The sequence below is a fragment of the Petromyzon marinus genome, chromosome 59 (assembly GCF_048934315.1).
Source record: "Petromyzon marinus isolate PM22_M1 ecotype Great Lakes invasive population chromosome 59, UKy_Petmar_22M1.pri1.0, whole genome shotgun sequence".
NCBI lineage: Eukaryota > Metazoa > Chordata > Hyperoartia > Petromyzontiformes > Petromyzontidae > Petromyzon > Petromyzon marinus.
Window position 1 is genome coordinate 12,554,570 of NC_133725.1, and position 71,846 is coordinate 12,626,415.

General features: G+C 49.9%; 1 protein-coding gene and 2 long non-coding RNA genes across 7 annotated transcripts in view; all 3 read right to left on the reverse strand.

Annotated features, from left to right (window-relative positions):
• Positions 1–5,028: 5,028 nt before the first annotated feature.
• Positions 5,029–14,882, reverse strand: LOC142905860 (uncharacterized). 4 transcript variants are annotated; one of them, XR_012929863.1, is made up of 7 exons: positions 13,445–14,882; positions 11,296–11,968; positions 10,465–10,572; positions 9,091–9,214; positions 8,459–8,554; positions 7,557–7,627; positions 5,029–7,123 (listed from the first exon to the last, which is right to left on the reverse strand). It is a non-coding gene; the product is annotated as an uncharacterized LOC142905860 (long non-coding RNA). The 4 variants fall into 4 exon arrangements; XR_012929861.1 differs by lacking the exon at positions 8,459–8,554 and having other exon boundaries at positions 11,296–11,565; positions 11,867–11,968; positions 13,445–14,874; XR_012929862.1 differs by lacking the exon at positions 8,459–8,554 and having other exon boundaries at positions 11,296–11,418; positions 11,867–11,968; positions 13,445–14,867.
• A 22,055-nt stretch (positions 14,883–36,937) lies between these two features.
• LOC142905861 (uncharacterized) lies at positions 36,938–44,207 on the reverse strand. 2 transcript variants are annotated; one of them, XR_012929865.1, is made up of 6 exons: positions 43,382–44,207; positions 42,375–42,484; positions 40,998–41,121; positions 40,367–40,462; positions 39,463–39,533; positions 36,938–39,030 (listed from the first exon to the last, which is right to left on the reverse strand). It is a non-coding gene; the product is annotated as an uncharacterized LOC142905861 (long non-coding RNA). The 2 variants fall into 2 exon arrangements; XR_012929864.1 differs by lacking the exon at positions 43,382–44,207 and having other exon boundaries at positions 42,375–43,121.
• Positions 44,208–70,405: 26,198 nt separating this feature from the next.
• The window catches only part of LOC142905862 (U3 small nucleolar ribonucleoprotein IMP4-like), a 12,265-nt gene continuing 10,824 nt past the window's right edge, over positions 70,406–71,846 (reverse strand). Inside the window, exons 6-7 of the mRNA XM_076053120.1 lie at positions 71,333–71,486; positions 70,406–70,497 (exon numbers count right to left, since the gene is read on the reverse strand). Of these exons, the coding sequence (XP_075909235.1) occupies positions 71,365–71,486 (122 nt within the window). The 3' untranslated portion in view covers positions 70,406–70,497; positions 71,333–71,364. The remainder of the gene's footprint in view (positions 70,498–71,332; positions 71,487–71,846) is intronic.

Here is a 71,846-nt window from a genome sequence, read left to right on the forward strand (position 1 = left end):
CAAATTAAACAATCACTGGAAGGATGTTATCAACCAGGTAATGCCTTAACTTGTGTCGTTGTTTCTATCATTACCTGTCAATTACTGCTAGCGCCGCCCACGTCCCCCCACCCCAGCCTCACGTCCTCTTCTCCTAGCGCTCACGCGGCCCCCCTTCCTCTCCCTACCCCACACCCTCCCCTCTCTATCTCCCCCCTTGCCTCCGCCCCCATCTCATACCTGTATAACCTCTTGCCACGGCAGCTCTCCCGCCGACTTCAGCATTTTCTTGCTGTGGTTGTCCCACCTGAAAATATCGCTTATGTTGCGATCGAAACGTCGTGATTTGTTTAATTTTATTTAATTTATATCTACGTCACTTTACCGAAAGAACCAAAGAGTATGGATTCCTGCAGTCACGAAAGCTTCAAATAAAGATTAAAATAGTTTAGTTTAATTCGTTTATTTTTGAACAGTTTGTCTTTCCTGTCATTTTTTGTATTTTTTTAGTTATGTTCTGACCTGCCCGATTGGACAGCTGTGAAAACAGATCTTTGTAGCTCATCGATTTCATCCAGTGTAAATAAATATTCAGATTTAAATTCTATTGACCTCTGTGCGAGTCTATGGATTTCTGAGTTTGTGGGCCTCTGTGAGTGTATGGGTCTCTGTCTGAGTCTATGGATCCCTGTGTCAGTATATAGGGTCGCCGTATGAGTCTGAGTATCTGAAGGAATGTATGGGTCTCTGTTGGAGTCTATGGGTTTCTGGTTCTGGGTCTGAGTGGGAATCTATGGTTCTCTTGAGTATGGTTGTTTGTGCGAGTCTTAAGTGCACAAACTGAACTTAAAAAGGACATTGAGGGGTGCGGAATCCAAGTTGACTATTAAGCTCCCCGCAGTGCAAGCCAGCTCTCTAGTCGTGTCATCATACAGCCCCTGTAATTCTTTATAATAATAATTAGACTTACTCCAGGAAAGCCACGCTGAGTCATAGTAAGGTCCTGAATTTGGTTTTAATTGTAAGATCTTTTCAATCAATGAATAACGAATGCTTACACAAGTGGGGGGAAACCGGAGCACCCGGAGAAAACAAACGTATGTGAAGGGGCAGCATTTTAAACCGTACAGGTGACGATGGCGATGATCCCACTTGCTATAATGCCTTCTCCTGGCCAGTCAGATGCTTTCTTCTGGCCAGCCAGGAGAAGGCACCTCAATGTCCACGGGAAGGGGGTTTCACAATATTTACTGTGTGATCCACCAACCCTTGCTGCCTTCTACAGTGCTGGATCGCAGGCTTGCGTCACCACCTTCTGGCGAGTATTTGTAGTTATTATTTAAAGCTATATAGCGCTCACAAGAACGACTCAAGAGGCGCGAGGAGCCACAGACATGCAGGAAGGAAGCCACGTGGTGAGCCAGTACCAACGATTGTCCAGGCTTTACGGTACTCTATGTATGGAGGCATTATTGGCTAATTAATAACGAGTGTTTGTACAAGTGGGGGAAATCGGAGCACCCAGAGAAAAGCCACGTGTGTGAAGGGGCAGCATTTTAAACCGTACAGGTGACGATGGCGATGAGTCCACTTGCTGTACTGCCTTCTCCTGGCGAGGCAGGTTATGCACCTCGACGCCCACGGGAAGAGGATTTCACAACATCATTGTGCGGTGATTTACGAACCCTCGCTGCCTTCCCCAGTGCTGGATTTGAGACGTGCACCACTAACACCAGGCGAATGATAACAACAAAAACTATCTTCTTTGGTTCTTTCGGTAAAGTCACGTAGAATGAGAATAAAATAATACATTTCTCATTCTACGTGACTTTACCGAAAGAACCAAAGAAGATGAATCATTGCAGTCACGAAAGCTTTAAATCGAAACAAAAACTATACTTATTACTTGGTAGCAACAGGCGAAAGAAAACAACAGGCAAATTATAACAGGCCAATTAAAACAGGCGAATGATAACAGGCAAATGAAAACAGGCGAATGATAACAGGCGAATGATAACAACAGGTGTATGTTTAGAACAGGCGAGTAATAACAACAATTATTATTTACACTTAGAACTTGATAACAACAATATTTATACTTATAACGTGATCAAGCAGGCCTCAGAGGTGCGAGGAACCACAGACAATCAGGAAGGAAGCCACTTGGTAAGCTGGCACCAACGATTGCCCAAGCTCTGTGACCCTATTGATACGTTTTTATCGACCAGATAGCGAGCGTTACGTGTGGGGGGGAAACCGCCCCCTTCGGTGCCTCCATGGTCCAATAGCTGGTCTTCTTGGCGCCACGGTCCCGAGCCCCCTAAAAGTTCCTCATGGAGCAAATCAACGGGTGGGCCATTGCCTTGTCAGGGCTCATTCATTGCTCCGGATCCCACCTGAAAATGCCAGGCGCAGATCCCCACATCATTAAAGCCACGGATGCATTCATCCCAGATATAAACAATTGCAAACTATTTGACTATTTTTTTTTACTTTAACCAGGCAAGGCCCACTGAGCTATACAGCTCTCTTTCAGAAGCGGCCACACAATTACAGCTCAACAAATTGGCTTATTACGTGGACATTAGTAGCCAAATACTCTAAACATGTGTTAATAAATGTGGAGGGAAAACCCGGAGGATCCGGAGAAAAATACACGCGACCACGGGGAGATAACATACAAACTCCAAATACAAAGGTGTCAGGGTAAGGATTTAATACACGACCTCCTGTATACCCTACAAAATAGTTAACATCTCGCCACCGTGGCGCCCAATTCTGATCACATGACATAGCAAAACGAACGTCGCGGTGCATAGCAATAATTCAATTGGGCAATTACTGAGCGTTCATAAACGTGAGGGGATACAGGAGTACCCAGAGAAAACCCACTCGTGCAAGGGGGCAACCCTCTATCCCATGCAGACAGAGATGGTGCTTATCCCACTTGCTGTACTGCCTTTTCCTGGCCAGCCAGGATATGCTACCTCAACACCCACTACACCATAAACTTTGTGAACCGAGTTTAAATTTCTGGCCACGGCGAACATCAGTGGCTATCTCCCTCTTCCTCTCTCGTTCCTGCTATTATCTCCCTCTTCTTCCCGCGTCCCTCCCACTATCTACCTCTCCAATCCGTCCCACCATCTCCCTCTTCCTCCCTCGTCCCTCCCACCATCTCCCACTTCCTCCCCAGTACCTTCCACTATCTCCCTCTTCCTCCCACTTGGCTTTACTATCTCCCTCTTCTCCCGTCCCTCGCACTATCTCCCTTTTCTTCCCCCATCCTTCTCACTATCTCCCTCTGCATCTCCAATCCCTCGCACTCTCTCCCTCTTCCTTCCCCTTCCTTCCCACTATCACCTTCTTACTCTAACCGATCTGCCTAATCCTCCGAAATAACTCCCACTATCTCCCTCTACTTCCCCAGTCGCTCCAACTATCTCCCTCTTCATTCCCCTTTCCTGCCACTATCTCCCTCTTTCGCCCCCTTCCCTCCCACTATCTCCCTCTTCCTCTCCCGTCCCCCCCGCTATCTCCTTCTTTCTCTCCCATCCCTCCCACTTTCTTCCTCCCCCGTCCCTCCCACTATCTACTCATCAACCCCCATCCATCCCACGATCTTCCTCATCCTCTCCCGTACCTTCCGCACCTTCCTTATTTAACACCATCAGGTTCACAGACTCGCCCTCGCTTCTCCCAAGTCAAATAGCCTAGCTTAGACACAACCCTCACCATGTTACACTGACGGCATCGACCGAGACAGCCAACAACTATCCGGCCGCCCAATTATCTAGTGAAGACGGCAGCGACCAAGTCGGCAAAGACGACAGTGCCGACGAGACGACTCCACTTCCCAGAACCTGCAACCACGAGCTCTCGCTCTCCGCTGCTTTTATCCGACTCGGCGTGGCCTGGCTCCGCCCTGGCCGCGCCTCCCTTCTCCAACCCACTAGCGGGTTCCAGGGTCTTCCAGACAGGGTCTCTGTGATCCTTGCCCCAGTGCCTCCGCCCTGCTGACAAACCCGCGTGAGGCTCACTGGCGTGTGTACTCCCCGTCCACCGCAGTTGCCGCTGCTGGACAACTATTACTCTACAGTTGTACTGCCCTTCTGTACCGTGCCCCCGAGCCATCAACACGGACTCACAGCATCAACACAGACTCACAGCATCAACACAGACTCACAGCATCAACACAGACTCCCACGATCAACACAGACTCACAGCATCAACAGACTCACACGATCAACAGACTCACACCATCAACACGGAAACAGGGTCAGTGAGCAAGACGGCGGATGAGTGCATACATGATGTGAGTGGTGGTGAGTTCAAGTTGAGCACCCAGTTTTAAATCTCATTTACTCCCACCACCACCCCACCACCCTACATACAACAGTCGGAAGTAAATGCCTACACACCCTACATACAATCGTCAGTAGTAGGAGTGGGGAGAAGAGGGCATCAGTGGGGGCGAGGCATGAAGCGTTGAGAAGCCCTCAGATACTCCATAAAACCCCGAGTTTCATGGAGTATAATTTTCAGCATTACAGTTCCATTTTTTTACGTTAACAAATGTCTCGCGATATATTACACCGTATAGGTAACTAGATTGGGCGAGGGATGGTCTTTTTCGTTGAACAATCAATAAAGCTACGGTGTCGTACTGTGCCCGTATCCGTGTACGGTACTGTGCACTAAAGGAAGAAAAATCGAGTGGCTGAACCTCACTGCCTCCTTACCGGAGGCTGTAAACATCAAGGGACCTGAAAACTGCGATGGGACGTGAAAGACAACATGGAGAGACAAGAGGGCGCCACGTGTGTTCTTCCATGCCAGCAGCAGCATCATTGCAGGCAATGAGGTTCAAATGGGCACAGGAACTTTGAGGTGGACCCACGAGTGGTCGAGCCACAGGGGCGCGCAATCGGCGACCTCTATACGCTTGGCGCAATCCGCACCGTCATTTCACGGAGCCCTTGTCCACTCGACGAGTGCGACGACGCCGTCCCACCGTCATTCGGCGCCTCGTGGTGACATCACAACAGCAAAGTGACAGGTGTTGTTTATTCATTTCTTGAGGCAATTCGAGGGCCCGGTTACATCACGTTGTGATACACGCACACACCGTCAACATATACTACACCAGTTATTAAAAAAAAATCAGGGGATAGAAAGGTGGGGGAGCAGACCCGACCACAGGTATTGTTTAAAAGACGTCAAGCGGACCGGGGGTTTTAAATGCAAGTCCATGCGGACACCAACATCCGAACGATTGTACCAATAAATCCTGAACCTTCTGGAAGATTTCAGCTCCCGCTGGTTTGGATCAGGGTGATGTTGGGGCAAATTCTATTAATTGGGAAAGGCGGCAATCTTGTGGGAATGTCCTCGCCAGAGAAGAAACTTGTCGCTTCCATGTTTTATTTTCATCCGACGTCCCATTAGCGAGATCCAGAGCGTGACGGACTCATATGGAGTCGGCCTCCTGTAATTTTTCTGGTCTCATTCTCACCACAGGTGAAGGCAGAGCCACACATCAACGTGCCAATGGGGCCACGGTTGAAGTGGTGGGGCCACGGTTGAAGTGGCGGTGGCCACGGGTCATGTGGCCTCGATGTATTTTCCATGTTGAAGGCCGATTGCCCCAAACATTGCCCGTCATATGCAGTGTCACTGAATAACGTGTGAAACATACTGTAGCATATACAAAATTGTATTTTCTTCATACATTAAATACAATAAACACAATAAACATGAAATGCGTATAGGACATTTATAACTCTCTCAATGACCAAACTTGTATTTTATGAACACACTTATACGAGCAAAATATGACAAAAGTGTTCCAGATTTCAGTTTCAATTGAGACTGAAATCCGGAATCATTACCCCCTACTGACAGACTAATAATACCCGCTCGCAGGCCAAGTGCTGATTCACCTTGGGGCCTCGCCTGGTATAGAGGTCGTGGGTTAAATCCTGACGCCTGTATATCTGGAGTTTGCATGTTCTCCCCGTGACCGCGTGGATTTTTCTCTGGGTCCTTCGGTTTTTCCCTCCACATTTAGAAACATGCGTTTAAAAGTATTTGGCTGCTATATATTTCTGCGTGACAAGCCACTTTATAGCGCTTTCATTTGTGGCCCGGTCGTTCCTGAAAGAGAGCTATACAGCTGAGTGGGCCTTACCTGGTAAAATAAAAATAGATTAGTTTTGTTAGTTTATTTTGTGCCACAGGGGGACAGCTACAGGGGGGGGAGGGTGCCCATTAAAATGGTCGAGATGAGATGCAACTTAAGGCGCTTGTGACTTCCCAAAAATATTATTTATGGCAGGTTTTCACATCTAAACATCCCGGGTGGCATTGAAGCCAAGAGCTCCCACCCTAGGTGAGTAGCTACGAGAGCGGTGCTGTGCACGGCGACACGCCACTTTCTCCATCTGCCTGACTTGGTATTCTTTTTTGTTACTTAAATAAATGTTAATGTTTCGTTTTGTGTACGCGTGTATGTACACCGTTTGGGGAGCGGTGGTGCAGCAGTTTGCGCACTACGAACTCAGCCATCTGAGTACGTGGTGTGGTGTGTATAACATCGCAAAACTGGGGAGGACAAAGGCAGCCAGACGTGGGGCTGGCCACACAACCACTTCGGTGCCATGCCGGCCATCATAGTTGCTACCCGTTAACAGCACTTGCCCCAGCAATCTGTTAACGGCGATACGGCGTACCTTTGTCTTTTTGTACAATTGTGTGCTTCTGTGTGCGACACATGCGACGATGTAAATGTTTGTGTTTGATAAATGTACATCCGCAATGTGTGTGTGACGCGTATAATGCGCGTGTGTGACGAGGGTTGGAACAGCGATTCACGCACTGCCCTATCCACGCGGCGACCTCTCCTCAACGTCTCGAGCCTCGGCGGAGAGCGCCGCGAGGTTCGACTCCAACTCCGGCTTTCCAGGGACAAACCCCCCCCCCCCAATGCCCCTCCCCCCAGGCCCATGGGGGGGGGAAGTCGCCCCCCTCCCTCACTCCACGCTCAGGAACTTCCTCTTCTTCGCCGTGTTCATGTACGGTCGCCAAGGCCACTCCACCTCGGCGGTGGCCGCGTTGTCCAGCGTGCCCAGTTTAATCTCATAGACTGCGCGACACACAAAAGCAAAGATCCACCCCATGCAGCCTTTAACAGACGGAGTGGGAAAAGCGCTGTTCGTGTGTTAGCATGTAGGAAAGCTAGCACGGCACACCAAGGGGTGGGTGTGGGTGGCCAGCATTACGTCCGATCATCTTTGAATTTACACATCGCATCCGGGGTGGGGGAATGCGAGTCGGGTCACGGTACAGCGAATGCGACCAGAGCAGCGACCCCACCGACTCAAGTTCCGATCCGCTCTACAAGTCACCCGCGAGCCACCTAGCCCGAGGCTAGACTCTTACATTCAGCCCATCATCCTCTCAGGGGTCGATAAAATTTACAACCACTTCGTAGGGAAGTCCACAAGGAATGTGGAATTTCCACCGCCTCTGCAGGGGTGTAAAGTGGAGACGAGTAACAATGTGTCAGGCAGACTTACGCTCCATTTCGAATCACGGTCCCACCTCCTTCAACTCGATGTCCTTGCCGTCGCGCTTGTAGACGTTGTGTCTGTTGGGAGGGAAGGGGGGGCACAGATGTCACGGGAGGGGTCGTGGCAAGTCACACGGACGGCGCTGGACTCTCATTACGCGTCCTCGCAGACGTTTGCCAGTTAGAGGCCAGCGGCCACCCTGTTTAAAACTGCGGATGCATTAACAAATGAACAACATTACGCGCCTTCAGCTTCAGAGATGGCGTTAAATAAAAACTGTGCTGTTGCTCGAAAACTAAAGTAAAACGAAACTATTTTTATTTTACCACTGAGCTATGTAGCTCTTTTTCACATAAAAATGTATAGCAGCAAAATACTCGAAATTCAAGTTTCTAAATGTGTATGGAAAAACCCGGAGGACCCGGAGAAAAATCAAAGTGACCAGGAGGAGAACATGCAAACTCCGAATATACAGGCGGACACACAGCACCTGGCCCAAAAGTCTGCTCACTCTTTCCCATTCCGAGACATCTGCAAGTTGCCGGGTGGTAGGTGTCACGTTCACAGATGAATCTCGGTACGCGCGAGCGGCTCGGCGTTAATTTTATTTATAGAGGCGTAGCGCTGCTGTTTTTAAAAGGCGTTGCCCTCACCGCAGAGAACCGTAGTGACACGACCGGCACTCTATGGAACAAAACTGTGCCACACGCCCTCCCGCATGGTCTTATGGGAGCCTCGGTATGTCTTCAGGTCAGAAGACGTACTTGAGTTTTTCTTACGGTTCCGTTTCGACGACGTATATGTACATCATGAAAATGAGAAAGGGTTATAGCCTATACGAAGGATCTTTGTGCTTTGGGGATGGGGGAGGAAGATGTGGGTGAGACTGGCACGGTGCCCGCACGCACCCTCTTTCCGAGTCGCGACGTGAAGTTGTGCATCACGAGGTGTGGGAATGCCTCGGACATCATGTCCACGTCCGGATGTCGTGCCGCATCACCACGCTCGAGAGTGTCAAGTACACCGTGGCATCGTACCACGTGTCACATGAACAGCACGCCGGAAAGTTAGACACACCACAGGTGTCACACAGACTGTACTGGAGAGTTAAACACACTGCCCTTCCATCAGCGGCATCATACCATATCACACCACATACACAGTTAAGACACCACAATTCCCCGTCTGCAGCGCCATACTACACACCGCACATCGTACGCACAGCTAAATACACCTCCATCCCCCGTCTGTTGCACCGCATCACACACGTCACACCATGCATCACACCGGGGAGCGGGAGCGGAGTGGCTATCTCATTACACTACAAATCCGGTGACCTGACTTCGATTTCCAGTGTATCCAAGCATCGACAGTGGGGAGACAAAAGGGGCCAGATGCGGTAATGACCACACCACCCACCCCGCCGTGTGCCCTGCCGGCCTTCGTAGGTCGCTCGACAAACAGCACTTGCCCTGACAGCCTGTTAAAGGCTACATGGGGGAGCTTTGTCGACTGTGGTGCGTGCGCGTGCCTGGCATACCGCGGTGCTCATGCAGGACGATGAAGTCGTTGACGGCGTTGGCGCAGCACGCCCACACCAGCGCCTGCAGCTTGTGGCCTCCGTGGTTCATCGGCTGAGCGTTCGGCAGGATCAGCTTCATCTCCTGCGGTGGTGGTGGGATGGTGGTGGTGGTGTGGTAACATGACAGCAAGCGGTCACACGCCGAGTCCGCTCTTTCCACCGGCGTCCGTCCCGGCCACGCTGCGTTCGCCCCCCCACTTCTCCGCCCTCCCACTGTATCCGACTCGGGTTGTGTTGTTTGTTTTTTCCATTGTGGAAGCCGAGCCTTACCGGTATATGGGGTCGCCAAACCCCGTGTTGGCACAACTGGGATGCACCATTGGAAAAACTTTACTATTTATATTTTACCAGGTAAGGCCCACTGAGCTATGCAGCTCTTTTCCAGAAGCGACCTGGCCACAAATCATAGCTCAACTAAGTGGCTTATCGTCATGTGGAAATTTATAGCAGCCAAATACTCTTAAACGGACGTCGATTCTAAATGCGGAGGGAAAAACCGGAGGACCTGGAGAGAAATCCACGCGACTCCTCGGAAAGAGGCACGCAACTCCAAATATACAGCAGGCATCAGGGTCAGGATTGAACCTGCGACCTCCTGTATACCAGGTGAGGGAGTTAACATCTCGCCACAGTGGCGCCCCCAATGGTACATCTTTCCGTGACCACCGACCGTGCGTAGTGCTACAGTAGATACATTTTCGATGAATGGAAGGGATCGGTCATCGGGAAAAGGCGGACTGAATCGCGAGGAATGAAGTTGACAAAAGCTGCATGCACCAAAGCAAAGTGTCCAATGCTCCACCACTTACGACCCCCCCCCCCCCACACAGCCTCCACCTTTCATCAACAACCAGATTTCTTCTGGTTAACTCAACGGATGCGAGTTGTCTCACACTGCACAAGCCCGATGATTGGTCGACACGGCTCGTGTGAGGTGCAAGGAACTGATTCTAAATCCGATAGAGAACATGTGTGTGTGTGCGGTAATTTAGCAGTTAGCATGCTGCCCCACAAACCTAGTGACCCGAGGTTGATTTCCGTTCATGGCCAACACCAGTGGCGATTATCTGAACTGGTCCTGGGACTCCCCTAGATCAACTCAGCCTCAAATGAGTACCTAGTGCGGTGTGTAAACATCATTACCAGAGAGATAAAGGTGGCCAGTTGTGGTGCTAGCCACCTACACCCTCGCAAACAGCACCTGTCCCAAAAGTCTGTTAAGGCTATATGGGGGACCTCTGTCTTTGCGCGCTTGTACACATGCAATACACGAGGACCCACATTCCTCGTGTGACCCCAAACCCTGTAGCCCCTGTGACCCCGTGCCCGCACCTTGATGAACTGCTTGAGGAGGGAGCTGGGGTCGCGTGAGCTCGTCGCCATGATGTGGGTCCTTCACACCGGCTCAGCGGTACTCGTCATCCATGTGGCTGCTCACTCCTACTGACACGGGGGGGGGGGGGGTGGATAGAAAGAGGTGGTAGATGGGGCAGGGGGGATGGAGAGGGTAGGTTATCATTTGCCATACTTCCCCATGCAGGTGAGTGAAGGTGTGTGTGGGTGGATGGAAGGAGCGACCAGGAATGGTTTAGAATATCACTCTGCAGTGATCGCGTTGATTTTGTGTAGCGAGCTGAGCACTAATGAGACCTGGATGAGTCCCAATTGCAAGAGTGGGTGGGTGATATGGCAGGTGAGTGGGTAAATTGAGTAAAATGATGAGTGAGTGAATGAGTGCGTCAGTGCATGTTAAACCTCTTTGTTACAGCACGTAGCCAACCGTGGTAATCGGAAGTGTGACAAACTAACCACAAAAAGTAGTTCTCAAGAAATGAGTTTGTCAATCTAGACGATGATTTAAAAGTGCAAAGCTCCAGTGGCTTCCTAATATTGTAAGGAAGACCGCTCCAGAAGGAAGACTGCTCCAGAAGCACACGTGATGTGGTGACCACGGCCTTCATTCGACATTCCACCAAAATTTACGCCAGCCACCACACACACACACACGGCCGACTCTTTTCCGCGTTCACGCCATGGGATTTTTCAAAGTCCACTTGGGAAGTAATCGCCGTGCAGTATTTATGGTCAACGCAACTGCGGCATTAAACCCATTAAACCGGTGGGGGGGGGGGGTTGAGGGCCCGCCGTTCTCGATCCACGAACCTCCGCGGCAAAACACGGTGCCACCGCTTGGCAGGAAGGACCGACGGCGAGCCGGGGATGCGCGCCGACTCGGCGTGTCTAGCGGGCGGAGACGCGCGACGCTTATCCCCCTGCCTCGAGAGTCTCGCGGGAAGGAAGAGAGAGAGAGAGAGATGCGAGGAGACGTGATGGTGAGGGATGTGAGATCACCCTCCCCTCCCTGGTCGAACTCCACGGCCTTCTGGAGTTCAAGCGCCTCCCACCGCAGGTCCGTAGGCAGCACCAGGTTTTCTTCGGTGACGACGTCAGGGGGACAGGGGGCAGTGGGTAGGGGGCGGGCAGGGGAGAATTAACAAGGAAGAAAAATCATGCGCAAGCATGGATTCATTCGGAAACGCTTTCAACGCGCGGTTGTCTTGTCGCCTGTATTGTCAGACCGTCTTGTACCATCTTAGTCAGTCTTGCGGTCTCATTGTCTCTAGATCCGTCTCTAGTCTGTCTTGCGTGTCTCAACGTCTCTAATCTGTCTCGCTGTCTCTCGTCCGTCTTGTCGTCGCGAGCCCATCTCTAGATCCGTCTTGCCGCCCGTTACCATCGAGCGCCCTCTTGAGCCGCGCCTTCTCCTCTACGAGGATCTTCTTGGCCTCCTGCGCCTTGCGGTAGAGGTACTCGCCGTGCAGTTGCGCCTCCTCAGCTGCAACACCAAACAAAGACAAAGATCCCCCATGTAGCCTTCGACAGGACTGTCGGGTGCAAGTGCTGTTAACGAGCAGCACATTTGATACACCAAGGGGGGTAGGTGGCCAGCACCACATCCGGCCGCCTTAATCTCCCCAGTGGCGATGTTTACACAACGCACCAGGTACTCATTTGAGGCTGAGTTGACCAAGGGGAGGCCCAGGAACGGAATCGTCACCAGTGTTGGCCGTGAGCGGGAATTGAACTCGGGTCGCTGGGTTAGTAGTGCAGCGTAGTGCTAATCGCGAGACGACCATAAACAACAACCGCCATTCGCCACGAAGTGGTGGAGAAGTCACCACGGCGCTCGTGCCAGGCTACGTGCAGGTTAAGGCCACATGAAGCGTCGAACGCCCGCTGGCAGCAGGAGGTCAGACAGACAGACAGACCCAGGTTGCCATTGGTTGCTTGACTGAGATGACTGGCCGATGCACCACCTGTGCCCCCTACTGTGCTACACTACCGCTCCCACCTACACAAACTCTCTTGGGCTATACTCTTTGGTTCTTTCGGTAAAGTCACATAGGCATAAAATATAAAATAAATTAAATCACGACGTTTCGGGCACAACACAAGCGTCCATCATCAGGTGGGACAAACCACAGCAAGAAACAATTGCCGACGTGGGCAAAAGAGCTGCTGTAAACAAGAGACTATATAGGTAAGAGAAGGGGGGAGGATCAGGGAGGAGAGATAGAGAGGGGGGGGGGGGTATGAGGAGGGGAGTGCTGAAGAGAGCGGGGCTGGGAGTGGGAAGCTTAAGAAATTAGAGATGCGGAAAGTTAAGGCAACACCATAAAGCAGTTAAGGTTTTACCTGGTTAATAACATTCTTCCAATGATTACTCAATTTGTATCCATCTTCTCGGTTGACGTTATGTCTGTGTTTATATATCTGGATGGCTTGATGAACAAACCTTTGATAGTAGCCCGAAGGTTTGCAGAGCGGCACCACGATACTCCTAGCGACGTCGTTGATTAATGTCTGTAATTAATATCGATGGTGAATCTCTGTAATTAATATCGATGATTCGATTCCACGAGAACAGATTCCACAAGAATCGATTCCACAACTATTTTAGTAAAGCGAAGTACGCGATTCTATTCAAACGTGCTCGTTCCGGTCTCATCAGAATCGGTATTGATTCTGTGCTGGAGGAATCCAATGAGCTATAAAGCTCTTTGATCACAGATGTGCCAGTAGGGGGCACGGGGTCATAACGTCACAACAACAAACAATACAAAAACGATAGGAGTGCAAAGGGAATGGTAGCAAACCACTAAAAATAGGTTAAATAAACCATATAAGTTCATACTCTTTGGTTCTTTCGGTAAGAAGTCTCGCTCTCCGTTCCACCCACTACAACTGGCGTCAGAAGTAGCCAAATAGTAAGATGAATCGCTATAATGGAGACGCGAAGAAAAACTCGTACCAGGACTCCAGTGGAAGAGGAGGACGACTCAACACCACCGGGGTTGGCAGCCCCGGAAGGGGGAGGAGAAGCGACGCCGGCCGAGCTGCTCACTGCCCGGCAGCCCGGCGGCTCACCGTCGGAGAGGGCGCTTCAGGTGGCTCACTCCCGCCTCGCCCAACTCCTGCACGCGGCGGCATCCATCCTCGACGAAATACATCGCGGGTTATAACCACAACAAATATAACCACAATCACTGCGACCATAATCGCCATAACCACAAATATAACCATAACCACCAGCTACATAACCACAAGTATAAACACTACTGCCACAAATATAACCATAACCACCACAACAACCACAATGATGCTGATACACTCTCACACCATGTGGGTCCCCTTGTCTCCTTGTGTCTCCCTGTGGGTGAGTGGATGGGTTGGCGAGAGAGTCGGTGGGTTGGCAAGAGAGTCGGTGGGTTGGTGAGAGAGTGGGTGGGTGGCAGAGTGACTGGTGGCAGAGTGAGTGACCGGTGGCAGTGGGTGACCGGTGACTAAGTGGGTGGGTGGCAGTGGGCGACCGGTGACGAAGTGGGTGCGAGAGTGGGTGGCTGAGTGGGTGGCCGAGTGGGTGGCTGAGTGAATTGGTGAGTGGATGAGTGCCAGAGTGGGTGGGTGAATGTCTGAGTGGGTGGGTGAGAATCAGTATGTTTTTGCTGGAGGAATCCGATGAGCTATGAAGCTCTTTTTCATAGATGCCCAGAGAGTGGCTGAGTGGGTGGCTGAGTGAGTGTCGGTGGGTGTGAGTGGGAATGAAATCTAACCTGCACCTCTGCATTGCAAGTCCAGCGAGCTAACGCCCTGCGTGTGGTGGGGTAAAGTGTGGGCATGGCCACTTTGCTCCAACACGTCCGGACCAGCGTGGAAGAGTAGACCAAATACCTCTATATAGCGGCCTCTAGTGGATGCCTTTTCCAGCAGCAGGCGATTCGCCTCCACAACAAACCCGTCCCTCCAGGGATAAAAACACACGGCAGTCTGGGAGTGCCTCTCATCAGCTATGGCTCAACACGAGGGCCACTCTGGGGCCGGTTTCCACCGTCAGCGCCTCATCAGCAGCAGCAGCAGGGCCGGGCTCTGCTTGAAGCAGCGCCGTGAACTCAGCAGGCGTCTAGGACGTGACGGCTGTGGGCCAGGCGCCTCCTCCTCTGTCTCCCCCCACCACCGCCGCCACTGCTGATGTGTGCACACCGCGCGAGGTTCTCACCTTCAGGCTGAGTCGACGTAGAGGAGGCCCAGCGAGCCGCCGCTTCAGAAGATTTCGCGACCCACTGACGGTGGCCGTGAGCGGGAAACCAAATCAGCCGCTCGCCACCCACAATCCACAGCGCGCGCCGCCTCCACTAGCCCCCTGCCTAACCGGAAGTAGAAGAGGGGGGAGGGGGGTGGGCAATGGGGGCGTGAGGGGGGGGTTGAGGGGGAGCATGGGCGGGGGTTGCCAGGGGGAGCAAGGGGGGTCGCGAGGGGGGGATGCTTGGGGGGGGGGGGTTGTGAAGGGGGAGGGGCAGGGGGGAGAAAAGGGAGCATGGGGGAGGAGCTTAGGTGAGGGGGAGGAGCTAATGGCTATTACACCACGCCGCGTCTCGCGCCACGTGCTTCCCCTGGCAGTTTGGCCGTTAGGCGTGGAACCGAGCTGTGGGTGAGTGGTGGCGGCGGTGGTGTGAGTCTTTCTATGTGAGTCTGTGTGTGAGTCTCTCTAAGTGAGTCTGTGTGTGAGTCTCTCTGTGTGAGTCTGTGTACGTGTGTGTGGGTCTGTGTGAGTCTGTGTGTAGCAGTGACCCGGTCTCAAATGAGTACCTGGTGCGATGCGTAAACATCGCTATTGGGGAGACAAAGGCGGTCGGGCGTGGTGCTAACCACCCACCCCTTCGTGTACCGTGCCGGCCTTCATACGTACTGCTGGCTAACAGGAACTTGCCCCTACTGCCTGTTAAGGCTCTATGAGGATCGTTGTCTTTGGTGTCCTGTATTAGCAGGAGGAGGAGTGGTGGTGTTAATGTTGGTGGTGGTATTATTGGTGGTGGTGTTAGTGATGGTGGTGTTAGTGGTGGTGTTTGTGGTGTTAATAATGGTGGTGTTGGTGTTAGTGATGGTGGTGTTAGTGGTGGTGGTTGTTCGAGGTATTGTTGCTGGTGTTAGTGATGGTGGTGTTGGTGGTATTAGTGGTGGTCGTGTTCGTGATGGTGGTATTATTGGTGGTATTATTGGTGGTAGTGTTAGTGGTGGTGGTGTTACTGATGGTGGTGTTGGTGGTGGTGGAGTTGATGTTGGTGGTGGTGTTTTTAGGGTTCGTAGTGTTAGTGGTGGTGTTAGGAGTGGTGTTAGTGCTGGTGTTAGTTGTGGTGTTAGTTGAGGGGAGCGGTAGTGTAGCGGTTAACGTGCTGCGCTACAAACCTGGCGACCCGGGTTCGATTTCCGCTCACGGCCAACACCAGTAACGATTATCTGAACCGGTCCTGGGCCTCCCCTAGGTAGACTCAGCCTCAAATGAATACCTGGTACGATGTGTAAACATCGCCGCTAGGGAGACAAAGGCGGCCAGGCGTGGTGTTAGCCACCCACCCCCTCGTGTGCCATGCCGACCTTTATAGGTGCTCGCTAGCAGAAATTGCCCCTACAGTATATTCAGGCTATACGGGGGATCTGTCTTTGTTAGTGGTGGTGGTGTTAGTAGTGGTGTTAGTGGTGGTGCTAGTGGTGGTGTTTGTCGCGGTGTTGCTGGTGTCCGAACAAAGGAGCGATGCTCACAACAACGACCTTTGACCTGGGCGGCTGAAATGTAGCACGTTGGTACAGTCATCTCAGTCAGTCAACTCTTGGCACCTGGGTCTGACCTGTGACCTGTCAGTGAGCCTTCAGCATTTCACGTGGTCTCAAAGTGCACCTGGCCTGGCATTTGCCGCTACTTAGTGGCAAATGGCGGTCTTTGTTGTTTTTATTGTGTTTCGTGTTGTGGGTGAGTGGTGAGGTTGTGAGTCTGTGATGATGATGTGAGTCCGTGTTGATGATGAGAGTCCGCATTGTGACATGACGCGTGTTTAGACATGAGTATTGTCGCACACCATCGGTTTTGTGTGACCCTCACCTGCGTCTCCCGCTCTCCACGCAGAGACCCGGACCGTGCGAGAAACGCAGTGAGCTCTGAGCACCCTACTCTGCAAGTTGCTGCCATGGAGGTACGTGTGGCTCTTCAACTCGTGTGGTAAAATATGGGTGGACGTGTGTTTTCCCCTCGACTTGTGCCTACCTGTCACCTACCTGTATACCTGGATGTGCTTCTCCTTGTCCGCCTGAGTATGTATATGTCTATCAGAGTGTGTCTCTGAGATCCTGTTGGTGTGCCTGCCTGTCTACGCGTGAGCATTTACAGCACTATTATCTATCCACTGATGAATGAGAATGCCTTCCTCCCTGAGACCTTGCTACCCCTCAAATGCTGTGATGGAATAATCCGCCAAGCGCCGATTTTGTCGCACCATCTCTCTGGTGGCTCTCCTCTCCGATGTGTTTCCTTCCTTGGCTGCCGCTCCGTTATTTTTCTTCACTATCAGCCATTGTTGTCCCTTCTTGCCATGGCTCGTCATGCCCGATCCCCAATCACTCTTTAACAATTTGAACAATCCCTGCGTGTGACCTCAAAATCCACGCATCTTTCATTGTGAATCCAAGCATGGCATCTGATATTGGCCAAATATCCCAATGCTGAGAAACGACAACATCTCGGCAGGACCCTCCTGAATGTGGAGCCCAGGATCTCAGAGATGCTGGCTCAGTGCTCGCCTTCTGCACTTGCTCCAACATCTTAATCAAGCCTATGTGGTGGACCTTTGTCTTTGTGTGTGTGTAGATGAGCCGAGCTGGAAAGGCTCGGAGTAACGACACGTCTTGCACCACGTGGAGTGCGCTGTCCTCAGACGGCACCGGCTCCATCTGTAGCAAATCGCCGAAAGGTAAGAACAGTAATGAGGGACGTCACAGTGGCCACGGTAAATAGTGGGACATCACGATGGCCATGTTGCATGGGGGACGTCACAGTGCCTTTGGTGTATGAGAGATTTTATGGTGATTGTATGGGTGATGTCAAGATAGCAATGCTACATGGGGGACTTAATGGTAATCATGTTTTGATTTAAAGCTTTCGTGGCTGCAGGGATTCATATTCTTGGTTCTTTCGGTAAACTCACGTAGAAGGGCAACAATAAAATTATAAAAATATAAAACAATAAAATTCTCACGACGTTTCGACTGCAACACAAGTAATCATCATCAGGTGTGAAAACCACAGCAAGAACCACAGCAAGAAAAATTGAAATTTTCTTGCTGTGGTTTTCACACCTGATGATGATTGCTTGTGTTGCAGTCGAAACGTCGTGAGAATTGTATTATTTTATTATTTTATTGTTTCCCTTCTACGTGACTTTACCGAAAGAACCAAGAATATGGTAATCATGTTGCATTAGAGACTGCATAATGGTTGCCATGTTACATGGGGGACTTCATGGTGGCCATGTTGCATGGGGATAATTATCTGTGCTCTGGCCTCAGTACTGAAACAACATCAAACGCTTTCAGAATTGCTTCTGCGGCCATCTTGAATGCTCTTCCAATATTAGGAAACCACTGAAGCTATGCGCGTTTAAATCATCTAGTTTGACAACTAATATCTATACTCATTCGCTTTTTCGGTAATGTGACGTAGGTAGAAATAAAATAAAACAAATCACGACGTTTCTATCGCAACACAATCAATCTTCATCAGGTGGAACAACCACAGCAATAATAAAATGCTGAAGTAGGTGAGAGAGCTGCTGTGGCAAGAGGTTATCGGTAAGAAAGGGGGGAGGAGCAAAGGGGGGAGAGAGAGGGGAGCTGCGTGAGCGCTAGGGGGAGAAGAAGTGAGGCTGGGGGGGGATGTAGGCGGAGGTAGAAGTGGTAAGCTGAGTATGGGACATGGTGGGAAAGTAAATCTGAAAAATCTACTAGTACCTGGCGCGTGTGATGGAAACAACCACAACCAGTTAAGGCTTTACCTAGTTAATAACATCCATCGAATGATTGCTCAATTTGTATCCATCTTCTCGGTTGAAGTTATGTCTATGTTTGTATATCTGGATGGCTTCATGAAAAAACTTTTGATAGTTACCTGAAGGTTTGCAGAGTACCTTGGTCTCGGAAAAAAACAATATCACGCGAGCCCACAGCGTTATAACAATGGTCAGACACGGCAGAGGTATTGGTTCTGCGATGTTTCAGATCTGCCTTGTGTTCGCTAACACGGTGCGCGACATGTCAATTCGTTTTCCCAATGTAACTGCTACTGCAGGTACAACTCAGTTTGTCGACTCCAGGATATTGCATGTCAGGATGGGATTAGATCACGGATTTTGTGTACTGTATTGAATCGGACTTGGATCTTGTGTTTGTTTAAGATTTTGGAAATATTTTTGGTAACACCTGCTATGTATGGTAAAGTGATGGTCTTGATAGGCGTCTCAGTGGATTGTTTCTACATGGTTGGAGAAACAGCTTTGCGAATAATGCTGTCCCAGTACCCATTCATCTTAAGAGTCTGGTGTACGTGTTCCAGTTCACTGGCTTGGTGGTGTTGGTTGCAAATGCAGTGGCCCTATGGTGTAGTGGTTTGATGAGGGAATTCTTCTGCGCCGGATGGTGGTGGGAATTAGGTTTTAGATAGTTCTCTTCTCAAACAAAACATCCAGGAATTAGTAGCTTACCATCATTCTCCACTTCCATGGTGAATTTGATGGATGGGTGTATGGAATTTATGTTGTTGAGAAATTGATTCAATGTTGGCAGGCCATGTGGCCAAATGACGAAAGTGTGATCTACGTATCTCTTCCACAAGGAAGGACGTTGGGTGCATGTCTGGATGACATCAGTTTCAAATTTCTCCATGAAAACATTCGCTATCACTGGTGATAAGGGGGGGCCCATGTGGGTACCTTCATTTTGTTTGTAGAAAGTACCATTCCTGGTGAAGTAAGTGCTGGTTCAGCGTTTCTACTGCTGCATGAATTTTTTTTCTGCCTGAGGACGACCGCTTGTGTTGCGATCGAAACGTCGTTATTTATTTTATTTTATCCATATGTGACTTTACCGAAAAAAACAAAGAGGAAGTGTTAGTAAGGCAGTTCCTAACCAAAGTTGGTACATCAGCATTCAGTCCATGTTGGACCAAGTCTTCAATTATTGCTAAGGTGTCAGGTACAGGAACCTTGGTGAACAGAGAGACTACATCAAAGCTGACGAGCAAATCATCTGGGGACAATGAAATGCCTTTGATTAGAGAGATAAAGTGAGCTGAGTTTCATACTGCTGAGGTAGTCTTGCCCGTGAATGGAAGCAAGGTCTCAGACAGAAATTGGGCCAGTTTGTAGGGAGGTGAGTTGATAGTGGAAACGATGGGTCGAAGTGGAGTATCTTCTTTATGGATTTTTGGAAGACCATATAATCTGGGTGGTCTATTAGCAGAAGGTTTTAGGGAGAACTGCTTGAATGGTTCGATTAGAGAAGTCGAATTGGTAATGATATTGTTTGTTTTTAAAGCCAGGCAGTTGGTCGGATCTTTGTTGATTTTGGTGTAATTGCTATCATTAAGAAGGTCCTGGATTATGTTGCTGAATGTGGTTTTATCCATGATGACAGTAGCATTGTCCTCTCTATTTTTTAATTTGGTGAGTTCAGAGTGCTCGTCCTTGCTGATGTTATTAATAGGATTCTTAGCATTTTTAAAGATGGTGGCAATTTAAAATCTTGCCACGTCTGTCGGGATGTGTCCCAAGCCTTTAAGGGCTACATCTACCTGGGTTTTTATATCATCCACTGGGATGTGTTTGAGGGTGACAGCAAAATTCAGCCCTCTAGCTAGTACCGATTTTAGGCTATCGGAGATTGTGCTGTTACTCTGATTAATAGCAGTCTTTTTTATGTGTGGATCAGGTTTCTTTTTTGACAAGTTATTGAATTTAGCAATAAGGTTAACCTTGCATTTGGAAGACATTGTTGTGGCAGAAGAAGCAGTCATGTTATCTACTAAGTGTGATTGTAGGAGACATTTGTCTAAATTATCAAGTTCAAGCCGGAGTAGTCTTATCCTCTCTGAGATTAGAGAAAGGCTAGCTCTGAATAAGATCCGTTTAGAGTTGGGTTAAGTGACAGAAGAGATGTGAGTTTAAATGTGGTCGGTATTATCTTGTTGTCGCGGCATCTCTTCAGAAAGGTGAGTGACTCGATCATGTGAGCCTTCTTGTCTCGCAGTCTGTTAAAGGTTCTAACAGATGTGTGGAACCTATTTGCGTGGTTAGTTTATTAACCTTCCCCCACACTGTTGATTAGCACCATTGGCTACATGCGGTGCAAAAGAATTTCAACATACATAGCTGGGATTGGCAAAAACATCCCAATCCTGAAATATTTACCCTATAAATTGCTCAAAATTTTGGTTCACACACCTGTTGTTGTTATTCTCCTCGTGCCTACAGAAATCCTGGCTCACTTTGGCCCTCACTTGACCGACCGCGAAAAGCTGGAGCTCGCAGCCATGCAAGAAGTGTGGTACTTTGCCCTCGACAACAAACCCAAGGGATGCAACAGGCATGGATATGATGACGACGAACGTAATTACATTCTGGTGAGGCTCACCACAAAACTACAGCCTTGGGGGCGGTCACAGGGCCCAGAGGTAGCGGGGTTTGTGGCTTCTTATTATTGCACCTGAATTACCAACCAGGGCACACACCAACGCGCTTCAAAATCAGAATGTTTAATCCCGAGTAAAGCCCTTTTAGATAAGAAGCAATTTTTCAAGGGAATCTTCGCCAGCAGACAGTATCAAAGCATTCGACAATTACACCCACTCACACAATTACTCACCCACCCCCAGACGCACTCATTTGCTGACTCACTCACTCATTCACCCACTCAATCACTCACCGACCCACTCGCCCACTCACCAATGCACTCACCCGCACACATCTGAATCAGAAGTTTATTTCCCGAGTAAAGCCCATTGAGCTCAGAAGCTCTTTTTAAGGGTGACTCAGCCAGCAGACATCTGAGCATTCCAAATTATGGTTAAAAATAACTTCATAATTCCAAGCAAATGTTTTTGTTAAAATTACATTCGCACTTCTTAAACGTTGTGATTTTAACAATAGTCAGTTTAAATGATTGTACCTTTTGTTCAGTTCCGACATGATCACCTCCACTACCGCTATGAGGTGCTCAAGATGATTGGGGAAGGAGGTCAAGGCCAGGTGATGCAGTGCCTTGACCACAAGAGGAACACCCTGGTAGCTGTAAAGATCCTGGTGTCACCGTCGAGGTAAGACTTCAGAGACGTGCCATCACGAGGCCGACGTTGTTAAGTCCATTGCCGTGCAATGCGGTGGTGACACTCATGCTTCACAGCGAGAAGGGGGGCCTTGGTTCGGCTCCTGACTCGGGCACCATCGTGTGTGGAGTGTGTACCTTCTACACCTGTTCTGCATCGGTTCCTTCTAGGTACTCTGGTTTTTCGTCTCTAAAGCTTAAAATACATACACACACAGTGTGAACTGGTATCGGCCAAAACATCCCATTGCTACAAGATTACCTCCACATTACAGTAAGTCATCATTTAATGCTGTAGATACATTCATGAAAAGTTCCGCGTTAAGCGAAAAAGCATTGAGCGAAAATAATCTCTCCATAAATAATGTAACAATAAAGTTTGGCGAGATGCAATGTATGCATACACTGTGAGATGATGAGACCAATAACTGAGGCTATGCTATAGTAATAGGTTTTACCCTTTTAACTGGCACAAAAACTGACACCTTCTTTGGTTCTTTCGGTAATGTCACGTAGAATGAGAATAAAATAATAAAATAATACAATAAAATTCTCACGACGTTTCGGCCACAACGCAAGCGGCCGTCTTCAGGTGAAAGTTACAGACCTGTCGGGACGACAGAGCTCAACACACCCGAGACGTCTTTTCTTAGAGCTTAGTCTCCACTGGTGTTGGACCAGAAGAGTGGAGACTAGGCTCTAAGAAAAGCCGTCTCGGGTGTGGACCAATCAAATTCAAGGACAGTGCATATTATTATCAGAGTTGTCTCTTTTGTTTGCATTTTGACTGCTTGTGTTGCGGTTATTGCAAACATGATGCCTTGAATAAAGGTGTCAGTTTTTGTGCCAGTTAAAAGGGTAAAACCTATTACTATATCTTGTTACTGGCAAAGGAGGTCTCATAATGAGGCTATGCTGTCACGTTACTTTTATCATTCCGAGTACTGTATCATACGCTCAACAGTGCAGCTCAAAAAAGTATTTTGTTGTCGACTACTCACAAACCACGTTATGATGGGCTTATTCCGTGTTATAATGGGTGCGTATCTTGTTAGAATGTGCGTGTTCCATGTTGTAATGGTCGCGTTTCTTGTTACAACGGACACATTCTGCATTGTGTAAAAAGTGTTGAAGAACCACGTTATAACGAAAACGCGTTGTTTTAACGGGCGTTTGCATTTAGTTTTCCCGAATGACCAATGCGATTTGAATGGCTCTTCACCTTCAAATCCTATTGGGTACCCCACGCCAGCTTCTGCGCCCCGTATGGTACCAATGAGAGTCGAGAACGCTACTCTAGCTCACAATGCCGTTAGACCTGGTGAAAGTATATTTAATTATTAATTCTGAATAGCATTTGCCTCTGGGTGTCCCTTAAGCAAGTGTAAGTTATTAATTTGTGGACTTCCTCTGCGCAGCTCCAAGGAAGAAACATTGCAGAGGATGGAGCTCCAGATAGCTCTGGAACTTCAGAGTGAGGACAGCAATGAAGATTACAACATCATCAAAGTCCTAAACAGCTTTGATTTCAGGGGACACCACTGCCTTGTCCTGGAGCTGTTGAAGTATGTACCGCGTGTTCCATCTCCCCCTCCCTCCGCTAATAGCGTGGTTAACTGATTAACTAAACAAACTTTTTTGTTTTCGTGGAAAAGTCCACTGACCTATTAGTTATTTTTTTGTAAGCGACCTGCCCACAAATGATAGCTTAACAAAGTAACTTATCACGTGGAAATGTATAGCAGCCAAATACTATGAATGCATGTCGATTCAAAATGTGGAGGGGAAAACCAGAGGACCTACAGAATAATCCACATGATCACAGGGAGAACATGCAAACTCCAAATGTACATGCGTCAGGTTCGGGATCAAACCCCACGACCTTACCAGGCGGAGTTGTTATCTTCTCTCCATGGATAACCCTCTACAACCTGGCAAAAATGCCAATGAAATCAAGTTGTCAAGTGGGCAAATGAGCCAACTAATTTGGTTTATCGACAAACCAACGACCTGAACCTACACTGAACTATGACTCTGAATATTGGTCGTGAACATGCACGAACAATATTAAGATTGTTGTTAGCAGAATCAGCACAGCATTTAAGGAGATGACACTGACACTGTGTTGGTGTTGTTTCTGCTTTTGTCTCTCTCACAGGGAGAGCCTTTATGATGTGATGAGAGAATCGGGGTTCCGGTTGGACATGGAAATGGTGAAAAGTTATACCAGGGGAATCCTCATGTTCCTGTCCCACATCTCTTCCAGGAACATAGTTCACGCGGACATCAAGCCAGTGAGTGGACACAGCATTCAGTATGATTTTGTTGCAGAGGCGTATTGTTAGTAGGGAATCGTTCCACAGAGAAAAACGGCCACAGTCACAAGGTCTATGCGTTCGCTGTTTCCATCTAACTGGAAGGAGGCAGGGTCATTGTACCCCTGGTGAAGATAATGCGGTATGAATTAAACTGTAGTGTAGAGTCGTGTCGGTATTGGGGACTCACCATAGACAAAACCGGCAACGTTGATCACAGCGTTGCCCCAGTCCTTCGGAGACAGAAGCTGGAGCAAATAAAGACTATTTCCTAAGTGTGCGAAACGTGTATTTTGACCTGACAGCTGCCCGTTATCGGCTTCCACACTGCGAATGGAAAACTTCCGAAGACAAATGCGCGGTGGATAGCGTCATGGAATACGCGAGCTCTCATGTGTAGCTTTTGGTCCGTAACCCGTTAAAGGGCACTCTTGCAGCTGTGAGCTCAATGCGACTCTCCTGTCGTTCCACTGCTGGCTGAATGTTATCGGCATAACCTCTGCATTTGAATTCATTCTGCCCCTTCTCCTGCAGGAAAATGTTCTCATCAAGGACACCGTGACCGGCACTGTGAGGGTCACGGACTTTGGCACGAGCTTTTTTGTGGAAAGTCAACGTGAGTGACCTCTCCTGGGTGTGTGAGCATCTGCGTGTGGGTGTTTGTCTGATTGTGTATATGTGTGAGTATCTGCGTGTCTGTACATGTGACTGTTCATGTGTGTGATGAAGATGCTGTTTAAGAAACAGTGAGTACACAAACACATATATGTGTTGTTCTTGTGATTGGTGTGCAGCTATGAATGTTGGTGGGACTCTGGAATACTCGGCTCCGGAGCTGCACTTGGGCTACAGCTTGACCTGTGGCGTAGACATGTGGGCGCTGGGTTGCACGGTGGCGGAGTTGGCGACGGGCAGGCAATTATTTCAGTCCGACAGTGACAAAGATTACCTCCCGCGCTGCATTGAGGTATTTCCCACTGGGCGTCCATCCGCTCGTGATGCCCCTCTCTTTCCTTGGAGTTGTGGGTTTTGGGGGTGGCAGGAGGGGAGGTGGCCACTTAGTGATCTGGCAAATAGCGGCCGTCGTATGTTGTGACACGTGTCCATTTTGTACGTGTGAGGGGAGCAGTAGTGTAGCGGTTAGCATGCTGCGCTCATGGCCCACACTAGTGATGATTATCTGAACCGGTCCTGGGCCTCCCTTAGTTAGACTCAGCCTTAAATGAGTACCTAGTGCAGTGTGTAAAATACCTGGGTCAATGTGGCCCACTACCCCCTGTCTCTGTGTGCCATAATGATTGCCCTCAACAAGCGCTGCGGCTGTTGTTACGCTATACTAACAGCACTTGCCCCTACAGTCAGCCGAGGATACACGGGTGACCTTTGTCTTTGTCTCAACCATGTGCAGATTCTGGGAATGCCTCCACGATACATGGTGAATTCAGCTCCCGACAGAAGGCAGTTTTTTGGTGAGTTAAAGGGTGGTGCGAGTGACGGACCGGATTCAGTTTTAAGAAGAGGCCTGCGGCTGTTGTTATTTTTTTGGTGGGAGGGGGGGGGAATGGCCTCTTTTTATTTTAAATTCCTTGGGTGAGTGGGTGGGTAAGTCGGTGTGTGGGCAAGTAGGTTGTAGGGTAAGTGGGCGAATTGGTCAGTGGGTAAGCGGGTGGGCGGGTGAGTGGGGGGGTGGTTCAGTGATTGGGTAGGTGGGTAGGTGAGTGAGTGATTGTGTAGGTGGAAGAGTGGGTGGGTGGGTGAGTAGGTTGATGGATGGGTCGGTAAGTGGGTAAGTAGGTGACGTGGTGGTTGGTGACTGCATCTGTCCCGCTGTGCATGGCTCCCGCAGACCGTCAAGGGAAGATGTTGTGCCCAGGCAAGAAAAGGGTACCGGGGAGCTTCCCACTTGAAAGGGTGCTCAAAAGCCACGACCCGGCGTTTGTGGAATTCGTCAGCTTCTGTCTGCGGTAAGACACACCCACCACCCCCTCCCAATGAGGATCCCCCCCCCCCCTCCAATTCATCGGCGATCACTCTCCACCGATCGCCAGGAAAATGTGGAGCTGAGTGGGACTGCCGATGTGCAGTACCACCGATGTCAAGATCGCCCTCTGTGGAGGATGGGGAGGTCCGTGCAAGATGCTGCTGGCCAATGCGATGCTCGGGGCATTTTTAGTCTACTGGGCATTAGAGGATTGCCACTGTTCCTGCTGCTTCCGCTGCTGCCGTGCATTCCTCACCTTGTAGGAGAAGGGAAGCAACTTCAATGCTCTCACCACGCTTCTCTCACTACGTGTGGCGCGTGTGTCTCCCACGCGTCTCTCAACAGATGGGTTCCGGATTCTCGTATGACGCCAGCGCAGGCGCTGGATCACAGCTGGCTCCGGACCGCGGCCACTAGCACCACCAGCAATGCCACCACCACTGCTACTCCTGGCCGTGTCCAGTGCTTTGGAGCTGCTGAACGACGGTAACCCACATTCTGCTGACCAATTTTCAAGGCAGTCCATAGAGAGGTGTGGGGCCCAGGGCAAGTCACAACTCCCACATGGAGAAAGTGGCCCAAGTATGGGCATCAAACCCAGGTCCCTCTTTGGCTGTGAGTTCCAGCCCTGCCGCCCACAAACTAACACACGGAGAGTTCAAATCTCACCTGTACATTCGGTTATATACGGATGTATTTTTATAATTGCTTTCTGGGTGAGGACAAATAATGAAGTGGCCATATCTTTGCCATGTAGGTAACCCTTCATCCACTGTGACATCGCCAGCTCCCCCCCTCCCCCCCCGATGGTGGGGGAGGGGATGGCTGCGATCTCTGCTGTAGCAGTAAGTTGGAACAATGTCGTGCGCATCTCTTCACAGAGCGGAGCCGGCGCTGCCCCCATTCTCTTTGCTCGCCTGGGCCTCTGAATGGAGGCTGAAGGTTGTGGAGGAAGAGGAAACCCTGGTGGAGGAGCTGGTGTTGCAGGAGGAAGAGACGCTGGTGGAGGAGCTGGTGGTGCAAGAGGAGGAGACTTTGGTGGAAGAGCTGGTGGTGCAGGAGGAGGAGACCTTGGTTGAGGATCTGGTTTTGCAGGAGGAGGAGGCCTTGGTGGAGGAGCTGGTGGTGCAGGAGGAGGAGACCTTGGTGGAGGAGCTGGTTTTGCAGGAGGAGGAGACCTTGGTGGAGGAGCTGGTTTTGCAGGAGGAGGAGACCTTAGTGGAGGAGCTGGTTTTTCCAGAGGAGGAGACTCTGGTGGAGGAGCTGGTGGTGCAGGAGGAGGAGACACTGGTGGAGGAGCTGGTGGTGCAGGAGAAGGACACCCTGGTGGAGGAGATCGTTGTGGAAGAGATGGTGGTGGAGGAGAAGGAGAAAACAAGGAAAGAGGATCAAGTGATGGTGATGCAGGAGAAGAGGAAGCCAGGGGGCCTGGCCCGCATGGGGAGAGTCATCCGCTCACTCCTCCGACGCGTGCTGCTGTGTGGTGGCCGGTCCACCGCACAGTAGAGATGATGGTGGTCGTTGATCGGTCTGATCCATGACCACTATCACCACACCTACCACACACACCCTGTACCCACCCACCCCGTGACACCCACCACACTCCACACACACCCTGCACCCACCCACCCCGTGACACCCACCATCCACCACACTCCACACACACACCCTGCACCCACCCACCCCATGACACCCGCCACACTCCAAACACACCCTGCACCTACCCACACTGTGACATCCACCACCCACCACACTCCACACACACACCCTGCACCCACCCACCCCGTGACACCCGCCACCCACAACACTCCACACACACACCCTGCACCCACCCACCCCGTGACACCCATCACCCACCACACACCCTGCACCCACCCACCCCGTGACACCCACCACACTCCACACACCCTGCACCCACCCACCCCCTTGACACCCACCACTCACCACAATCCACTCACACCCTGCACCCACCCACCCTGTGACACCCACCACACTCCACACACCCTGCACTCACCCACCCCATGACACCCACCACTCACCAGACACCCTGCACCCACCCACCCCGTGGCACCCATCACCCACCACACACCCTGTACCCACCCACCCCGTGACACCCACCACCCACCACACTCCACACACACCCTGCACCCACCCACCCCGTGACACCCATTACCCACCACATACCCTGCACCCACCCACCCCGTGACACGTACCACCCACCAGACACCCTGCACCCACCCACCCCGTGACACCCACCATCCACCACACTCCACACACACACCCTGCACCCACCCACCCCATGACACCCGCCACACTCCACACACACCCTGCACCTACCCACACTGTGACATCCACCACCCACCACACTCCACACACACACCCTGCACCCACCCACCCCGTGACACCCGCCACCCACAACACTCCACACACACACCCTGCACCCACCCACCCCGTGACACCCATCACCCACCACACACCCTGCACCCACCCACCCCGTGACACCCACCACACTCCACACACCCTGCACCCACCCACCCCCTTGACACCCACCACTCACCACAATCCACTCACACCCTGCACCCACCCACCCTGTGACACCCACCACACTCCACACACCCTGCACTCACCCACCCCATGACACCCACCACTCACCAGACACCCTGCACCCACCCACCCCGTGGCACCCACCACACACCCTGTACCCACCCACCCCGTGACACCCACCACCCACCACACTCCACACACACCCTGCACCCACCCACCCCGTGACACCCATCACCCACCACACACCCTGCACCCACCCACCCCGTGACACCCACCACACTCCACACACCCTGCACCCACCCACCCCCTTGACACCCACCACTCACCACAATCCACTCACACCCTGCACCCACCCACCCTGTGACACCCACCACACTCCACACACCCTGCACTCACCCACCCCATGACACCCACCACTCACCAGACACCCTGCACCCACCCACCCCGTGGCACCCACCACACACCCTGTACCCACCCACCCCGTGACACCCACCACCCACCACACTCCACACACACCCTGCACCCACCCACCCCGTGACACCCATTACCCACCACATACCCTGCACCCACCCACCCCGTGACACGTACCACCCACCACACTCCACACACCCTGCACCCACTCACCCTGTGACACCAACCACACTCCACACACACCCTGCACCCACCCCGTGACACCCACCAGCCACCACACTCCACACACCCCCTGCACCCACCCACTCCGTGACACCCACCACCCACCACACTCCACACACACCCTGCACCCACCTACCCCGTGACAACCACCACACACCACACTCCACACAAAGGGTTAAGGGTTTTGAGGGTTAGGTGTTTAAAGGATTAGGGGTGGAGAGATCTAGGGGTTTATAGAATTATGGTTTTAACAGTAAAGGGGTATAGAGTGTTAGGGGGTTTGGGATTTTTTGTTGTATTTGGGTTATGGTTTCAAAAGGTGAGGAGTTTAGATGGATAGGGTTTTATGGGTAAATCGGTTTAAAGGGTTAGGGATTTAGAGGATTATAAGTTAAGGGTTTAGAGGTTTACAGGGTGATGGGTTTAGGGGTTTAGAGGGTTAGGTATTTAGAGGGTGTGTGGTTTAGAGGTTTAGGGGTTTAGAGGCTGAGGGTTTTAAGGGTAAAATGTTTTAGAGGTTTAGCGGTTTAGAGGGTGATTAGCTTAGAGGGTTAGGGTTTTAGAGGGGTACAGTTTAGAAGGTTATGGGTTTATAGGGTTATAATTGTAAGGAGTTTGGTGTCCTGAGGTTTAGAAGGTTTATGGGTTTCGATTGTTAAAGGGTTAGTGGTTTAGAGGGCTAGGAGTTTATAAGGTTACGTGTTAAGGGTTTAGAGGTTTTTGGGTTTTTTAGGGGATAAGCATCTTCGATGTTTTGGGGGTTTCTAGGGTTATGGTGTTTAGGGGTTGAGCGTTTTAGGGGTTGAGGATTTTAAGGGTTAGGGGTTTAGAGGGTTGGTGTTTAGAGGGTTAGGGGTGCAGAGATATAGGGCTTTTGAGAATTCGGATTTTAACGGTAAAGGGGTTTAGAGTGTTAGGGGGTTTGGGGTTTCAGGGTATTTGGGTTCTGGTTTCAGAGGGTGAGGAGTTTAGAAAGGATTTGATTTAATGGGTAAAGGCGTTTAGAGGGTTAGAGATTTAGAGGATTATAAGTTGAGCCGTTTAGAGGTTTACAGGATTATGGGTTTAGGGGTTTAGAGGTTTAGGGGGTTAGAGGGTGAGGGTTTTAAGGATAAAGGGGTTTAGAGTGTTATGGGTTTAGAGAAGTAGCTGTTTAATGGGTTTATTGGTTTCGATTGTTATAGGTTAAGTGGTTTAGAGGGTTAGGAGCTTAGAAGTTTCGGGGTGTTTCGGGGATAAGAGGTTTCGTGGTTTATAGACTTCGAGGGTTTAGGGGTTGAGAGTGTTAGCGCTTGAGGGGATTCAAGGGTTAGGGGTTTAGAGGGTTAGGGTTTTAAGGTTAAAGGGCTTTATAGTGTTAGGTGTTTAGAGGATTGGGCTATTAGTGGTGTAGGAGTTTAGAGGGTGAGGGGTTTAGCAGGTTAGGTGCCGAGAGGGTTACGGTTTTAGGGGTTGCGGAGTTTAGAGGGTTTGGGGTTTAGACAGTTAGAGTTTTGGGGGTTTATGGGTGGGGTTTTCGAGGGAGAGGTTTTTAGACAGTTAGGGTTTTAAGGGTATGGTCGTTTAGAGGATTAGGTGTTTAGAATGTTAGAGTTTAGAAGATTTTGGGGTTAGAGGGTTGGGGGTTTAGAGAGTTAGGTGTTTAGAGATGTATGGGTTTCGATTGTTAGAGGTTGAATGGTTTAGATGGTTAGGAGTTGAGGAGGTTATAATTGTATGTGTTTAGGGGTTTAGAGGTATGGGGGTTTTGAGGGTTAGGGGTTTATAGGGTAATGGGGTTTAGCGGTTTAGAGGGTTAGGGGTTTTGGGATTTGGGAGTTTAGAGGGTTTAACACCAAGACTTTGACAACTAATATTATCCATACTAAAGGTGTTTTGGATTTCTCTCCAACACTTAATGGCACTTTTTATTGTCATGACAAACTTTACTAATTGGCTGTGTCGGGTGGTGTCTGGTTTAACGACACATTTATATTTACACGATCTAACCCGAAAATATATTTATTATGGGTTTAGAGGGTTAGGGGCTTAGAGTGTTATGTGTTTAGAAGGTTAGCGTTTTAGGGGTATAGGTGTTTTAAGGGTTAGGTGTCTTGAGGGTTAGTTCTTTAGAGGGTATGGGTGTTAAATGTAGATTTGAAGTTTTCGTGACTGCAGGGATCCATACTCTTTGGTTCTTTCGGTAAAGTCACATAGGTAGAAATAAAATAAAACAAATCGCGACGTTTTGATCGCAACACAAGTGATCTTCATCAGGTGGGACAACCACAGCAAGAAATGCTGAAGTCGGCGGGAGAGCTGCCATGGCAAGAGGTTATATAGTTAAGAGAGGGGGGAAGAGGCAAGGGGACAGAGAGAAAAGGGGGGGGGGTGTGGGGTAGGAAGAGGGGGGGGGCACGTAAGCGCTAGACGAAGAGGACGTTAGGCTGGTGGGGGGACATGGGCGGGGCAGCAGTAAAACCGGCAGGTAATGATGGAAACAACAACACAAGTTAAGGCATTATCTGGTTGATAACATCCTTCCAGTGATTGTTTAATTTGTATCCATCTTCTCGGTTGAAGTTTTGTCTATACCCTGGAGTCTACAAACTGAGTTGTAACTTCGGCCGCAGTTACGTTGGAGAAATAAAACGACACGTCTCGGACCGTGTTCGCGAACACAAGGCGGATCTGAAACATGGCAGAACCAATACCTCTGCCGTAGTGGCCATTGTTATAACGCTGTGGGCTCGCATGATATTGTTATTTTCGGAGGCCAAGGACAAAACTTCAATCGAGAAGATGGATACAAATTAAACAATCACTGGAAGGATGTTATCAACCAGGTAATGCCTTAACTTGTGTTGTTGTTTCCATCATTACCTGCAGATTACTGCTAGCCCTGCCTATGTCCCCCCACCCCAGCCTCACGTCCTCTTCTCCTAGCGCTCACGCGGCTCCCCTTCCTCTCCCTACCCCACACCCTCCCCTCTCTATCTCCCCCCTTGCCTCCGCCCCCATCTCATACCTGTATAACCTCTTGCCACGGCAGCTCTCCCGCCGACTTCAGCATTTTCTTGCTGTGGTTGTCCCACCTGAAAATATCGCTTATGTTGCGATCGAAACGTCGTGATTTGTTTAATTTTATTTAATTTATACCTACGTGACTTTACCAAAAGAACCAAAGAGTATGGATTCCTGCAGTCACGAAAGCTTCAAATAAAGATTAAAATAGTTTAGTTTAATTTGTTTATTTTTTAACAGTTTGTCTTTCCTGTCATTTTTTGTATTTTTTTAGTTATGTTCTGACCTGCCCGATTGGACAGCTGTGAAAACAGATCTTTGTAGCTCATCGGATTCATCCAGTGTAAATAAATATTCAGATTTAAATTCTATTGACCTCTGTGCGAGTCTATGGATTTCTGAGTTTGTGGGCCTCTGTGAGTGTATGGGTCTCTGTCTGAGTCTATGGATCCCTGTGTCAGTATATAGGGTCGCCGTATGAGTCTGAGTGTCTGAAGGAATGTATGGGTCTCTGTTGGAGTCTATGGGTTTCTGGTTCTGGGTCTGAGTGGGAATCTATGGTTCTCTGAGTATGGTTGTTTGTGCGAGTCTTAAGTGCACAAACTGAACTTAAAAAGGGCATTGAGGGGTGCGGAATCCAAGTTGACTATTAAGCTCCCCGCAGTGCAAGCCAGCTCTCTAGTCGTGTCATCATACAGCACCTGTAATTCTTTATAATAATAATTAGACTTACTCCAGGAAAGCCACGCTGAGTCATAGTAAGGTCCTGAATTTGTTTTTTTATTGTAAGATGTTTTCAATCAATGAATAACGAATGCTTACACAAGTGGGGGGAAACCGGAGCACCCGGAGAAAACAAACGTATGTGAAGGGGCAGCATTTTAAACCGTACAGGTGACGATGGCGATGATCCCACTTGCTATAATGCCTTCTCCTGGCCAGTCAGATGCTTTCTCCTGGCCAGCCAGGAGAAGGCACCTCAATGTCCACGGGAAGAGGGTTTCACAATATTTACTGTGTGATCCACCAACCCTTGCTGCCTTCTACAGTGCTGGATCGCAGGCTTGCGTCACCACCTTCTGGCGAGTATTTGTAGTTATTATTTAAAGCTATATAGCGCTCACAAGAACGACTCAAGAGGCGCGAGGAGCCACAGACATGCAGGAAGGAAGCCACGTGGTGAGCCAGCACCAACGATTGTCCAGGCTCTACGGTACTCTATGTATGGAGGCATTATTGGCTAATTAATAACGAGTGTTTGTACAAGTGGGGGAAATCGGAGCACCCAGAGAAAAGCCACGTGTGTGAAGGGGCAGCATTTTAAACCGTACAGGTGACGATGGCGATGAGTCCACTTGCTGTACTGCCTTCTCCTGGCGAGAAGGCAGTAGGATTTCACAACATCATTGTGCGGTGATTTACGAACCCTCGCTGCCTTCCCCAGTGCTGGATTTGAGACGTGCACCACTAACACCAGGCGAATGATAACAACAACAATAACTATACTTATTACTTGGTAGCAACAGGCGAAAGAAAACAATAGGCAAATTATAACAGGCCAATTAAAACAGGCGAATGATAACAGGCAAATGAAAACAGGCGAATGATAACAGGCGAATGATAACAACAGGCGTATGTTTAGAACAGGCGAGTAATAACAACAATTATTATTTACACTTAGAACTTGATAACAACAATATTTATACTTATAACGTGATCAAGCAGGCCTCAGAGGTGCGAGGAACCACAATCAGGAAGGAAGCCACTTGGTAAGCTGGCACCAACGATTGCCCAAGCTCTGTGACCCTATTGATACGTTTTTATCGACCAGATAGGGAGCGTTACGTGTGGGGGGGAAACCGCCCCCTTCGGTGCCTCCATGGTCCAATAGCTGGTCTTCTTGGCGCCACGGTCCCGAGCCCTCTAAATGTTCCTCATGGAGCAAATCAACGGGTGGGCCATTGCCTTGTCAGGGCTCATTCATTGCTCCGGATCCCACCTGAAAATGCCAGGTGCAGATCCCCACATCATTAAAGCCACGGGTGCATTTATCCCAGATATAAACAATTGCAAACTATTTGACTATTTTTTTTTACTTTAAACATGCAAGGCCCACTGAGCTATACAGCTCTCTTTCAGAAGCGGCCACACAATTACAGCTCAACAAATTGGCTTATTACGTGGACATTAGTAGCCAAATACTCTAAACATGTGTTAATAAATGTGGAGGGAAAACCCGGAGGATCCGGAGAAAAATACACGCGACCACGGGGAGATAACATACAAACTCCAAATACAAAGGTGTCAGGGTAAGGATTTAATACACGACCTCCTGTATACCCTACAAAATAGTTAACATCTCGCCACCGTGGCGCCCAATTCTGATCACATGACATAGCAAAACGAACGTCGCGGTGCATAGCAAGAATTCAATTGGGCAATTACTGAGCGTTCATAAACATGAGGGGATACAGGAGTACCCAGAGAAAACCCACTCGTGCAAAAGGGCAACCCTCTATCCCATGCAGACAGAGATGTTGCTTATCCCACTTGCTGTACTGCCTTCTCCTGGCCAGCCAGAATATGCCACCTCAACACCCACTACACCATGAACTTTGTGAACCGAGTTTAAATTTCTGGCCACGGCGAACATCAGTGGCTATCTCCCTCTTCCTCTCTCGTCCCTGCTATTATCTCCCTCTTCTTCCCGCGTCCCTCCCACTATCTACCTCTCCAATCCGTCCCACCATCTCCGTCTTCCTCCCTCGTCCCTCCCACCATCTCCCACTTCCTCCCCAGTACCTTCCACTATCTCCCTCTTCCTCCCACTTGGCTCTACTATCTCCCTCTTCTCCCGTCCCTCGCACTATCTCCCTTTTCTTCCCCCATCCTTCCCACTATCTCCCTCTGCATCTCCAATCCCTCGCACTCTCTCCCTCTTCCTTCCTCTTCCTTCCCACTATCACCTTCTTACTCTAACCGATCTGCCTAATCCTCCCAAATAACTCCCACTATCTCCCTCTACTTCCCCAGTCGCTCCAACTATCTCCCTCTTCATTCCCCTTTCCTGCCACTATCTCCCTCTTCCGCCCCCTTCCCTCCCACTATCTCCCTCTTCCTCTCCCGTCCCCCCCGCTATCTCCTTCTTTCTCTCCCATCCCTCCCACTTCCTTCCTCTCCCGTCCCTCCCACTATCTTCTCATCCTCCCCCATCCATCCCACGATCTTCCTCATCCTCTCCCGTACCTTCCGCACCTTCCTTATTTAACACCATCAGGTTCACAGACTCGCCCTCGCTTCTCCCAAGTCAAATAGCCTAACTTAGACACAACCCTCACCATGTTACACTGACGGCATCGACCGAGACAGCCAACAACTATCCGGCCGCCCAATTATCTAGTGAAGACGGCAGCGACCAAGTCGGCAAAGACGACAGTGCCGACGAGACGACTCCACTTCCCAGAACCTGCAACCACGAGCTCTCGCTCTCCGCTGCTTTTATCCGACTCGGCGCGGCCTGGCTCCGCCTTGGCCGTGCCTCCCTTCTCCAACCCACGAGCGGGTTCCAGTGTCTTCCAGAGAGGGTCTCTGTGATCCTTGCCCCAGTGCCTCCGCCCTGCTGACAAACCCGCGTGAGGCTCACTGGCGTGTGTACTCCCCGTCCACCGCAGTTGCCGCTGCTGGACAACAACTATTACTCTACAGTTGTACTGCCCTTCTGTACCGTGCCCCCGAGCCATCAACACGGACTCACAGCATCAACACAGACTCACATGATCAACACAGACTCCCACGATCAACACTCACAGCATCAATACGGACTCACACCATCAACACGGAAACACAGGGTCAGTGAGCGAGATGGCGGATGAGTGCATACATGATGTGAGTGGTGGTGAGTTCAAGTTGAGCACCCAGTTTTAAATCTCATTTACTCCCACCACCACCACCACCCTACACACCCTACATACAACAGTCGGAAGTAAATGCCTACACACCCTACATACAATCGTCAGTAGTAGGAGTGAGGAGAAGAGGGCATCAGTGGGGGCGAGGCATGAAGCGTTGAGAAGCCCTCAGATACTCCATAAAACCCCGAGTTTCATGGAGTATAATTTTCAGCATTACAGTTCCAATTTTTTTACGTTAACAAATGTCTCACGATATATTACACCGTATAGGTAACTAGATTGGGCGAGGGATGGTCTTTTTTGTTGAACAATCAATAAAGCTACGGTGTCGTACTGTGCCCGTATCCGTGTACGGTACTGTGCACTAAAGGAAGAAAAATCGAGCGGCTGAACCTCACTGCCTCCTTACCGGAGGCTGTAAACATCAAGTGACTTGAAAACTGCGATGGGACGTGAAAGACAACATGGAGAGACAAGAGGGCGCCACATGTGTTCTTCCATGCCAGCAGCAGCATCATCGCAGGCAATGAGGTTCAAATGGGCACAGGAACTTTGAGGTGGACCCACGAGTGGTCGAGCCACAGGGGCGCGCAATCGGCGACCACTATACGCTTGGCGCAATCCGCACCGTCATTTCACGGAGCCCTTGTCCACTCGACGAGTGCGACGACGCCGTCCCACCGTCATTCGGCGCCTCGTGGTGACATCACAACAGCAAAGCGACAGGTGTTTATTTATTCATTTCTTGAGGCAATTCGAGGGCCCGGTTACATCGCGTTGTGATACACGCACACACCGTCAACATATACTACACCGGTTATAAAAAAAAAGCAGGGGATAGAAAGGTGGGGGAGCGGACCCGACCACAGGTATTGTTTAAAAGACGTCAAGCGGACCGGGGGTTTTAAATGCAAGTCCATGCGGACACCAACATCCGAACGATTGTACCAATAAATCCTGAACCTTCTGGAAGATTTCAGCTCCCGCTGGTTTGGATCAGGGTGATGTTGGGGCATTAAATTCCATTAATTGGGAAAGGCGCCAATCTTGTGGGAATGTCCTCGCCAGAGAAGAAACTTGTCGCTTCCATGTTTTATTTTCATCCGACGTCCCATTAGCGAGATCCAGAGCGTGACGGACTCATATGGAGTCGGCCTCCTGTAAATTTTCTGGTCTCATTCTCACCACAGGTGAAGGCAGAGCCACACATCAACGTGCCAATGGGGCCACGGTTGAAGTGGTGGGGCCACGGTTGAAGTGGCGGTGGCCACGGGTCATGTGGCCTCGATGTATTTTCCATGTTGAAGGCCGATTGCCCCAAACATTGCCCGTCATATGCAGTGTCACTGAATAACGTGTGAAACATACTGTAGCATATACAAACTTGTATTTTCTTCATACATTAAATACAATAAACACAATAAACATGAAATGCGTATAGGACATTTATAACTCTCTCAATGACCAAACTTGTATTTTATGAACACACTTATACGAGCAAAATATGACAAAAGTGTTCCAGATTTCAGTTTCAATTGAGACTGAAATCCGGAATCATTACCCCGTACTGACAGACTAATAATACCCGCTCGCAGGCCAAGTGCTGATTCGCCTTGGGGCCTCGCCTGGTATAGAGGTCGTGGGTTAAATCCCGACGCCTGTATATCTGGAGTTTGCATGTTCTCCCCGTGACCGCGTGGATTTTTCTCTGGGTTCTTCGGTTTTTCCCTCCACATTTAGAAACATGCGTTTAAAAGTATTTGGCTGCTATATATTTCTGCGTGACAAGCCACTTTATAGCGCTTTCATTTGTGGCCCGGTCGTTCCTGAAAGAGAGCTATACAGCTGAGTGGGCCTTACCTGGTAAAATAAAATAGGTTAGTTTATTTTGTGCCACAGGGGGACAGCTACGGGGGGGGGGGGGGGGGTGCCCATTAAAATGGTCGAGATGAGATGCAACTTAAGGCGCTTGTGACTTCCCAAAATATTATTTATGGCAGGTTTTCACATCTAAACATCCCAGGTGGCATTGAAGCCAAGAGCTCCCACCCTAGGTGAGTAGCTACGAGAGCGGTGCTGTGCATGGCGACACGCCACTTTCTCCATCTGCCTGACTTGGTATTTTCTTTTTTGTTACTTAAATAAATGTTAATGTTTCGTTTTGTGTACGCGTGTATGTACACCGTTTGGGGAGCGGTGGTGCAGCAGTTAGCGCACTACGAACTCAGCCATCTGAGTACGTGGTGTGGTGTGTATAACATCGCAAAACTGGGGAGGACAAAGGCAGCCAGACGTGGGGCTGGCCACACAACCACTTCTGTGCCATGCCGGCCATCATAGGTGCTACCCGTTAACAGCACTTGCTCCAGCAATCTGTTAACGGCGATACGGAGTACCTTTGTCTTTTTGTGCAATTGTGTGCTTCTGTGTGCGACGCATGCGACGATGTGCATGTTTGTGTTTGATAAATGTACATCCGCAATGTGTGTGTGACGCGTATAATGCGCGTGTGTGACGAGGGTTGGAACAGCGATTCACGCACTGCCCTATCCACGCGGCGACCTCTCCTCAACGTCTCGAGCCTCGGCGGAGAGCGCCGCGAGGTTCGACTCCAACTCCGGCTTTCCAGGGACAAACCCTCCCCCCAATGCCCCTCCCCCAAGGCCCATGGGGGGGGGGGAAGTCGCCCCCCTCCCTCACTCCACGCTCAGGAACTTCCTCTTCTTCGCCGTGTTCATGTACGGTCGCCAAGGCCACTCCACCTCGGCGGTGGCCGCGTTGTCCAGCGTGCCCAGTTTAATCTCGTAGACTGCGCGACACACAAAAGCAAAGATTCCCCCATGCAGCCTTTAACAGACGGCGTGGGAAAAGCGCTGTTCGTGTGTTAGCATGTAGGAAAGCCAGCACGGCACACCAAGGGGTGGGTGTGGGTGGCCAGCATTACGTCCGATCATCTTTGAATTTACACATCGCATCCGGGGTGGGGGAATGCGAGTCGGGTCACGGTACAGCGAATGCGACCAGAGCAGCGACCCCACCGACTCAAGTTCCGATCCGCTCTACAAGTCACCCGCGGGCCACCTAGCCCGAGGCTAGACTCTTACATTCAGCCCATCATCCTCTCAGGGGTCGATAAAATTTACAACCACTTCGTAGGGAAGTCCACAAGGAATGTGGAATTTCCACCGCCTCTGCAGGGGTGTAAAGTGGAGACGAGTAACAATGTGTCAGGCAGACTTACGCTCCATCTCGAATCACGGTCCCACCTCCTTCAACTCGATGTCCTTGCCGTCGCGCTTGTAGACGTTGTGCCTGTTAGGAGGGGGGGGGGGGCAGAGACGTCACGGGAGGGGTCGCGGCAAGTTACACGGACGGCGCTGGACTCTCATTACGCGTCCTCGCAGACGTTTGCCAGTTAGAGGCCAGCGGCCACCCTTTTTAAAACTGCGGATGCATTAACAAATGAACAACATTACGCGCCTTCAGCTTCAGAGATGGCGTTAAATAAAAACTCTGTGCTGTTGCTCGAAAACTAAAGTAAAACGAAACTATTTTTATTTTACCACTGAGCTATGTAGCTCTTTTTCACATAAAAATGTATAGCAGCAAAATACTCGAAATTCAAGTTTCTAAATGTGTAGGGAAAAACCCGGAGGACCCGGAGAAAAATCAAAGTGACCAGGAGGAGAACATGCAAACTCCGAATATACAGGCGGACACACAGCACCTGGCCCAAAAGTCTGCTCACTCTTTCCCATTCCGAGACATCTGCAAGTTGCCGGGTGGTAGGTGTCACGTCCACCGCTGAATCTCGGTACGCGCGAGCGGCTCGGTGTTAATTTTATTTATAGAGGCGTAGCGCTGCTGTTTTTAAAAGGCGTTGCCCTCACCGCAGAAAACCGTAGTGACACGACCGGCACTCTATGGAACAAAACTGTGCCGCACGCCCTCCCGCATGGTCTTATGGGAGCCTCGGTATGTCTTCAGGTCAGAAGACATACTTGAGTTTTTCTTACGGTTCCGTTTCGACGACGTATATGTACATCATGGAAATGAGAAAGGGTTATAGCCTATACGAGGGATCTTTGTGCTTTGGGGATGGGGGAGGAAGATGTGGGTGAGACTGGCACGGTGCCCGCACGCACCCTCTTTCCGAGTCGCGACGTGAAGTTGTGCATCACGAGGTGTTGGAATGCCTCGGACATCATGTCCACGTCCGGATGTCGTGCCGCATCACCACGCTCGAGAGTGTCAAGTACACCGTGGCATCGTACCACGTGTCACATGAACAGCACGCCGGAAAGTTAGACACACCACAGGTGTCACACAGACTGTACTGGAGAGTTAAACACACTGCCCTTCCATCAGCGGCATCATACCACATCACACCACATACACAGTTAAGACACCACAATTCCCCGTCTGCAGCATCATACTACACACCGCACATCGTACGCACAGCTAAATACACCTCCATCCCCCGTCTGTTGCACCGCATCACACACGTCACACCATGCATCACACCGGGGAGCGGGAGCGGAGTGGCTATCTCATTACACTACAAATCCGGTGACCTGACTTCGACTTCCGGTGTGTCCAAGCATCGACAGTGGGGAGACAAAAGGGGAAGATGCGGTAATGACCACACCACCCACCCCGCCGTGTGCCCTGCCGGCCTTCGTAGGTCGCTCGACAAACAGCACTTGCCCTGACAGCCTGTTAAAGGCTACACGGGGGAGCTTTGTCGACTGTGGTGCGTGCGCGTGCCTGGCATACCGCGGTGCTCATGCAGGACGATGAAGTCGTTGACGGCATTGGCGCAGCACGCCCACACCAGCGCCTGCAGCTTGTGGCCTCCGTGGTTCATCGGCTGAGCGTTCGGCAGGATCAGCTTCTTCTCCTGCGGTGGTGGTGGGATGGTGGTGGTGGTGTGGTAACATGACAGCAAGCGGTCACACGCCGAGTCCGCTCTTCCCACCGGCGTCCGTCCCAGCCACGCTGCGTTCGCCCCCCCACCTCCCCGCCCTCCCACTGTATCCGACTCGGGTTGTGTTGTTTGTTTTTTCCATTGCGGAAGCTGAGCCGAGCCGTACCGGTATACGGGGTCGCCAAACCCCGTGTTGGCACAACTGGGATGCACCATTGGAAAAACTTTACTATTTATATTTTACCAGGTAAGGCCCACTGAGCTATGCAGCTCTTTTCCAGAAGCGACCTGGCCACAAATCATAGTTCAACTAAGTGGCTTATCGTCATGTGGAAATTTATAGCAGCCAAATACTCTTAAACGGACGTCGATTCTAAATGCGGAGGGAAAAACCGGAGGACCTGGAGAGAAATCCACGCGACTCCTCGGAAAGAGGCACGCAACTCCAAATATACAGCAGGCATCAGGGTCAGGATTGAACCTGCGACCTCCTGTATACCAGGTGTGGGAGTTAACATCTCGCCACAGTGGCGCCCCCAATGGTACATCTTTCCGTGACCACCGACCGTGCGTAGTGCTACAGTAGATACATTTTCGATGAATGGAAGGGATCGGTCATCGGGAAAAGGTGGACTGAATCGCGAGGAATGAAGTTGACAAAAGCTGCATGCACCAAACCAAAGTGTCCAACGCTCCACCACTTACGACCACCCCCCCCCCCACACAGCCTCCACCTTTCATCAACAACCAGATTTCTTCTGGTTAACTCAACGGATGCGAGTTATCTCACACTGCACAAGCCCGATGATTGGTCGACACGGCTCGTGTGAGGTGCAAGGAACTGATTCTAAAGCCGATAGAGAACATGTGTGTGTGTGCGGTAATTTAGCAGTTAGCATGCTGCTCCACAAACCTAGTGACCCGAGGTTGATTTCCGTTCATGGCCAACACCAGTGGCGATTATCTGAACTGGTCCTGGGCCTCCCCTAGATCAATTCAGCCTCAAATGAGTACCTAGTGCGGTGTGTAAACATTACCAGAGAGATAAAGGTGGCCAGTTGTGGTGCTAGCCACCAACACCCTCGCAAACAGCACCTGTCCCAAAAGCCTGTTAAGGCTATATGGGGGACCTCTGTCTTTGCGCGCTTGTACACATGCAATACACGAGGACCCACATTCCTCGTGTGACCCCAAACCCTGTAGCCCCTGTGACCCCGTGCCCGCACCTTGATGAACTGCTTGAGGAGGGAGCTGGGGTCGCGTGAGGTCGTCGCCATGATGTGTGGGTCCTTCACGCCGGCTCAGCGGTACTCGTCATCCATGTGGCTGCTCACTCCTACTGACACGGGGGGGGGGGGGTGGATAGAAAGAGGTGGTAGATGGGGCAGGGGGGACGGAGAGGGTAGGTTATCATTTGCCATACTTCCCCGTGCAGGTGAGTGAAGGTGTGTGTGTGGGTGGATGGAAGGAGCGACCAGGAATGGTTTAGAATATCACTCTGCAGTGATCGCGTTGATTTTGTGTAGCGAGCTGAGCACTAATGAGACCTGGATGAGTCCCAATTGCAAGAGTGGGTGGGTGATATGGCAGGTGAGTGGGTAAATTGAGTAAAATGATGAGTGAGTGAATGAGTGGGTCAGTGCATGTTAAACCTCTTTGTTACAGCACGTAACCAACCGTGGTAATCGGAAGTGTGACAAACTAACCACAAAAAGAAGTTCTCAAGAAATGAGTTTGTCAATCTAGACGATGATTTAAAAGTGCAAAGCTCCAGTGGCTTCCTAATATTGTAAGGAAGACCGCTGCAGAAGGAAGACTGCTCCAGAAGCACACGTTATGTGGTGACCACGGCCTTCATTCGACATTCCACCAAAATTTACGCCAGCCACCACACACACACACGGCCGCGTTCACGCCATGGGATTTTTCAAAGTCCACTTGGGAAGCAATTGCCGTGCAGTATTTACGGTCAACGCAACTGCTGCATTAAACCCATTAAACCGGTGGGGGGGGGGGGGTTGAGGGCCCGCCGTTCTCGAACCGCGAACCTCCGCGGCAAAACACGGTGCCACCGCTTGGCAGGAAGGACCGACGGCGAGCCGGGGATGCGCGCCGACTCGGCGTGTCTAGCGGGCGGAGACGCGCGACGCTTATCCCCCTGCCTCAAGAGTCTCGCGGGAAGGAAGAGAGAGAGAGATGCGAGGAGACGGGATGGTGAGGGATGTGAGATCACCCTCCCCTCCCTGGTCGAATTCCACGGCCTTCTGGAGTTCAAGCGCCTCCCACCGCAGGTCCGTAGGCAGCACCAGGTTTTCTTCGGTGACGACGTCAGGGGGACAGGGGGCAGTGGGTAGGGGGCGGGCAGGGGAGAATTAACAAGGAAGAAAAATCATGCGCACGCATGGATTCATTTGGAAACGCTTTCCACGCGCAGTTGTCTTCTCGCCTGTATTGTCAGACCGTTTTGTCCCATCTTAGTCCGTCTTGCGTGTCTCATTGTCTCTAGATCCGTCTCTAGTCTGTCTTGCGTGTCTCAATGTCTCTAGTCTGTCTCGCTGTCTCTCGTTCGTCTTGTCGTCGCGAGCCCATCTCTAGATCCGTCTCGCCGCCCGTTACCATCGAGCGCCCTCTTGAGCCGCGCCTTCTCCTCTACGAGGATCTTCTTGGCCTCCTGCGCCTTGCGGTAGAGGTACTCGCCGTGCAGTTGCGCCTCCTCAGCTGCACCACCAAACAAAGATCCCCCATGTAGCCTTCGACAGGACTGTCGGGTACAAGTGCTGTTAACGAGCAGCACCTTTGATACACGAAGGGGGGTAGGTGGCCAGCACCACATCCGGCCGCCTTAATCTCCCCAGTGGCGATGTTTACACAACGCACCAGGTACTCATTTGAGGCTGAGTTGACCAAGGGGAGGCCCAGGAACGGAATCGTCACCAGTGTTGGCCATGAGCGGGAATTGAACTCGGGTCGCTGGGTTCGTAGTGCAGCGTAGTGCTAATCGCGAGACGACCATAAACAACAACCGCCATTCGCCACGAAGTGGTGGAGATGTCACCACGGCGCTCGTGCCAGGCTATGTGCAGATTAAGGCCACATGAAGCGTCGAACGCCCGCTGGCAGCAGGAGGTCACAGACAGACAGACCCAGGTTGCCATTGGTTGCTTGACTGAGATGACTGGCCGATGCACCACCTGTGCCCCCGACTGTGCTACACCACCGCTCCCACCTACACAAACTCTCTTGGGCTATACTCTTTGGTTCTTTCGGTAAAGTCATATAGGCATAAAATATACAATAAATTAAATCACGACGTTTCGGGCGCAACACAAGCGTCCATCATCAGGTGGGACAAACCACAGCAAGAAACAATTGCCGACGTGGGCAAAAGAGCTGCTGTAAACAAGAGACTATATAGGTAAGAGAAGGGGGGAAGATCAGGGAGGAGAGATAGAGAGGGGGGGGGGGGTATGAGGAGGGGAGTGCTGAAGAGAGCGGGGCTGGGAGTGGGAAGCTTAAGAAAATAGAGATGCGGAAAGTTAAGGCAACACCATAAAGCAGTTAAGGTTTTACCTGGTTAATAACATTCTTCCAATGATTACTCAATTTGTATCCATCTTCTCGGTTGAAGTTATGTCTGTGTTTATATATCTGGATGGCTTCATGAACAAACCTTTGATAGTAGCCCGAAGGTTTGCAGAGCGGCACCACGATACTCCTAGCGACGTCGTTGATTAATGTCTGTAATTAATATCGATGGTGAATCTCTGTAATTAATATCGATGATTCGATTCCACGAGAACAGATTCCACAAGAATCGATTCCACAACTATTTTAGTAAAGCGAAGTACGCGATTCGATTCAAACGTGTTCGTTCCGGTCTCATCAGAATCGGTATTGATTCTGTGCTGGAGGAATCCAATGAGCTATAAAGCTCTTTGATCACAGATGTGCCAGTAGGGGGCACGGGGTCATAACGTCACAACAAACAATACAAAAACGATAGGAGTGCAAAGGGAATGGTAGCAAACCACTAAAAATAGGTTAAATAAACCATATAAGTTCATACTCTTTGGTTCTTTCGGTACGAAGTCTCGCTCTCTGTTCCACCCACTACAACTGGCGTCAGAAGTAGCCAAATAGTAAGATGAATCGCTATAATGGAGACGCGAAGAAAAACTCGTACCAGGGCTCCAGTGGAAGAGGAGGACGACTCAACACCACCGGGGTTGGCAGCCCCGGAAGGGGGAGGAGAAGCGACGACGGCCGAGCTGCTCATTGCCCGGCCGCCCGCGCGGCTCACCACCGTCGGAGAGGGCGCTTCAGGTGGCTCACTCCCGCCTCGCCCAACTCCTGCACGCGGCGGCATCCATCCTCGACGAAATACATCGCGGGTTATAACCACAACAAATATAATCACAATCACTGCGACCATAATCGCCATAACCACAAATATAACCATAACCACGAGCTACATAACCACAAGTATAAACACTACTGCCACAAATATAACCATAACCACCACAACCATAACAACCAACATAACCACCACAACAACCACAATGATGCTGATACACTCTCACACCATGTGGGTCCCCTTGTCTCCTTGTGTCTCCCTGTGGGTGAGTGGATGGGTTGGCGAGAGAGTCGATGGGTTGGCAAGAGAGTCGGTGGGTTGGTGAGAGAGTGGGTGGGTGGCAGAGTGAGTGACCGGTGGCAGAGTGAGTGACCGGTGGCAGTGGGCGACCGGTGACGAAGTGGGTGCGAGAGTGGGTTGCTGAGTGGGTGGCCGAGTGGGTGGCTGAGTGAATTGGTGAGTGGATGAGTGCCAGAGTGGGTGGGTGAATGGCTGAGTGGGTGGGTGAGAATCAGTATGTTTTTGCTGGAGGAATCCGATGAGCTATGAAGCTCTTTTTCATAGATGCCCAGAGAGTGGCTGAGTAGGTGGCTGAGTGAGTGTCGGTGGGTGTGTGAGTGGGAATGAAATCTAACCTGCACCTCTGCATTGCAAGTCCAGCGAGCTAACGCCCTGCGTGTGGTGGGGTAAAGTGTGGGCATGGCCACTTTGCTCCAACACGTCCGGACCAGCGTGGAAGAGTAGACCAAATACCTCTATATAGCGGCCTCTAGTGGATGCCTTTTCCAACAGCAGGCGATTCGCCTCCACAACAAACCCGTCCCTCCAGGGATAAAAACACACGGCAGTCTGGGAGTGCCTCTCATCAGCTATGGCTCAACACGAGGGCCACTCTGGGGCCGGTTTCCACCGTCAGCGCCTCATCAGCAGCAGCAGCAGGGCCGGGCTCTGCTTGAAGCAGCGCCGTGAACTCAGCAGGCGTCTAGGACGTGACGGCTGTGGGCCAGGCGCCTCCTCCTCTGTCTCCCCCCACCACCGCCGCCACTGCTGATGTGTGCACACCGCGCGAGGTTCTCACCTTCAGGCTGAGTCGACGTAGAGGAGGCCCAGCGAGCCGCCGCTTCAGAAGATTTCGCGACCCAGTGACGGTGGCCGTGAGCGGGAAACCAAATCAGCCGCTCGCCACCCACAATTCACAACGCGCGCCGCCTCCAATCGCCCCCTGCCTGACCGGAAGTAGCAGCGGGGGAGGGGGGTGGGCAATGGGGGCGTGAGGGGGGGGTTGAGGGGGAGCATGGGCGGGGGTTGCCAGGGGGGGCAAGGGGGGTCGCGAGAGGGGGGGGATGCTTGGGGGGGGGGTTTGCCAGGGGGGAGGGGCAGGGGGGGAAAGGGGGAGCATGGGGGAGGAGCTTAGGTGAGGGGGAGGAGCTAATGGCTTTTACACCACGCCGCGTCTCGCGCCACGTGCTTCCCCTGGCAGTTTGGCCGTTAGGCGTGGAACCGAGCTGTGGGTGAGTGGTGGCGGTGGTGGTGTGAGTCTTTCTATGTGAGTCTGTGTGTGAGTCTCTCTAAGTGAGTCTGTGTGTGAGTCTCTCTGTGTGAGTCTGTGTACGTGTGTGTGGGTCTGTGTGAGTCTGTGTGTAGCAGTGACCCGGTCTCAAATGAGTAGCTGGTGCGATGCATAAACATCGCCATTGGGGAGACAAAGGCGGTCGGGCGTGGTGCTAACCACCCACCCCTTCGTGTACCGTGCCGGCCTTCATACGTACTGCTGGCTAACAGGAACTTACCCCTACTGCCTGTTAAGGCTCTATGAGGATCGTTGTCTTTGGTGTCCTGTATTAGCAGGAGGAGGAGTGGTGGTGTTAATGTTGGTGGTATTAGTGGTGGTGGTGTTAGTGATGGTGGTATTAGTGGTGGTGTTTGTGGTGTTAATAATGGTGGTGTTGGTGTTAGTGATGGTGGTGTTAGTGGTGGTGGTTGTTCGAGGTATTGTTGCTGGTGTTAGTGATGGTGGTGTTGGTGGTATTAGTGGTGGTCGTGTTAGTGATGGTGGTATTATTGGTGGTATTATTGGTGGTAGTGTTAGTGGTGGTGGTGTTACTGGTGGTGGTGTTGGTGGTGGTGGAGTTGATGTTGGTGGTGGTGTTTTTAGGGTTCGTAGTGTTAGTGGTGGTGTTAGGAGTGGTGTTAGTGCTGGTGTTAGTTGTGGTGTTAGTTGAGGGGAGTGGTAGTGTAGCGGTTAACGTGCTGCGCTACAAACCTGGCGACCCGGGTTCGATTTCTGCTCACGGCCAACACCAGTAACGATTATCTGAACCGGTCCTGGGCCTCCCCTAGGTAGACTCAGCCTCAAATGAATACCTGGTACGATGCGTAAACATCGCCGCTAGGGAGACAAAGGCGGCCAGGCGTGGTGTTAGCCACCCACCCCCTCGTGTGCCATGCCGACCTTTATAGGTGCTCGCTAGCAGAAATTGCCCCTACAGTATATTCAGGCTATACGGGGGATCTGTCTTTGTTAGTGGTGGTGGTGTTAGTAGTGGTGTTAGTGGTGGTGCTAGTGGTGGTGTTTGTCGCGGTGTTGCTGGTGTCCGAACAAAGGAGCGATGCTCACAACAACGACCTTTGACCTGGGCGGCTGAAATGTAGCACGTTGGTACAGTCATCTCAGTCAGTCAACTCTTGGCACCTGGGTCTGACCTGTGACCTGTCAGTGAGCCTTCAGCATTTCACGTGGTCTCAAAGTGCACCTGGCCTGGCATTTGCCGCTACTTAGTGGCAAATGGCGGTCTTTGTTGTTTTTATTGTGTTTCGTGTTTTGGGTGAGTGGTGAGGTTGTGAGTCTGTGATGATGATGTGAGTCCGTGTTGATGATGAGAGTCCGCATTGTGACATGACGCGTGTTTAGACATGAGTATTGTCGCACACCATCGGTTTTGTGTGACCCTCACCTGCGTCTCCCGCTCTCCACGCAGAGACCCGGACCGTGCGAGAAACGCAGTGAGCTCTGAGCACCCTACTCTGCAAGTTGCTGCCATGGAGGTACGTGTGGCTCTTCAACTCGTGTGGTAAAATATGGGTGGACGTGTGTTTTCCCCTCGACTTGTGCCTACCTGTCACCTACCTGTATACCTGGATGTGCTTCTCCTTGTCTGCCTGAGTATGTGTATGTCTATCAGAGTGTGTCTCTGAGATCCTGTTGGTGTGCCTGCCTGTCTACGCGTGAGCATTTACAGCACTATTATCTATCCACTGATGAATGAGAATGCCTTCCTCCCTGAGACCTTGCTACCCCTCAAATGCTGTGATGGAATAATCCGCCAAGCGCCGATTTTGTCGCACCATCTCTCTGGTGGCTCTCCTCTCCGATGTGTTTCCTTCCTTGGCTGCCGCTCCGTTATTTTTCTTCACTATCAGCCATTGTTGTCCCTCCTTGCCATGGCTCGTCATGCCCGATCCCCAATCACTCTTTAACAATTTGAACAATCCCTGCGTGTGACCTCAAAATCCACGCATCTTTCATTGTGAATCCAAGCATGGCATCTGATATTGGCCAAATATCCCAATGCTGAGAAACGACAACATCTCGGCAGGACCCTCCTGAATGTGGAGCCCAGGATCTCAGAGATGCTGGCTCAGTGCTCGCCTTCTGCACTTGCTCCAACATCTTAATCAAGCCTATGTGGTGGACCTTTGTCTTTGTGTGTGTGTAGATGAGCCGAGCTGGAAAGGCTCGGAGTAACGACACATCTTGCACCACGTGGAGTGCGCTGTCCTCAGACGGCACCGGCTCCATCTGTAGCAAATCGCCGAAAGGTAAGAACAGTAATGAGGGACGTCACAGTGGCCACGGTAAATAGTGGGACATCACGATGGCCATGTTGCATGGGGGACGTCACAGTGCCTTTGGTGTATGAGAGATTTTATGGTGATTGTATGGGTGATGTCAAGATAGCAATGCTACATGGGGGACTTAATGGTAATCATGTTTTGATTTAAAGCTTTCGTGGCTGCAGGGATTCATATTCTTGGTTCTTTCGGTAAACTCACGTAGAAGGGCAACAATAAAATTATAAAAATATAAAACAATAAAATTCTCACGACGTTTCGACTGCAACACAAGTAATCATCATCAGGTGTGAAAACCACAGCAAGAACCACAGCAAGAAAAATTGAAATTTTCTTGCTGTGGTTTTCACACCTGATGATGATTGCTTGTGTTGCAGTCGAAACGTCGTGAGAATTGTATTATTTTATTGTTTCCCTTCTACGTGACTTTACCGAAAGAACCAAGAATATGGTAATCATGTTGCATTAGAGACTGCATAATGGTTGCCATGTTACATGGGGGACTTCATGGTGGCCATGTTGCATGGGGATAATTATCTGTGCTCTGGCCTCAGTACTGAAACAACATCAAACGCTTTCAGAATTGCTTCTGCGGCCATCTTGAATGCTCTTCCAATATTAGGAAACCACTGAAGCTATGCGCGTTTAAATCATCAAGTTTGACAACTAATATCTATACTCATTCGCTCTTTCGGTAATGTCACCTAGGTAGAAATAAAATAAAACAAATCACGACGTTTCTATCGCAACACAATCAATCTTCATCAGGTGGAACAACCACAGCAATAATAAAATGCTGAAGTAGGTGAGAGAGCTGCTGTGGCAAGAGGTTATCGGTAAGAAAGGGGGGAGGAGCAAGGGGGGGAGAGAGAGGGGAGCTGCGTGAGCGCTAGGGGGAGAAGAAGTGAGGCTGGGGGGGGACGTAGGCGGAGGTAGAAGTGGTAAGCTGAGTATGGGACATGGTGGGAAAGTAAATCTGAAAAATCTACTAGTACCTGGCGCGTGTGATGGAAACAACCACAACCAGTTAAGGCTTTACCTAGTTAATAACATCCATCGAATGATTGCTCAATTTGTATCCATCTTCTCGGTTGAAGTTATGTCTATGTTTGTATATCTGGATGGCTTCATGAAAAAACTTTTGATAGTTACCTGAAGGTTTGCAGAGTACCTTGGTCTCGGAAAAAAACAATATCACGCGAGCCCACAGCGTTATAACAATGGTCAGACACGGCAGAGGTATTGGTTCTGCAGTGTTTCAGATCTGCCTTGTGTTCGCTAACACGGTCCTCGACATGTCAATTCGTTTTCCCAATGTAACTGCTACCGCAGGTACAACTCAGTTTGTCGACTCCAGGATATTGCATGTCAGGATGGGATTAGATCACGGATTTTGTGTACTGTATTGAATCGGACTTGGATCTTGTGTTTGTTTAAGATTTTGGAAATATTTTTGGTAACACCTGCTATGTATGGTAAAGTGATGGTTTTCATAGGCGTCTCAGTGGATTGTTTCTACATGGTTGGAGAAACAGCTTTGCGAATAATGCTGTCCCAGTACCCATTCATCTTAAGAGTCTGGTGTACGTGTTCCAGTTCACTGGCTTGGTGGTGTTGGTTGCAAATGCAGTGGCCCTATGGTGTAGTGGTTTGATGAGGGAATTCTTCTGCACCGGATGGTGGTGGGAATTAGGTTTTAGATAGGTCTCTTCTCAAACAAAACATCCAGGAATTAGTAGCTTACCATCATTCTCCACTTCCATGGTGAATTTGATGGATGGGTGTATGGAATTTATGTTGTTGAGAAATTGATTCAATGTTGGCAGGCCATGTGGCCAAATGACGAAAGTGTGATCTACGTATCTCTTCCACAAGGAAGGACGTTGGGTGCATGTCTGGATGACATCAGTTTCAAATTTCTCCATGAAAACATTCGCTATCACTGGTGATAAGGGGGGACCCATGTGGGTACCTTCATTTTGTTTGTAGAAAGTACCATTCCTGGTGAAGTAAGTGCTGGTTCAGCGTTTCTACTGCTGCATGAATTTTTTTTCCGCCTGAGGACGACCGCTTGTGTTGCGATCGAAACGTCGTCATTTATTTTATTTTATCCATATGTGACTTTACCGAAAAAAACAAAGAGGAAGTGTTAGTAAGGCAGTTCCTAACCAAAGTTGGTACATCAGCATTCAGTCCATGTTGGACCAAGTCTTCAATTATTGCTAAGGTGTCAGGTACAGGAACCTTGGTGAACAGAGAGACTACATCAAAGCTGACGAGCAAATCATCTGGGGACAATGAAATGCCTTTGATTAGAGAGATAAAGTGAGCTGAGTTTCATACTGCTGAGGTAGTCTTGCCCGTGAATGGAAGCAAGGTCTCAGACAGAAATTGGGCCAGTTTGTAGGGAGGTGAGTTGATAGTGGAAACGATGGGTCGAAGTGGAGTATCTTCTTTATGGATTTTTGGAAGACCATATAATCTGGGTGGTCTATTAGCAGAAGGTTTTAGGGAGAACTGCTTGAATGGTTCGATTAGAGAAGTCAAATTGGTAATGATATTGTTTGTTTTTAAAGCCAGGCAGTTGGTCGGATCTTTGTTGATTTTGGTGTAATTGCTATCATTAAGAAGGTCCTGGATTATGTTGCTGAATGTGGTTTTATCCATGATGACAGTAGCATTGTCCTCTCTATTTTTTAATTTGGTGAGTTCAGAGCGCTCGTCCTTGCTGATGTTATTAATAGGATTCTTAGCATTTTTAAAGATGGTGGCAATTTTAAATCTTGCCACGTCTGTCGGGATGTGTCCCAAGCCTTTGAGGGCTACATCTACCTGGGTTTTTATATCATCCACTGGGATGTGTTTGAGGGTGACAGCAAAATTCAGCCCTCTAGCTAGTACCGATTTTAGACTATCGGAGATTGTGCTGTTACTCTGATTAATAGCAGTCTTTTTTATGTGTGGATCTGGTTTCTTTTTTGACAAGTTATTGAATTTAGCAATAAGGTTAACCTTGCATTTGGAAGACATTGTTGTGGCAGAAGAAGCAGTCATGTTATCTACAAGGTTCCAATCAGATGCGGACATTTTATCTGTTAATGTTAAGTGTGATTGTAGGAGACATTTGTCTAAATTATCAAGTTCAAGCCGGAGTAGTCTTATCCTCTCTGAGATTAGAGAAAGGCTAGCTCTGAATAAGATCCGTTTAGAGTTGGGTTAAGTGACAGAAGCAGATGTGAGTTTAAATGTGGTCGGTATTATCTTGTTGTCGCGGCATCTCTTCAGAAAGGTGAGTGACTCGATCATGTGAGCCTTCTTGTCTCGCAGTCTGTAAAAGGTTCTAACAGATGTGTGGAACCTATTTGCGTGGTTAGTTTATTAACCTTCCCCCACACTGTTGATTAGCACCATTGGCTACATGCGGTGCAAAAGAATTTCAACATACATAGCTGGGATTGGCAAAAACATCCCAATCCTGAAATATTTACCCTATAAATTGCTCAAAATTTTGGTTCACACACCTGTTGTTGTTATTCTCCTCGTGCCTACAGAAATCCTGGCTCACTTTGGCCCTCACTTGACCGACCGCGAAAAGCTGGAGCTTGCAGCCATGCAAGAAGTGTGGTACTTTGCCCTCGACAACAAACCCAAGGGATGCAACATGCATGGATATGATGACGACGAACGTAATTACATTCTGGTGAGGCTCACCACAAAACTACAGCCTTGGGGGTGGTCACAGGGCCCAGAGGTAGCGGGGTTTGTGGCTTCTTATTATTGCACCTGAATTACCAACCAGGGCACACACCAACGTGCTTCAAAATCAGAATGTTTAATCCCGAGTAAAGCCCTTTTAGATAAGAAGCAATTCTTCAAGGGAATCTTCGCCAGCAGACAGTATCAAAGCATTCGACAATTACACCCACTCACACAATTACTCACCCACCCCCAGACGCACTCATTTGCTGACTCACTCACTCATTCACCCACTCAATCACTCACCGACCCACTCGCCCACTCACCAATGCACTCACCCGCACACATCTGAATCAGAAGTTTATTTCCCGAGTAAAGCCCATTGAGCTCAGAAGCTCTTTTTAAGGGTGCCTCAGCCAGCAGACATCTGAGCATTCCAAATTATGGTTAAAAATAACTTCATAATTCCAAGCAAATGTTTTTGTTAAAATTACATTCGCACTTCTTAAACGTTGTGATTTTAACAATAGTCAGTTTAAATGATTGTACCTTTTGTTCAGTTCCGACATGATCACCTCCACTACCGCTATGAGGTGCTCAAAATGATTGGGGAAGGAGGTCAAGGCCAGGTGATCCAGTGCCTTGACCACAAGAGGAACACCCTGGTAGCTGTAAAGATCCTGGTGTCACCGTCGAGGTAAGACTTCAGAGACGTGCCATCACGAGGCCGACGTTGTTAAGTCCATTGCCGTGCAATGCGGTGGTGACACTCATGCTTCACAGCGAGAAGGGGGGCCTTGGTTCGGCTCCTGACTCGGGCACCATCGTGTGTGGAGTGTGTACCTTCTACCCCTGTTCTGCATCGGTTCCTTCTAGGTACTCTGGTTTTTCGTCTCTAAAGCTTAAAATACATACACACACAGTGTGAACTGGTATCGGCCAAAACATCCCATTGCTACAAGATTACCTCCACATTACAGTAAGTCATCATTTAATGCTGTAGATACATTCATGAAAAGTTCCGCGTTAAGCGAAAAAGCATTGAGCGAAAATAATCTCTCCATAAATAATGTAACAATAAAGTTTGGCGAGATGCAATGTATGCATACACTGTGAGATGATGAGACCAATAACTGAGGCTATGCTATAGTAATAGGTTTTACCCTTTTAACTGGCACAAAAACTGACACCTTCTTTGGTTCTTTCGGTAATGTCACGTAGAATGAGAATAAAATAATAAAATAATACAATAAAATTCTCACGACGTTTCGGCCACAACGCAAGCGGCCGTCTTCAGGTGAAAGTTACAGACCTGTCGGGACGACAGAGCTCAACACACCCGAGACGTCTTTTCTTAGAGCTTAGTCTCCACTGGTGTTGGACCAGAAGAGTGGAGACTAGGCTCTAAGAAAAGCCGTCTCGGGTGTGGACCAATCAAATTCAAGGACAGTGCATATTATTATCAGAGTTGTCTCTTTTGTTTGCATTTTGACTGCTTGTGTTGTGGTTATTGCAAACATGATGCCTTGAATAAAGGTGTCAGTTTTTGTGCCAGTTAAAAGGGTAAAACCTATTACTATATCTTGTTACTGGCAAAGGAGGTCTCATAATGAGGCTATGCTGTCACGTTACTTTTATCATTCCGAGTACTGTATCATACGCTCAACAGTGCAGCTCAAAAAAGTATTTTGTTGTCGACTACTCACAAACCACGTTATGATGGGCTTATTCCGTGTTATAATGGGTGCGTATCTTGTTAGAATGTGCGTGTTCCATGTTGTAATGGTCGCGTTTCTTGTTACAACGGACACATTCTGCATTGTGTAAAAAGTGTTGAAGAACCACGTTATAACGAAAACGCGTTGTTTTAACGGGCGTTTGCATTTAGTTTTCCCGAATGACCAATGCGATTTGAATGGCTCTTCACCTTCAAATCCTATTGGGTACCCCACGCCAGCTTCTGCGCCCCGTATGGTACCAATGAGAGTCGAGAACGCTACTCTAGCTCACAATGCCGTTAGACCTGGTGAAAGTATATTTAATTATTAATTCTGAATAGCATTTGCCTCTGGGTGTCCCTTAAGCAAGTGTAAGTTATTAATTTGTGGACTTCCTCTGCGCAGCTCCAAGGAAGAAACATTGCAGAGGATGGAGCTCCAGATAGCTCTGGAACTTCAGAGTGAGGACAGCAATGAAGATTACAACATCATCAAAGTCCTAAACAGCTTTGATTTCAGGGGACACCACTGCCTTGTCCTGGAGCTGTTGAAGTATGTACCGCGTGTTCCATCTCCCCCTCCCTCCGCTAATAGCGTGGTTAACTGATTAACTAAACAAACTTTTTTGTTTTCGTGGAAAAGTCCACTGACCTATTAGTTATTTTTTTGTAAGCGACCTGCCCACAAATGATAGCTTAACAAAGTAACTTATCACGTGGAAATGTATAGCAGCCAAATACTATGAATGCATGTCGATTCAAAATGTGGAGGGGAAAACCAGAGGACCTACAGAATAATCCACATGATCACAGGGAGAACATGCAAACTCCAAATGTACATGCGTCAGGTTCGGGATCAAACCCCACGACCTTACCAGGCGGAGTTGTTATCTTCTCTCCATGGATAACCCTCTACAACCTGGCAAAAATGCCAATGAAATCAAGTTGTCAAGTGGGCAAATGAGCCAACTAATTTGGTTTATCGACAAACCAACGACCTGAACCTACACTGAACTATGACTCTGAATATTGGTCGTGAACATGCACGAACAATATTAAGATTGTTGTTAGCAGAATCAGCACAGCATTTAAGGAGATAACACTGACACTGTGTTGGTGTTGTTTCTGCTTTTGTCTCTCTCACAGGGAGAGCCTTTATGATGTGATGAGAGAATCGGGGTTCCGGTTGGACATGGAAATGGTGAAAAGTTATACCAGGGGAATCCTCATGTTCCTGTCCCACATCTCTTCCAGGAACATAGTTCACGCGGACATCAAGCCAGTGAGTGGACACAGCATTCAGTATGATTTTGTTGCAGAGGCGTATTGTTAGTAGGGAATCGTTCCACGGATAAAACCGGCCACATTAGTCACAAGGTCTATGCGTTCGCTGTTTCCATCTAACTGGAAGGAGGCAGGGTCATTGTACCCCTGGTGAAGATAATGCGGTATAAATTAAACTGTAGTGTAGAGTCGTGTCGGTATTGGGGACTCACCATAGACAAAACTGGCAACGTTGATCACAGCGTTGCCCCAGTCCTTCGGAGACAGAAGCTGGAGCAAATAAAGACTATTTCCTAAGTGTGCCAAACGTGTATTTTGACCTGACAGCTGCCCGTTGTCGGCTTCCACACTGCGAATGGAAAACTTCCGAAGACAAACGCGCGGTGGATAGCGTCATGGAATACGCGAGCTCTCATGTGTAGCTTTTGGTCCGTAACCCGTTAAAGGGCACTCTTGCAGCTGTGAGCTCAATGCGACTCTCCTGTCAGAGGAACCATGATCAGTTGTCAATAGAGCTGCCCTCCTTTACTTCGATGGTCCCTTAGAGTGCTTTGAACATGAGCCTCAAATCAAATCTCTTTTCTAGATGCAATTGAAAGGGGCAACCCCCAGTAATAGCTGTCAACAAACATCAAATGTTGCACTTGACTGACGCTCGTTGACCGCACTACGCCTCGTCTAGTTCCCCTGTTTAGCGTAGGTGGTGGTACGTGATCGTTCCACTGCTGGCTGAATGTTATCGGCATAACCTCTGCATTTGAATTCATTCTGCCCCTTCTCCTGCAGGAAAATGTTCTCATCAAGGACACCGTGACCGGCACTGTGAGGGTCACGGACTTTGGCACGAGCTTTTTTGTGGAAAGTCAACGTGAGTGACCTCTCCTGGGTGTGTGAGTGTCTGCGTGTGGGTGTTTGTCTGATTGTGTATATGTGTGAGTATCTGCGTGTCTGTACATGTGACTGTTCATGTGTGTGATGAAGATGCTGTTTAAGAAACAGTGAGTACACAGACACATATATGTGTTGTTCTTGTGATTGGTGTGCAGCTATGAATGTTGGTGGGACTCTGGAATACTCGGCTCCAGAGCTGCACTTGGGCTACAGCTTGACCTGTGGCGTAGACATGTGGGCGCTGGGTTGCACGGTGGCGGAGTTGGCGACGGGCAGGCAATTATTTCAGTCCGACAGTGACAAAGATTACCTCCCGCGCTGCATTGAGGTATTTCCCAATGGGCGTCCATCCGCTCGTGATGCCCCTCTCTTTCCTTGGAGTCGTGGGTTTTGGGGGTGGCAGGAGGGGAGGTGGCCACTTAGTGATCTTGCAAATAGCGGCCGTCGTATGTTGTGTATGAGTGTACACGTGTCCATCTTGTACATGTGCGGGGAGCAGTAGTGTAGCGGTTAGCATGCTGCGCTCATGGCCCACACTAGTGATGATTATCTGAACCGGTCCTGGGCCTTCCTTAGTTAGACCCAGCCTTAAATGAGTACCTAGTGCAGTGTGTAAAATACCTGGGTCAATGTGGCCCACCACCCCCTGTCTCTGTGTGCCATAATGCTTGCCCTCAACAAGCGCTGCTGCTGTTGTTACGCTATACTAACAGCACTTGCCCCTACAGTCAGCCGAGGATACACGGGTGACCTTTGTCTTTGTCTCAACCATGTGCAGATTCTGGGAATGCCTCCACGATACATGGTGAATTCAGCTCCCGACAGAAGGCAGTTTTTTGGTGAGTTAAAGGGTGGTGCGAGTGACGGACCGGATTCAGTTTTAAGAAGAGGCCTGCGGCTGTTGTTATTTTTTTGGTGGGAGGGGGGGGGGAATGGCCTCTTTTTATTTTAAATTCCTTCGGTGAGTGGGTGGGTAAGTCGGTGTGTGGGCAAGTAGGTTGTAGGGTAAGTGGGCGAATTGGTCAGTGGGTAAGTGGGTGGGCGGGTGAGTGGGGGGTGGTTCGGTGATTGGGTAGGTGGGTAGGTGAGTGAGTGATTGTGTAGGTGGAAGAGTGGGTGGGTGAGTAGGTTGATGGATGGGTCGGTAAGTGGGTAAGTAGGTGACGTGGTGGTTGGTGACTGCATCTGTCCCGCTGTGCATGGCTCCCGCAGACCGTCAAGGGAAGATGTTGTGCCCAGGCAAGAAAAGGGTACCGGGGAGCTTCCCACTTGAAAGGGTGCTCAAAAGCCACGAACCGGCGTTTGTGGAATTCGTCAGCTTCTGTCTGCGGTAAGACACACCCACCACCCCCTCCCAATGAGGATCCCCCCCCCTCCAATTGATCGGCGATCACTCTCCACCGATCGCCAGGAAAATGTGGAGCTGAGTGGGACTGCCGATGTGCAGTACCACCGGTGTCAAGATCGCCCTCTGTGGAGGATGGGGAGGTCCGTGCAAGATGCTGCTGGCCAATGCGATGCTCGGGGCATTTTTAGTCTACTGGGCATCAGAGGATTGCCACTGTTCCTGCTGCTTCCGCTGCTGCCGTGCATTCCTGACCTTGTAGGAGAAGGGAAGCAACTTCAATGCTCTCACCACGCTTCTCTCACTACGTGTGGCGCGTGTGTCTCCCACGCGTCTCTCAACAGATGGGTTCCGGATTCTCGTATGACGCCAGTGCAGGCACTGGATCACAGCTGGCTCCGGACCGCGGCCACCAGCACCACCAGCAATGCCACCACCACTGCTACTCCTGGCCGTGTCCAGTGCTTTGGAGCTGCTGAACGACGGTAACCCACATTCTGCTGACCAATTTTCTAGGCAGTCCATAGAGAGGTGTGGGGCCCAGGGCAAGTCACAACTCCCACATGGAGAAAGTGGCCCAAGTATGGGCATCAAACCCAGGTCCCTCTTTGGCTGTGAGTTCCAGCCCTGCCGCCCACAAACTAACACACGGAGAGTTCAAATCTCACCTGTACATTCGGTTATATACGGATGTATTTTTATAATTGCTTTCTGGGTGAGGACAAATAATGAAGTGGCCATATCTTTGCCATGTAGGTAACCCTTCATCCACTGTGACATCGCCAGCTCCCCCCCTCCCCCCCCCCCCGATGGTGGGGGAGGGGATGGCTGCGATCTCTGCTGTAGCAGTAAGTTGGAACAATGTCGTGCGCATCTCTTCACAGAGCGGAGCCGGCGCTGCCCCCATTCTCTTCGCTCGCCTGGGCCTCTGAAGGGAGGCTGAAGGTTGTGGAGGAAGAGGAAACCCTGGTGGAGGAGCTGGTGTTGCAGGAGGAAGAGACCCTGGTGGAGGAGCTGGTGCTGCAAGAGGAGGAGACTCTGGTGGAAGAGCTGGTGGTGCAGGAGGAGCAGACCTTGGTTGAGGAGCTGGTTTTGCAGGAGGAGGAGGCCTTGGTGGAGGAGCTGGTGGTGCAGGAGGAGGAGACTCGGGTGGAGGAACTGGTGGTGCAGGAGGAGGAGACCTTGGTGGAGGAGCTGGTTTTGCAGGAGGAGGAGACCTTGGTGGAGGAGCTGGTTTTGCAGGAGGAGACCTTAGTGGAGGAGCTGGTTTTGCCAGAGGAGGAGACTCTGGTGGAGGAGCTGGTGGTGCAGGAGGAGGAGACACTGGTGGAGGAGCTGGTGGTGCAGGAGGAGGACACCCTGGTGGAGGAGATCGTTGTGGAAGAGATGGTGGTGGAGGAGAAGGAGAAAACAAGGAAAGAGGATCAAGTGATGGTGATGCAGGAGAAGAGGAAGCCAGGGGGCCTGGCCCGCATGGGGAGAGTCATCCGCTCACTCCTCCGACGCGTGCTGCTGTGTGGTGGCCGGTCCACCGCACAGTAGAGATGGTGGTGGTCGTTGATCGGTCTGATCCACGACCACTATCACCACACCTACCACACACACCCTGCACCCACCCACCCCGTGACACCCACCACACTCCACACACACCCTGCACCCACCCACCCCGTGACACCCACCTTCCACCACACTCCACACACACACCCTGCACCCACCCACCCCGTGACACCCGCCACCCACCACACTCCACACACACACCCTGCACCCACCCACCCCGTGGCACCAACCACCCATCACACACCACACACACCCTGCACCCATCCACCCCGTGACACCCACCATCCACCACATTCCACACACAACCTGCACCCACCCACCCCGTGACACCCATCACCCACCACACACCCTGCACCCACCCACCCCGTGGCACCCATCACCCACCACACACCCTGTACCCACCCACCCCATAACACCCACCACCCACCACACTCCACACACACCCTGCACCCACCCACCCCGTGACACCCATCACCCACCACACTCCACACACCCTGCACCCACTCACCCTGTGACACCAACCACACTCCACACACACCCTGCACCCACCCACCCTGTGACACCAACCACACTCCACACACACCCTGCACCCACCCCGTGACACCCACCAGCCACCACACTCCACACACCCCCTGCACCCACCCACTCCGTGACACCCACCACCCACCACACTCCACACACACCCTGCACCCACCTACCCGTGACAACCACCACACACCACACTCCACACAAAGGGTTAAGGGTTTTGAGGGTTAGGTGTTTAAAGGATTAGGGGTGGAGAGATCTAGGGGTTTATAGAATTATGGTTTTAACAGTAAAGGGGTATAGAGTGTTAGGGGGTTTGGGATTTTTTGTTGTATTTGGGTTATGGTTTCAAAAGGTGAGGAGTTTAGATGGATAGGGTTTTATGGGTAAATCGGTTTAAAGGGTTAGGGATTTAGAGGATTATAAGTTAAGGGTTTAGAGGTTTACAGGGTGATGGGTTTAGGGCTTTAGAGGGTTAGGTATTTAGAGGGTTTGTGGTTTAGAGGTTTAGGGGTTTAGAGGCTGAGGGTTTTAAGGGTAAAATGTTTTAGAGGTTTAGCGGTTTAGAGGGTGATTAGCTTAGAGGGTTAGGGTTTTAGAGGGGTACAGTTTAGAAGGTTATGGGTTTATAGGGTTATAATTGTAAGGAGTTTGGTGTCCTGAGGTTTAGAAGGTTTATGGGTTTCGATTGTTAAAGGGTTAGTGGTTTAGAGGGCTAGGAGTTTATAAGGTTACGTGTTAAGGGTTTAGAGGTTTTGGGGTTTTTTAGGGGATAAGCGTCTTCGATGTTTTGGGGTTTTCTAGGGTTATGGTGTTTAGGGGTTGAGCGTTTTAGGGGTTGATGATTTTAAGGGTTAGGTGTTTAGAGGGTTGGTGTTTAGAGGGTTAGGGGTGCAGAGATCTAGGGCTTTTGAGAATTCTGATTTTAATGGTAAAGGGGTTTAGAGTGTTAGGGGGTTTGGGGTTTCAGGGTATTTGGGTTCTGGTTTCAAAGGGTGAGGAGTTTAGAAAGGATTTGATTTAATGGGTAAAGGCGTTTAGAGGGTTAGAGATTTAGAGGATTATAAGTTGAGCCGTTTAGAGGTTTACAGGGTTATGGGTTTAGGGGTTTAGAGGTTTAGGGGGTTAGAGGGTGAGGGTTTTAAGGATAAAGGGGTTTAGAGTGTTATGGGTTTAGAGAAGTAGCTGTTTAATGGGTTTATGGGTTTCAATTGTTATAGGTTAAGTGGTTTAGAGGGTTAGGAGCTTAGAAGTTTCGGGATGTTTCGGGGATAAGGGGTTTCGTGGTTTATAGACTTCGAGGGTTTAGGGGTTGAGAGTGTTAGCGCTTGAGGGGATTCAAGGGTTAGGGGTTTAGAGGGTTAGGGTTTTAAGGTTAAAGGGCTTTATAGTGTTCGGTGTTTAGAGGATTGGGCTATTAGTGGTGTAGGAGTTTAGAGGGTGAGGGGTTTAGCAGGTTAGGTGCCGAGAGGGTTACGGTTTTAGGGGTTGCGGAGTTTAGAGGGTTTGTGGTTTAGACAGTTAGAGTTTTGGGGGTTTATGGGTGGGGTTTTCGAGGGAGAGGTTTTTAGACAGTTAGGGTTTTAAGGGTAAGGTCGTTTAGAGGATTAGGTGTTTAGAATGTTAGAGTTTAGAAGATTTTGGGGTTAGAGGGTTGGGGGTTTAGAGAGTTAGGTGTTTAGAGATGTATGCGTTTCGATTGTTAGAGGTTGAATGGTTTAGATGGTTAGGAGTTGAGGAGGTTATAATTGTATGTGTTTAGGGGTTTAGAGATATGGGGGTTTTGAGGGTTAGGGGTTTATAGGGTAATGGGGTTTAGCGGTTTAGAGGGTTAGGGGTTTTGGGATTTGGGAGTTTAGAGGGTTTAACACCAAGACTTTGACAACTAATATTATTTATACTAAAGGTGTTTTGGATTGCTCTCCAACACTTAATGGCACTTTTTATTGTCATGACAAACTTTACTAATTGGCTGTGTCGGGTGGTGTCTGGTTTAACGACACATTTATATTTACACGATCTAACCCGAAAATATATTTATTATGGGTTTAGAGGGTTAGGGGCTTAGAGTGTTATGTGTTTAGAGGGTTAGCGTTTTAGGGATATAGGTGTTTTAAGGGTTAGGTGTCTTGAGGGTTAGTTCTTTAGAGGGTATGGGTGTTAAAAGTAGATTTGAAGTTTTCGTGACTGCAGGGATCCATACTCTTTGGTTCTTTCGGTAAAGTCACCTAGGTAGAAATAAAATAAAACAAATCGCGACGTTTTGATCGCAACACAAGCGATCTTCATCAGGTGGGACAACCACAGCAAGAAATGCTGAAGTCGGCGGGAGAGCTGCCATGGCAAGAGGTTATATAGTTAAGAGAGGGGGGAAGATGCAAGGGGACAGAGAGAAAAGGGGAGGGGTGTGGGGTAGGAAGAGGGGGGGGGCACGTAAGCGCTAGGGGAAGAGGACGTTAGGCTGGTGGGGGGACATGGGCGGGGCAGCAGTAAAACCGGCAGGTAATGATGGAAACAACAACACAAGTTAAGGCATTACCTGGTTGATAGCATCCTTCCAGTGATTGTTTAATTTGTATCCATATTCTCGGTTGAAGTTTTGTCTATACCCTGGAGTCTACAAACTGAGTTGTAACTTCGGCCGCAGTTACGTTGGAGAAATAAAACGACACGTCTCGGACCGTGTTCGCGAACACAAGGCGGATCTGAAACATGGCAGAACCAATACCTCTGCTGTAGTGGCCATTGTTATAACGCTGTGGGCTCGCATGATATTGTTATTTTCCGAGGCCAAGGACAAAACTGCAATCGAGAAGATGGATACAAATTAAACAATCACTGGAAGGATGTTATCAACCAGGTAATGCCTTAACTTGTGTTGTTGTTTCCATCATTACCTGCCGATTACTGCTAGCCCCGCCCACGTCCCCCCCACCCCAGCCTCACGTCCTCTTCTCCTAGCGCTCACGCGGCCCCCCTTCCTCTCCCTACCCCACACCCTCCCCTCTCTCTCTCCCCCTTGCCTCCTCCCCCATCTCATACCTGTATAACCTCTTGCCAAGGCAGCTCTCCCGCCGACTTCAGCATTTTCTTGCTGTGGTTGTCCCACCTGAAAATATCGCTTGTGTTGCGATCGAAACGTCGTGATTTGTTTAATTTTATTTAATTTATACCTACGTGACTTTACCGAAAGAACCAAAGAGTATGGATTCCTGCATTCACGAAAGCTTCAAATAAGATTAAAATAGTTTAGTTTAATTTGTTTATTTTTGAACAGTTTGTCTTTCCTGTCATTTTTTGTATTTTTTTGTTATGTTCTGACCTGCCCGATTGGACGGCTGTGAAAACAGATCTTTGTAGCTCATCGGATTCATCCATTGTAAATAAATATTCAGATTTAAATTCTATTGACCTCTGTGCGAGTCTATGGATTTCTGAGTTTGTGGGCCTCTGTGAGTGTATGGGTCTCTGTCTGAGTCTATGGATCCCTGTGTCAGTATATAGGGTCGCCGTATGAGTCTGAGTGTCTGAAGGAATGTATGGGTCTCTGTTGGAGTCTATGGGTTTCTGGTTCTGGGTCTGAGTGGGAATCTATGGTTCTCTGAGTATGGTTGTTTGTGCGAGTCTTAAGTGCACAAACTGAACTTAAAAAGGGCATTGAGGGGTGCGGAATCCAAGTTGACTATTAAGCTCCCCGCAGTGCAAGCCAGCACTCTAGTCGTGTCATCATACAGCCCCTGTAATTCTTTATAATAATAATTAGACTTACTCCAGGAAAGCCACGCTGAGTCATAGTAAGGTCCTGAATTTGTTTTTTATTGTAAGATGTTTTCAATCAATGAATAACGAATGCTTACACAAGTGGGGGGAAACCGGAGCACCCGGAGAAAACAAACGTATGTGAAGGGGCAGCATTTTAAACCGTACAGGTGACGATGGCGATGATCCCACTTGCTATAATGCCTTCTCCTGGCCAGTCAGATGCTTTCTCCTGGCCAGCCAGGAGAAGGCACCTCAATGTCCACGAGAAGGGGGTTTCACAATATTTACTGTGTGATCCACCAACCCTTGCTGCCTTCTACAGTGCTGGATCGCAGGCTTGCGTCACCACCTTCTGGCGAGTATTTGTAGTTATTATTTAAAGCTATATAGCGCTCACAAGAACGACTCAAGAGGCGTGAGGAGCCACAGACATGCAGGAAGGAAGCCACGTGGTGAGCCAGCACCAACGATTGTCCAGGCTCTACGGTACTCTGTATGGAGGCAATATTGGCTAATTAATAACGAGTGTTTGTACAAGTGGGGGAAATCGGAGCACCCAGAGAAAAGCCACGTGTGTGAAGGGGCAGCATTTTAAACCGTACAGGTGACGATGGCGATGAGTCCACTTGCTGTACTGCCTTCTCCTGGCGAGGCAGGTTATGCACCTCGACGCCCACGGGAAGAGGATTTCACAACATCATTGTGCGGTGATTTACGAACCCTCGCTGCCTTCCCCAGTGCTGGATTTGAGACGTGCACCACTAACACCAGGCGAATGATAACAACAACAATAACTATACTTATTACTTGGTAGAAAAGAACAGGCAAATTATAACAGGCCAATTAAAACAGGCGAATGATAACAGGCAAATGAAAACAGGCGAATGATAACAGGCGAATGATAACAACAGGCGTATGTTTAGAACAGGCGAGTAATAACAACAACAATTATTATTTACACTTAGAACTTGATAACAACAATATTTATACGTATAACGTGATCAAGCAGGCCTTAGAGGTGCGAGGAACCACAGACAATCAGGAAGGAAGCCACTTGGTAAGCTGGCACCAACGATTGCCCAAGCTCTGTGACCCTATTGATACGTTTTTATCGACCAGATAGCGAGCGTTACGTGTGGGGGAGACACCGCCCCCTTCGGTGCCTCCATGGTCCAATAGCTGGTCTTCTTGGCGCCACGGTCCCGAGCCCCCTAAAAGTTCCTCATGGAGCAAATCAACAGGTGGGCCATTGCCTTGTCAATTACAGCTCAACAAATTGGCTTATTACGTGGACATTAGTAGCCAAATACTCTAAAAATGTGTTAATAAATGTTGAGGGAAAACGCGGAGGATCCGGAGAAAAATACACGCGACCACGGGGAGATAACATACAAACTCCAAATACAAAGGTGTCAGGGTAAGCATTTAATACACGACCTCCTGGATACCCTACAAAATAGTTAACATCTCGCCACCGTGGCGCCCAATTCTGATCACATGACATAGCAAAACGAACGTCGCGGTGCATAGCAATAATTCAATTGGGCAATTACTGAGCGTTCATAAACGTGAGGGGATACAGGAGTACTTAGAGAAAACCCACTCGTGCAAGGGGGCAACCCTCTATCCCATGCAGACAGAGATGGTGCTTATCCCACTTGCTGTACTGCCTTCTCCTGGCCAGCCAGGATATGCCACCTCAACACCCACTACACCATGAACTTTGTGAACCGAGTTTAAATTTCTGGCCACGGCGAACATCAGTGGCTATCTCCCTCTTCCTCTCTCGTCCCTGCTATTATCTCCCTCTTCTTCCCGCGTCCCTCCCACTATCTACCTCTCCAATCCGTCCCACCATCTCCCTCTTCCTCCCTCGTCCCTCCCACCATCTCCCACTTCCTCCCCAGTACCTTCCACTATCTCCCTCTTCCTCCCACTTGGCTCTACTATCTCCCTCTTCTCCCGTCCCTCGCACTATCTCCCTTTTCTTCCCCCATCCTTCCCACTATCTCCCTCTGCATCTCCAATCCCTCGCACTCTCTCCCTCTTCCTTCCCCTTCCTTCCCACTATCACCTTCTTACTCTAACCGATCTGCCTAATCCTCCCAAATAACTCCCACTATCTCCCTCTACTTCCTCAGTCGCTCCAACTATCTCCCTCTTCATTCCCCTTTCCTGCCACTATCTCCCTCTTCCGCCCCCTTCCCTCCCACTATCTCCCTCTTCCTCTCCCGTCCCCCCCGCTATCTCCTTCTTTCTCTCCCATCCCTACCACTTCCTTCCTCCCCCGTCCCTCCCACTATCTTCTCATCCTCCCCCATCCATCCCACGATCTTCCTCATCCTCTCCCGTACCTTCCGCACCTTCCTTATTTAACACCATCAGGTTCACAGACTCGCCCTCGCTTCTCCCAAGTCAAATAGCCTAGCTTAGACACAACCCTCACCACGTTACACTGACGGCATCGACCGAGACAGCCAACAACTATCCGGCCGCCCAATTATCTAGTGAAGACGGCAGCGACCAAGTCGGCAAAGACAGTGCCAACGAGACGACTCCACTTCCCAGAACCTGCAACCACGAGCTCTCGCTCTCCGCTACTTTTATCCGACTCGGCGCGGCCTGGCTCCGCCCTGGCCGCGCCTCCCTTCTCCAACCCACGAGCGGGTTCCAGGGTCTTCCAGACAGGGTCTCTGTGATCCTTGCCCCAGTGCCTCCGCCCTGCTGACAAACCCGCGTGAGGCTCATTGGCGTGTGTACTCCCCGTCCACCGCAGTTGCCGCTGCTGAACAACAACTATTACTCTACAGTTGTACTGCCCTTCTGTACCGTGCCCCCGAGCCATCAACACGGACTCACAGCATCAACACAGACTCACATGATCAACACAGACTCCCACGATCAACACAGACTCACAGCATCAACAGACTCACACGATAAACAGACTCACAGCATCAATAGGGACTCACACCATCAACACGGAAACACAGGGTCAGTGAGCGAGATGGCGGATGAGTGCATACATGATGTGAGTGGTGGTGAGTTCAAGTTGAGCACCCAGTTTTAAATCTCATTTACTCCCACCACCACCACCACCCTACACACCCTACATACAACAGTCGGAAGTAAATGCCTACACACCCTACATACAATCGTCAGTAGTAGGAGTGGGGAGAAGAGGGCATCAGTGGGGGCGAGGCATGAAGCGTTGAGAAGCCCTCAGATACTCCATAAAACCCCGAGTTTCATGGAGTATAATTTTCAGCATTACAGTTCCATTTTTTTTACGTTAACAAATGTCTCGCGATATATTACATCGTATAGGTAACTAGATTGGGCGAGGGATGGTCTTTTTCGTTGAACAATCAATAAAGCTACGGTGTCGTACTGTGCCCGTATCCGTGTACGGTACTGTGCACTAAAGGAAGAAAAATCGAGCGGCTGAACCTCACTGCCTCCTTACCGGAGGCTGTAAACATCAAGTGACCTGAAAACTGCGATGGGACGTGAAAGACAACATGTAGAGACAAGAGGGCGCCACGTGTGTTCTTCCATGGCAGCAGCAGCATCATCGCAGGCAATGAGGTTCAAATGGGCACAGGAACTTTGAGGTGGACCCACGAGTGGTCGAGCCACAGGGGCGCGCAATCGGCGACCTCTATACGCTTGGCGCAATCCGCACCGTCATTTCACGGAGCCCTTGTCCACTCGACGAGTGCGACGACGCCGTCCCACCGTCATTCGGCGCCTCGTGGTGACATCACAACAGCAAAGCGACAGGTGTTGTTTATTCATTTCTTGAGGCAATTCGAGGGCCCGGTAACATCACGATGTGATCACACACCGTCAACATATACTACACCGGTTATAAAAAAAACAGCAGGGGATAGAAAAGTGGGGGAGCAGACCCGACCACAGGTATTGTTTAAAAGACGTCAAGCGGACCGGGGGTTTAAAATGCAAGTCCATGCGGACACCAACATCCGAACGATTGTACCAATAAATCCTGAACCTTCTGGAAGATTTCAGCTCCCGCTGGTTTGGATCAGGGTGATGTTGGGGCATTAAATTCCATTAATTGGGAAAGGCGGAAATCTTGTGGGAATGTCCTCGCCAGAGAAGAAACTTGTCGCTTCCATGTTTTATTTTCATCCGACGTCCCATTAGCGAGATCCAGAGCGTGACAGACTCATATGGAGTCGGCCTCCTGTAATTTTTCTGGCCTCATTCTCACCACAGGTGAAGGCAGAGCCACACATCAACGTGCCAATGGGGCCACGGTTGAAGTGGTGGGGCCACGGTTGAAGTGGCGGTGGCCACGGGTCATTTGGCCTCGATCTATTTTCCATGTTGAAGGCCGATTGCCCCAAACATTGCCCGTCATATGCAGTGTCACTGAATAACGTGTGAAACATACTGTAGCATATACAAAATTTTATTTTCTTCATACATTAAATACAATAAACACAATAAACATGAAATGCGTATAGGACATTTATAACTCTCTCAATGACCAAACTTGTATTTTATGAACACACTTAGACGAGCAAAACATGACAAAAGTGTTCCAGATTTCAGTTTCAATTGAGACTGAAATCCGGAATCATTACCCCCTACTGACAGACTAATAATACCCGCTCGCAGGCCAAGTGCTGATTCACCTTGGGGCCTCGCCTGGTATAGAGGTCGTGGGTTAAATCCCGACGCCTGTACATCTGGAGTTTGCATGTTCTCCCCGTGACCGCGTGGATTTCTCTCTGGGTCCTTCGGTTTTTCCCTCCACATTTAGAAACATGCGTTTAAAAGTATTTGGCTGCTATATATTTCTGCGTGACAAGCCACTTTATAGCGCTTTCATTTGTGGCCCGGTCGTTCCTGAAAGAGAGCTATACAGCTGAGTGGGCCTTACCTGGTTAAATAAAAATAGATTAGTTTTGTTACTTTATTTTGTCCACAGGGGGACAGCTACGGGGGGGGGGGGGTGCCCATTAAAATGGTCGAGATGAGATGCAACTTAAGGCGCTTGTGACTTCCCAAAAATATTATTTATGGCAGGTTTTCACATCTAAACATCCCGGGTGGCATTGAAGCCAAGAGCTCCCACCCTAGGTGAGTAGCTACGAGAGCGGTGCTGTGCACGGCGACACGCGACTTTCTCCATCTGCCTGACTTGGTATTTTCTTTTTTGTTACTTAAATAAATGTTAATGTTTCGTTTTGTGTACGTGTGTATGTACACCGTTTGGGGAGCGGTGGTGCAGCAGTTAGCGCACTACGAACTCAGCCATCTGAGTACATGGTGTGGTGTGTTTAACATCGCAAAACTGGGGAGGACAAAGGCAGCCAGACGTGGGGCTGGCCACACAACCACTTCTGTGCCATGCCGGCCATCATAGGTGCTACCCGTTAACAGCACTTGCCCCAGCAATCTGTTAACGGCGATACGGAGTACCTTTGTCTTTTTGTGCAATTGTGTGCTTCTGTGTGCGACGCATGCGACGATGTGCATGTTTGTGTTTGATAAATGTACATCCGCAATGTGTGTGTGACGCGTATGATGCGCGTGTGTGACGAGGGTTGGAACAGCGATTCACGCAGTGCCCTATCCACGCGGCGACCTCTCCTCAACGTCTCGAGCCTCGGCGGAGAGCGCCGCGAGGTTCGACTCCAACTCCGGCTTTGCAGGGACAAACCCCCCCCCAATGCCCCTCCCCCCAGGCCCGTGGGGGGGGGGAAGTCGCCCCACTCCCTCACTCCACGCTCAGGAACTTCCTCTTCTTCGCCGTGTTCATGTACGGTCGCCAAGGCCACTCCACCTCGGCGGTGGCCGCGTTGTCCAGCGTGCCCAGTTTAATCTCGTAGACTGCGCGACACACAAAAGCAAAGATCCCCCCCATGCAGCCTTTAACAGACGGCGTGGGAAAAGCGCTGTTCGTGTGTTAGCATGTAGGAAAGCCAGCACGGCACACCAAGGGGTGGGTGTGGGTGGCCAGCATTACGTCCGATCATCTTTGAATTTACACATCGCATCCGGGGTGGGGGAATGCGAGTCGGGTCACGGTACAGCGAATGCGACCAGAGCAGCGACCCCACCGACTCAAGTTCCGATCCGCTCTACAAGTCACCCGCGGGCCACCTAGCCCGAGGCTAGACTCTTACATTCAGCCCATCATCCTCTCAGGGGTCGATAAAATTTACAACCACTTCGTAGGGAAGTCCACAAGGAATGTGGAATTTCCACCGCCTCTGCAGGGGTGTAAAGTGGAGACGAGTAACAATGTGTCAGGCAGACTTGCGCTCCATCTCGAATCACGGTCCCACCTCCTTCAACTCGATGTCCTTGCCGTCGCGCTTGTAGACGTTGTGCCTGTTGGGAGGGGGGGGGGGGGCACAGAAGTCACGGGAGGGGATGCGGCAAGTTACACGGACTGCGCTGGACTCTCATTAAGCGTCCTCGCAGACGTTTGCCAGTTAGAGGCCAGCGGCCGCCCTGTTTAATACAGCGTATGCATTAACAAATGAACAACATTACGCGCCTTCAGCTTCAGAGATGGCGTTAAATAAAAACTCTGTCCCGTTACTCAAAAACTAAAGTAAAACGAAACTATTTTTATTTTACCACTGAGCTATGTAGCTCTTTTTCACAAAAAAATGTTTAGCAGCCAAATACTCGAAATTCAAGTTTCTAAATGTGTAGGGAAAAACCCGGAGGACCCGGAGAAAAATCAAAGTGACCAGGAGGAGAACATGCAAACTCCGAATATACAGGCGGACACACAGTACCTGGCCCAAAAGTCTGCTCACTCTTTCCCATTCCGAGACATCTGCAAATTGCCGGGTGGTAGGTGTCACGTTCACCGCTGAATCTCGGTACGCGCGAGCGGCTCGGCGTTTATTTTATTTATAGAGGTGTAGCTCTGCTGTTTTAAAAATACATTGCCCTCACCGCAGAGAACCATAGTAACACGACCGGCACTGTATGGAACAAAACTATGTCACACGCCCTCCCGCATGGCCTTATGGGAGCCTCGGTATGTCTTCAGGGTTCAGAAGACATACTTGAGTTTTTCTTACGGTTCCGTTTCGATGACGTATATGTACATCATGGAAATGAGAAAGGGTTATAGGCTATACGAGGGATCTTGTGCTTGGGGGATTGGCGAGGAAGATGTGGGTGAGACTGGCACGGTACCCGCACGCACCCTCTTTCCGAGTCGTGACGTGAAGTTGTGCATCACGAGGTGTGGCAATGCCTTGGACATCGTGTCCACGTCCGGATGTCGTGCCGCATCACCACGCTAGACAGCGTCAAGTACGCCGTGGGGCCCAGCGGCAGGTGGCACATCACTATCCCGTCTGTGGCATCGTACCACGTGTCACATGGACAGCACGCCGGAGAGTTAGACACACCACAGGTGTCACACAGACAGTGTACTAGAGAGTTAGACACACTGCCATACCATCTGCGGCATCACACCACATAACACTGCACAGACAGTTAAGACACCGCAATCCCCCGTCTGCAGCATCATACTACACACCGCACATCGTACACACAGTTAAATACACCTCCATCCCCTGTCTGTTGCACCGCATCACACACGTCACACCATGCATCACACCGGGGAGCGGGAGCGGAGTGGCTATCTCATTACACTACAAATCCGGTGACCTGACTTCGATTTCCGGTGTGTCCAAGCATCGACAGTGGGGAGA